Genomic DNA, 72,089 nt, shown 5'->3' on the forward strand with positions numbered 1-72,089 from the left:
TGGAAAATAACTGTATATGGGCATATGAGTTTTTTCTTATTTTTTTCCTTTCCTTTCACCTCTTCAGGCTGCCTCTGATCTCCTAGAGCAATTTACTCAGCTTCTTCTTTACTGAATCATAATTTTTATTTAAATGTGTTTCTTTGGCAGCCTGGGTGGCACAGAGGTTTAGTGCCACCTTTGGCCCAGGGTGTGATCCTGGAGACCCGGGATCAAGTCCTACGTCAGGCTCCCTACATGGAGCCTGCTCCTCCCTCTGCCTGTGTCTTTGCCTCTGTCTCTCTCTCTCTATGTGTGTGTCTCTCATGAATAAATAAATAAATTTTTTTTAAAAAAAGTGTTTCTTCTATTGGACTTAAGCTCCTAAGGGCACAGACTATGCTAGGTACATACATATATATTATATATATTATATATTATATATTATATATTATATATTATATATTTATATGTTATATATATACATGTGTGTGTTTGTGTATGCTTGCATATGTATATAAAAGGATTTCTTTATCCATCAGTGGGCATCTAGGATGTTTCTGCATCCTGGCCATTCTCAATGATTCTATTGTGAACATGGGATGGAAGTGCAGATGTCTTGTTGAATTCATGCTTTCATTTTTATTTTTGAATAAATACTCAGAAGTGGAATTGCTGAATCTCATAGTAGTTCCATTTTTAACTTTTTGAGGAACCTCCATTCTGTTTTCCAAAGTGGCTGCACAAAGTTACATCCCCACCAATAGTGCACAAGGGTTCCCTTTTCTCTGCATCCTCACCAACACTTGTTATTTCTTGTCTTTTCTATAATAGTCATTCAGGTATAAAGTGATCCCTCATTGTGGTCTTGATTTGCATTTTCCTAGTGATTGGTCTTGATTTGTATTTCCTAGTGATTAGATGTTGAATATTTTTTCAGGTACCTATGAGCCATCTGTGTATCTTCTTTGAAAAAAATGTCAATTTAAATCTGCCCTTTAAAAAAAAAAAGATTTATTTATTTTAAAAAGAGAGCACACGTGAGCAGGAGGAGGGGCAGAGAGAGAGGGAGAGAAATCTTCAAGCAGACTCCCTGCTAAGCACAGAGGCTGACACGGGGCTTGATCTCAAGACCCTGAGATCATGACCTGAGCTGAAATCAAGAATTGGATGCTTAACTAACTGAGCCATCCAGGTGCCCCGACATGTTTTAAAATTAGATTGTTTGGTTTTTGCTTTTGAGCTCATATACGGGCTTTTTATATATTTTTTACATTAGACTTTTACTAGATATGTGATTTGCAAATATTTTCTCCCATTCAGTAGGTTGCCATTTCATTTTGTTAATGATTTTTTTGCTGTACAAAAACTTTGTGGTTTTATGTGGTCCCATTTGTTTATTATTACTTTTGGTACTTTTGTTTTTGAAATAGATTTATTTATTTAGGAATTATTTTAGGGAGAAAGAATGAGGTGGGTGAGTAGGGGCAGAGAGAGAGAGAGAATCTCAAGCAGACTCCTCACTGAGCATGGAACCCAACCTGGGTGTTGATCTCATATGACCCTGAGATCATGACCTGAGCCAAAATCAAGAAAGAGTTAGACACTTAACCAACTGAGCCACCAAGTACCCTTGTTACTTTTGCTTTTGGTGTCAGATTCAAAAGAATCATTATCTATGTCAAGGAACTTACTGCCTACGTTTTCTTTGAGGACTTTTATGATTTCAAGTCTTCCATTCTGTTTCTTTTTCATATTTTTAAAAAAATTATATTTCAGTTCATTTTTTAAAACTTTCATTTATTTATTTGAGAGAGGGCATGAACTGGGGAAGAGAAGGGGCAGTAGGAGAGGGAGAAGTTGGTTCCCCTGTGAGCAGGGAACCCAGTGCAGTTTAATCCTGGGACCGTGACCTGACCCAAAGGCAGATGCTTCACTGACTGAGCCACCCAGGCACTTCATTTTTATATTTCTTATATTTCAGTTTACTTTTTAAAAATCTGTTTTAAATTTACTGATTCTTTCCATTCATTATTGGGTCTAGTCTGACCACTTAATGAACTGTTCATTTCTTTTATTTTTCACTGTTAGCATTTTTATCTGATCTTTTAAAAAGTGTTTACCATGTCTCTGCTAAAATCTCCAACTGATACATACATTTTGTCCACCTTTTCTACATCCTTTAGCACTTTAAAAATCACAAGTAAGTTTTCTGTCTGATAACATCAATTTCTGCATCAGCCCTGGGTCTGTTTCAATTGACTATTTCTTCTGTTGTCTATAGGACATATTTTCTTTGGCTTCATACGTATTGTAGTTATTTATTTTATGCTTTTTAAAAGTACACACTGAAGTAAATAATATTCATCCTCAGAAAAGGGACACATTTCATGTTGTGTCAGGCTCCTAGATTAGCTGCTTAATTTTATTTAGTACTCCATCACCTTCAAATGTTTTTGTTGGTAAAATCAGGGCTTTCTTTTCTGAATGACTTAAGATCTGAGCACTGGTGGGTTTCCAGAGTTCTCACTATGATTTAAAGTTGAACCACCATCACAACCATAAAAGATCTCTCTTTTTGCATTATAGCTGGCTATTAGCTTTTAAACAAATGAGGAATTCTTAGTGCTTTCTGATACTGCTATCAGCTTTCTGTATGCTGTAGAGACACCTTGCATTTGATGAAGGCCTTTAATGCCTCAAAGAGACTTCTCTCAATTCTCTTGCCTTTCCCTCCAAGCGTTTGGTAGATAAATTCCTGAAAAGGATCAGCTGGATTTCTCTCAGCTCTCATGCTCTTTTCCCTGTCTATGGAAAGTGGCTGACTTGCATTTGGAGTAAACACCCTTTGCTTCAGGAGGCATCTCCATTGATTCTCCTGTTCTGTCTCCAGGTGTTTAGTTTACTATCCCCGAGCCCTTGGTGAATCCTTAGAGAAAGAGTTGGAAGGTGGTTGAGATTCATTCTATAGCTATAGTACATTGGAATTCTAATCTATCATGACAGGTTTTATTCTGTCAAACTACTTAATATTTTGCCTGGTTTCTCCTTTTTCCTGTATATGGAAGATTAGACCTCCCAACACTCTATCAGATGAGAACAGCCATGGGTCTTCTTTCTTCTTTGTCTTTTTAAAGATTTATTTATGTCAGAGAGGGAGACAGAGAGAGAAAGGGAGAGAGAGACAACATGAGCAAGAAGAGGGACTAAGGGAGAGGGAGAAAAATACTCAAGCCGACTCCTGGCTGAGTGCAGAGCCCAACATGGGGTTGATCCCAGAACTCCAAGATCATGGCCTGAGCTGAAATCAAGAGTCAGATACTCAACCAACTGAGCCACCAGGTGGTTGTTGTTGTTGTTGTTAAGTTTTATTTATTTAATTTAAGGGGAGGGGTCTCTTCTATGAAAGATTTGTCATTTACTGGAAGTTTAGTTAATTTAAATTTCTTTGTATCATATTTTAAGTTCTTTAATGAGTTAAGAAAGAAAATATGATTTTGTAGCTAATACAGATTATTTTGGTTGTGAAAATAAGAGTTGTGGTCTCTCATGTCTTCTACTTGCCATGTCAATCTTAGAAGCAAAGATATGCCTCCCTGAAGATATCCATAACCCACTCATACCAGCATTTCTCTCACCTTGAAACATCAGCTAGCATAGGAAGGAATGGAGATTGCTTTTGACATCACCTACAAACACTATGAAATTCTCATTTCCCTTTAAATATACATTATAGTTCCTGTAGTTACACTCCTTTTTCTTGACATATTTATATCTGTAAACTTTACTTTCTCCGGGGATTAATGTAAACTGTATGTTCACTATGCAATGTGTGAAGCATCACTTCTTTTTGAAAAATAATTCCCAATCCCCATAATTAGTTGTGACCTCATTTGAATTAGTTGTTCACAACTCTAGCCAATGCTTACTGCAGCATGTAATGATGTCTTTATACTTTCCCTAGAGAAATATTTTTAGCTCTGTACTTCTAGAGCCATGAAACTCTAATTAAAATATTATCTAAGTATTTACATATAATATGGGACTAGTCATATTTTCACAGATGGTTCCCTTCCATCATTTAAATGTCTATATTTATTGTTGGGCTGTATAAATCCTGTGGCAGCCTCCTCACAACGCCATGCTGCTATGGAGATAGAAATCCCTGTTTGATTTCCTATTGTCTTAGAGATATCTATAGAATTGTGTATGTGCCTCAATTAGAACATTTAGTGCTTCTCCATCTTGTATTAGTGTCACTTGGATGTTTGGCTATTGTATGCCTCCCCTGACCAGGATTGGAGTGCTTGAGGTCAGGAACTGGTCCTCTTTAGTTTTGTATTCTGGGTTTTCAAAAATCAGGGCCCCCGCATGAGGCTATGCAGCTTGCACACTGACAGATGTGCCTGATCGACATAGCAAGTCAGGGTTGAAAATGATTGCTAGCTCTAATAACTAAGCCTTGTGCTCTGAGCCAGGGCTTGAAGAAAGGTATAAGTTACTATTTTTCTGCTAGATAAAGTCTTTATCCCACAAATTATCTTTCTGTAGGTGGTGCTTTCTTTTTTCTTAATTCCATAAAGGCACAGTAACCTCGAGTGCAGTCCATTATGAATAGTAGGTACTCAACACAAAGTTTTTAGTTAAATTGAACCACACAAAAAGCTTCAAATTATAGTACTACCTCTTGTTAGTGTTCTTGGAGACCAAAAATGCTGTCAGGAATCCTTAAATTTGATTTTCTAAAAAGTCCCTCCATGAACATGAGTGCATCTGTTATATTCCCAGGAGACTAGATCTTCTGCCTTCTAGCCATGCCAACAAGTACTGGAGACATAGAATATACATTCTCATGAAGAATATTCTCATCATTCATTCTCTATATATTTCTGATTTTCTCAAGATCAACTGTAAAACAACAAAGATTCCCTCCTACTGACCTTTTCTTTAAGGATCTGTTATGTAACAAATCTAGTCTAGGTAAAAGAACATAAAAATATTACCTTTATTTTTTGTACTTGTATACAGCTATGTCTCAAGAAAAGCTCTGACTGTGGCTAATTCTAAAGGCTATTAAACCCCAAGTTATTTATAGAATCTTAAATACACATTTACTCTCAGACTGGATCTGTGAGATCCTGACTTCATAATGAGTTTCAAGAAAGCACATTTACTGCTTATCTACTATGATTCACTTACTGTACCAGATATGAGTATATAAAAGAAGAATAAGACATAGGCCTTGCCCACAGATACACTATAGTTTGGTTACAATGTAAGTGGGGCAGACAGTATCCCATTCCTTTGTAGCAAGAACTGCATGGGAATAGCTTCTTACCTCATTATCTACTTTCATAGACAGCTGACAAATTTGACTCAGAATTCCATGGGAAAGAAGACTTTCTTGTGAAGGTCTTGTTCCTGCCTGAGCTATAGAGTCAATTCCTTTTTGACATCTTGGGGCTATATTCCAGTAGCTATCTCCTCTCCTTTTCTACAACCTCTCCTTCTTTTCCTGATTTGGGTTTCAAAAACATCCTTTTTTTTTTTAGCCCATACATCTCTTTCAGGCTCTTATCACTAATCACAATCTTTTCAATCATCTCCCTTAATCAAGGCATGATTTCCTATGCAGACAGTGCCATACGTCTAAAATTCAAATCTGACCGCATTTACTCCCCTACTCAAAACTTTCAAATTCTTTATGGAAGGAAATCTCTTTTGCATGGCTACAGTTCTTTATAATTGAACTGCATTTAATCACTCTTGTCTCATTTGCCCTCATGTCTCTCTTTTATTTATTTATTCACTAGAGACAGAGAAAGAGAGAGGGAAACAAAGATAGAAGGAGAAGCAGGGTCCCCTATGGAGCAGAGAGCCAGATGCGGGACTTGATCCCAGGACCCTGGGATCACAACCTGAGCCAAAGGCAGATGCTTAACAAACTGAGCCACCCAAGTGCCTGCCATCTCTCTTTTTTAACAGCCTTATTGACATATACGTGATATACAAAGAACTGTACATATTTAATGTGTACAGTTTAATGAGTGTAGATGTGTAAACACTTGTGATGCCATCACTACAATCAAGCTAATAGCTATATCATATACCTTCCCTTTGTGTGTGTGTGTTAAGAACACTTGACCTGAGATCTACTTAAAAATTTTTTTTGAAGTGTACAGTACCATGTTGTTGATTGTAAGCAGTATGTTATAAGGAAGATCTCTAGAAATTTTTCAGCTTGTATAACTTAAACTCAGTTCCCACTGAATAACAACTCCCCGTTTCCCCCCTACGACCACTCCTGTAGTCCCTGTTTTATGCCATATTTGTCCTTCTCTGACTGGTGTATTCCACTTAGCATAAGTCCTCCAGGTTCATGTTTGTTGTTGCAAGTGGTAGGATTTTCTTCTCTTTGTAAGGCTGAATAATATTCTATGGTATATGCATACTGTGTTTTCTTTATCCATTCATTTCTTAGTGAGATACATCAGTTATTTTTACCTCTTGGCTATTGTGAATAGTGCTGCAATGAACATTTTCCATTTTTTTAAATCTCCTCTCCCACCTGGCATGCTACACTTAGCTAACTATCCACTACCATTACACATCACAAACTCCTGTCTCCCAGTGTTTGTAGGAAACATCTCCTTTCTCCATGACCACCTAGATAACCTAATCCTTACTTACAATATTCAGCCAAGGCATTATTTTCTCTCAGAAAGCTTCCCTGATAGGCAATATCACCTCATCCCACACACTTTAACCAGTTTCCCTCCTCTGTGGTCTCATAGCATCTTACATATACTTTAATAATAATCCCTACACCACATTGTGTTTTTCAGCATCTGTCTCCCTCAAAGACTGTAAACACCTTGAGGATAGAGACTGCGCCTTTTCATCTTACTATCTCTGAGATTTCTTACAGAGCCTGGCACATAAAAGACTCTCAATTATTTGATGAATAAATAATTTAATTACTCTCTACATTTTGTCTGAATCTTATTCTATTGTTTAAAAAGCTTACTCTTGTATGGAGAACAATAGGGGCAGTAAGAATGGAAGCCTTATTTGGACATCTGAAAAATAAAAATGATTGTCTATTTTATAAATCCAATTGAATGGCTAGCAGTTGCTCTTAAACCCATTGCTTACGCAAGCAACTTAGTATGAAGCATTGGTCGGTTGCTGCCAGTAAGAAATAACTCTAAAACTGAGGCAGTATGGAAATACTATTTAGCAACAGTAGTTTTAGAGACATCAACACACACACACATAAACACATAAATTCATTTGACACTGTATCGAACATCTATTTTATCCCTTGCTCTTCTTTCCTTCAACAAATATTTATTGATTTATTTTTTTTAATTAACTTTTATTGGTGTTTAATTTACCAACATACAGAAAAACACCCAGTGCTCATCCCGTCAAGTGTCCACCTCAGTGCCCGTCACCCATTCCCCTCCAACACCCGCCCTCCTCCCCTTCCACCACCCCTAGTTCATTTCCCCGAGTTAGGAGTCTTTATGTTCTGTCTCCCTTCCTGATATTTCCCAACATTTCTTTTCCCTTCCTTTATATTCCCTTTCACTATTATTCATATTCCCCAAATGAATGAGAACATACACTGTTTGTCCTTCTCCGATTGACTTATTTCACTCAGCATAATACCCTCCAGTTCCATCCACGTTGAAGCAAATGGTGGGTATTTGTCGTTTCTAATTGCTGAGTAATATTCCATTGTATACATAAACCACATCTTCTTTATCCATTCATCTTTCGATGGACACCGAGGCTCCTTCCACAGTTTGGCTATTGTGGCCATTGCTGATAGAAACATCGGGGTGCAGGTGTCCGGACGTTTCATTGCATCTGAATCTTTGGGGTAAATCCCCAACAGTGCAATTGCTGGGTCGTAGGGCAGGTCTATTTTTAACTCTTTGAGGAACCTCCACACAGTTTTCCAGAGTGGCTGCACCAGTTCACATTCCCACCAACAGTGTAAGAGGGTTCCCTTTTCTCCGCATCCTCTCCAACATTTGTTGTTTCCTGCCTTGTTAATTTTCCCCATTCTCACTGGTGTGAGGTGGTATCTCATTGTGGTTTTGATTTATATTTCCCTGATGGCAAGTGATGCAGAGCATTTTCTCATGTGCTTGTTGGCCATGTCCATGTCTTCCTCTGTGAGATTTCTCTTCATGTCTTTTGCCCATTTCATGATTGGATTGTTTGTTTCTTTGGTGTTGAGTTTAATAAGTTCTTTATAGATTTTGGAAACTAGCCCTTTATCTGATATGTCATTTGCAAATATCTTCTCCCATTCTGTAGGTTGTCTTTTAGTTTTGTTGACTGTATCCTTTGCTGTGCAAAAGCTTCTTATCTTGATGAAGTCCCAATAGTTCATTTTTGCTTTTGTTTCTTTTGCCTTCGTGGATGTATCTTGCAAGAAGTTACTGTGGCCGAGTTCAAAAAGGGTGTTGCCTGTGTTCTCCTCTAGGATTTTGATGGAATCTTGTCTCACATTTAGATCTCTCATCCATTTTGAGTTTATCTTTGTGTATGGTGAAAGAGAGTGGTCCAGTTTCATTCTTCTGCATGTGGATGTCCAATTTTCCCAGCACCATTTATTGAAGAGACTGTCTTTCTTCCAATGGATAGTCTTTCCTCCTTTATCAAATATTAGATGACCGTACATTTCAGGGTCCACTTCTGGGTTCTCTATTCTGTTCCATTGATCTATGTGTCTGTTTTTGTGCCAGTACCACACTGTCTTGGTGACCACAGCTTTGTAATACAACCTGAAATCTGGCATTGTGATGCCCCCAGCTGATTTATTGATTACAGTGTACTAATGCTGTGCTAAGTGGTGGGATAGAGAGATAGAAAGATAAAGTCCCTACCATTGTGAAACTTATAGTGTTCCTAGAATGCCTTCTATCAATAATTATGCTTACCTCTTTGAAAACTCAGAACAGTGCTTTCTTCCCTGGTGCCTCTGGGACAGAACACCTCTACCTGGGATTGGAATTGTTAACTCATTCTCTACCTCACTTGACTATCAGTTGAAAAGGATGAGTGAAGTGTCTTTCATTTTCATTTTGTGTTCCTGGTACTCACACAGTGGCCAGTGCAAGGGAGGCTGTAAATAAGTATTTTTTTAAATAAATAAATGAGCAGATGATCACCCGGCATTAAGTGAGGCATTCACTGCACTAAATAGTACATGTTTCACTGACAATAACCACAGTCTATGACATAGTGCCCTGCTACTTTAAAGACAATTTTAAAAGATTAATATTTCATCTCAAAAGGAGAAGGATGCCATTCTAACTCTTTCAAGCTGCAGCTTTAACATGTACATTTTTATTTTTTTCTCAAAATAAAAAGCAGATGTAAGATTTCATGGCTCTCCTGCTGTTAACTTCTATATTAGGTGGTTGTCAAGCTTTAGTATTAGCCCATTAATAACTATGCCATTGATTTATACATCATTTTAATGTGCCCTCTTCATGGCAAGTTAATGTACCTCAGGAAAAAAATAAAAATAATCTTTGTTAAACACATAAGACTCCATTTCCAAAGCAGGCCTACAGTGAGAAGGTAATAGAAGCAAAACATTCATCCCAGAAATTTAAATGCTTTGGAAAAATCCTTAAACTTCGTAAGAGAATTTTGACTTTTCCTCATTCAGATGAGCTAAATAACAATTCTAGGCAGACTGGATACCAACTTTCCACATAGAATTATTGGCAAGATTTAAAAAATATGAAGATCTGGGTGATATCATTGATAAACTGATTTTAAAATGTTAAGTCAGGGATGCCTGGGTGGCTCAGTGGTTGAGAGTCTGCCTTTGGCTCAGGGCTTGATCCTGGGGTCCTGGGATTGAGTCTCACTCACTTCGGGCTCCCCTTGAGGAGCCTGCTTCTCCCTCTCCCTGTGTCTCTGCGTCTCTCTGTGTGTCTCTCATGAATAAGTAAATAAAATCTTTTTAAAAATGTTAAATCATGTTTGAAAAGGTATTGTGTGTATTAAATTAATACCTTCTAATAGAACTTGAGTGCTTGCAGCAAGAATCTCTAGGGACTAGAAAAACCCTTAATGTAGGACCTCATTTTGAAATGAGCCCAGGTAGGAATATCTCAATTTTTCTTAAGCCTATTTAGTCTAACACAATTCTTAAAGAAAAACAAGGCAACTACAATTATATTAGAAAATGCAGCTGCAACTTCATTTAATACTGGTGGGTTAAATGTATATGTTTATCTTTGCTCTTTTCCCAGAGCCTCATTAAAATGACTACAAAGGACATTTTCTTTCTTTTCTTTTTTTTTTTTTTAAGTAAAATCACAAGATGTGAAGCAAACAGGAAAATATGGCAGATGAGAGAGGCTATCATATCAGAAAGATCTTCCTGACCACTCTTTAAAATAGCAACCCAAATCCCCATTCCCTGCCTTGATTACAGTGTTCATGTCTCTTTTTTTTTTTTTCAGTGTTCATGGCTCTATATGGTATTTTGATCATAAATAATCTGAGAAGGTTATGAGGGGATCAGTAAATAGAGTAATAAGGAATCTCTAGCCAGGTCTCCCTTAGAAATCCGGGCATGGCTGGATGTCTCAGCAGGAAGCATGATTCTAGTGTAGAATCCAGACAAAGTCTAGTCTTTGGGAGCAGGGCTGGCAAGGTAGGACCTAAGGCTAAGACTCAAGTGCAGGGAAACAAGGCAGAGGTCTGTCAGGCTCAGAAAGAGGAACCGAGTACAGGGCCAGAGAGGAGCAGGTATGCTGATGCTGAGTCCCTGTGTGCTGATAGGAGGTCCGTCTTGGGGAAGAGTGGGAACCTCTCAGAGCCTTGAGTAGAGGACCTTCAGAAAGACATCAAATGGCCTCAATTTTAGAATCACAGAGATGAGAGTTGGAGCCTGGCTCTTTCCATTCTATAATACTGGTTAACAAAGAAGTTTTTAAGTGCTAAAATAAATGAAAAAAAGGGGTTTAGGTTTAGAATACTAAACAGTGTTCCATGTGAAACTTTTCTTGTAAGTAAACACGTACATCGATTGTATTCATCATTCTTTATTACAACGACCAATTTACTTTTCTGTTTCTTCCGCTACAAATTGAACTCATTTAAACAAGCTGATGTGAGGAGGAAAAGTATGAAGAAAAGTCTTTATTAAGCTTCCTATAGCCCTGCTGCTTCATTCCTGAAAGAAGAGACCTTTCTTAAACTATTTGTGTTCTTTATAGGAATGATTATCAACCATAATGTGAAGTTACCTGGGGATCTTTTTAAAAGACAAATTCTGATTCAGTACCTGTGAAGTGGGGCCTTACATTCTGCATGTCTAACAAGCTCCCGAGGGGTGCTGGTGCTGCTGGTGTGAGGACCGACATTTTGAGTGGGAAGGTTTTAAATGACCTCAGTAATAGAAGTAAACTTATTTAGTTGATCCATTCACTTGCCTTCAAAACCAGATCGTATCCTCCCTGTTGCAATATGCCACGCTTCCAGGGTTTCGAAAGAGCCCTATTTGGCAGAGCATCAGCATAACGATCTGGTGAATCATGACTTGCTAGTCATACTCTCAGCCTCCCTCTGCATGGTCTTCTTCCTTCCTTCCTGTCCCTGTATGTTCCCCCATGCATTATATTCCCAATTCCATTTCCTACATGGCACTTTTTTCGAGATAGGCATTGATTGTCTTTTTAACCTAGGTCAAGGCCCTTTATACATAGAATGTGGTCAACAAATGGTTGAGTTATAAAATAAGTGGAGTAAGTTCAATAATCTAAATCCAAACAAAGTGAACAGAGAACATTCAATAATTTCACAAATAGTCTCAAAGTACCGGATCTTGAGAAAAATCTTTGGCAGTCTCCCCCGACACACACGTGGTACTATTCACTGCCTTCAAAATGCCAGCATCCATTCTTCCTGTCTGTGATTGCAAAATTCCCTGTGTAGGTATCAGGTGTGATATACGTAAGTGTTACATGTATCAGATGTGATGGCACTAAAGCGTTCTCAGCACGGCTGTGAAAGAAAAGTTAACTTGTGTATTAAAATAACAATATTAAGCAACAAATGAATAAATATTTTGATGTTAGGGTAATCATTTTAATGGATTTTGAAATCACCTTCCTTGGTGTAGCAGCATAACTGTTTTTCTGGAAAGCTAATCTTGGATAAAAGTTGGGTAACTACCAACCAGACAAGTCACTTTAGGTGACTGCACTCGGTAAGAAGTCTTCCCACTGAATCTTTCCATTGGCCTTTCTTTACCAAATCTCTTGTAGAGCCTGAGGAATTCTCTTCCTCTGGAACCCCATAGGAATTATTTGGATGTCAGAGATAGCAGAAAATGGATCACCAAATAGCTATGAGACAACACACAGGGGAAAGTGGTACAATTACTGTGGCTTTCACAAGGATTCTCAGAGACGATTATTTGGGGCTATACCACACAGCAACCAAAGTCCTATGGTTAGAGACAGTCAAAGATAAATATACTATTCATTGCAGTGATAGTAATATTAATAACTTGCTTTAGGACATTGTTTTATAAAGCCTTTTAGTGTGTGTTTTTTCACCTGATCACACAATGACTCTCTGTTAAGGATTCAGGGCAGGTCTTTTGAACCAGTTTTTTTTTTTTTTTTTTTTTAAAGGACAAGTATAGGGCACCTGGGTGGCTCAGTTGGTTAAGCATCTGCCTTAGGCTCAGGTCATGAGATCAGGGTCGTGAGATTAAGCCCCACATCAGGCTCCCTGCTCAGTGGAGAGACTGCTTCTCTTTTTTCCTCTGCCCCTCCCCTCCACTTACACTCTCTTTCCCTCTCTCTTTTTCTCTCTCAAGTAAATAAATAAAATCTTAAAAAAATTTAAAAATTAAATTAAGAAAATGCTTTAAATGAAAAAGGAAAAGGATTCCCAACAGAAAAGTGACTTGCTAAGACCCACACAACTGACAGGTGGTAAAATCAGGATTCACACTCAGGCCTCCTAATTCTTAATCTAGCATTCTCCCACTACCTTTGTTTGGCAACTCTGTTAGCCATTAGAAAATGGAATAGTGTGGAAGGAGCCTCAGTGTCCATTGAAAGATGAATGGATAAACAAGATGTGGTTTATGTATACGATGGAATATTACTCAGCCATTAGAAACGATAAATACCCACCATTTGCTTCAACGTGGGTGGAACTGGAGGGTATTATGTTGAGTGAAATGAGTCAATCGGAAAAGGACAAACATTATATGGTCTCATTCATTTGGGGAATATAAATAATAGTGAAAGGGAATAGAGGGGAAGAGAGAAGAAATAGGTAGGAAATATCAGAAAGGGAGACAGAACATGGAAGACTCCTAACTCTGGGAAACGAACTAGGGGTGGTGGAAGGGGAGGAGGGTGGGGGGTGGGGGTGACTGGGTGACGGGCACCAAGGGGGGCACTTGACGGGATAAGCACTGGGTGTTATTCTGTATGTTGGCAAATTGAACACCAATAAAAAATACATTTATTATTTTAAAAAAAAGAAAATGGAGTAGTGGTGTGAAGGGGAAAACAGGCTGGTGGGTATCTCATAAACCCATGGGACTGTGGAATTGCCTTCCCATGCCAAGACTTTTCTAGATGCAGAGATGAGATCTGAAAGCAAATTCAGAACCTCCAAGGTTAGGAGGTAGCAGAGGAAGAGATGCTTCTACAAGTGTCCCTTGGTAATAGCCAATGACTCCTATGTCCAGCAAGAAGTCACACTGCTTCAGGGCTGGGGAGGGAGGAAGCAGATTACTGGTATACTTTGTGTTACCAATTGATCAAGAAGCAGGATAAGCATTGGTGAATTGTTTTTTCTAATTACCACAGCAGAAATTACTGTAGATAATATGATATACACTTTATGGAAATAATCTTAATAGAAGCTGGTGAGGTTCCACTTAGATATTCTTCACAAGTGTATGCATCCTCCAGCTACTGGGAGTGTTGGCTGCTAACAGTTCACAGCTACACCTCACTGCTAAGAAGTGTCCTCTGCAAATGAAAGCCATCTCTCCCAGAAATACCTAGGAAGTTATGACTTCCTTCAGAGGTGTACCACACAGGCACTGACTGACATGGAGTACAGGAGAGCTGCCCCCTTGCCTCAATATGGAATAACTCCATAGAGCCATTCATACTCCAGAGCCCCCTGAGATAGGGGATTAGGCTGACTCTAATTTCAGCTGAATATACATCCTTGCTTAGCTGCTTTCTCTGTCCTATCCTGCCTCCTTCACTCCCTTACAGGTTTTACCTGAGTACTTCCTTACAATACATTCAATACATTACAATACAATACAATACATTCCTTACATTCTATAAGAATGCCCATGTTGGGCTCTGCTTCTAGGCAACAAGTCCTCAAATCAGGAACAATGTGTTAATCCAGGGAGATCATATCCCCTCTCCCAAACCCCAGCCCAAATCTTCATTTATTATGAAGCAGTAAAATGAATTCTACAGATTTCTGTGTCTATCCATATCTATTTTTCTGTTTCTTAATAAAGGGCACAATGCCCAGTGATATACCTTCGGACATATTATGGCATATTAATGATAGCAAGTACCCATTTGGGTATGTAGGACATGTTAGGCTCTATGACAAGGGCTTTAGTATTCTGGCATTTAATTCTCTCGAAAACCTTCTGAGGTGGGTTCTATTATTATTTTCCCCATTTTATAGTTAAAGGAACTGTGACCTAGAGAGACCAACTACTCTGCTCCAAGGTCACATAGATGGCAAGAGTCAGAATTAGGATCTAAACCTAGTTCTACATGACTCCTGAGCCAAGCTTTTAACCACGGTATTGTGTGACTTCTCCATATAAGCCAGATATATACAAAATGATTGCTGAGATGCTCAAGTAATTTGAGAAAGTTCTTCACAAACTGTCTACTTTGTCTACTCACTTGAATAAATCATAAAATTCTCCATCAATTTACTTAACTGCAATGTCTCAAGCCCCTCCTGTATAGAGGAACCTGGGTGAAGGTCATGCTTGCCTGGGGCATTTCTTGGGGGACTATAGTACGATTGAGGGGCTGAGATCTCTTACTCTAGGTCCCCAGAGTCCAGTATTACTTCATGTACTAGAAGAGGCTTGTGTCTAAAACTGGAGTGGTATTGTAATCTGGGTACTCTGAGAAGGAGACTCTGAGACAGGCTATAAATAAGATTAGTTTATTAGGGAGGTGATTCCAGGAAGCACCAGTAGAGAAGGATAAAAATGCATCAAAAAGAATCTCTAGGAGACTATACAGAATACATTTCAGAATTGTTCCATCCCAGGAGCAAGGAAGCTGAGGTATTTATCTACCAGTTCTCGTGTGTCATTGGTGGTTGTCTGCTCCCAGGGGTGTTAACTCCCTGGGACTTCTGGCTACCATGTGAGGAGTCTTGGCATTCTCCCACAGCCTGAAAAAGCACTCAGAGAGTTGTGGTGTTTACTGTGAGAAGCCATTCACATGTAAGGGATCTACATGACATTCACAGGTGTCAAGGAAAATGAGAGAGGCACTGACAGCATCTGTTACAGATGACAAGACTAAAACTAGGTCATGGATGCAAGGATTAGAAGGAAGAACAGGAGCCATCCATGTAGCCAATATGGAGCATGCTGTAAAAACAACAAAGAGCAAAGAGAAGTAGCGGAGCAAGTAAATCCGAGTGGCCTGAAGCAATTTTGAAGAAGATTGCTGGTGGCCACTGAGAAATACCCAACTTGTATTGGTAAATTGAACCCATTTAATGGGTACAGCTATCTATGGTAGACTGTTAAGATAGTGAGTGGTAACTCATTTTTACCAGTTTATGTGCCATATCTAAGACCATCTCTGTAAAATGGCAATAATACCTATCTACCTCCAGAGAAGATAAATATCCCCAATCCTTTTAGAAGAAAATAGTCTCATTCTGCAAAAACGTACTCCTAACCTCAAAATTTCTCACACAATATGAGATGCATCAGATTTATGCAAGTGTGTGTCTTGTGCATACCAGTTTTATTTTGGTTTCCAGACTAAGGAGAATGTCCCAGACCTGAAGCCCACTAGGGGCCACTGCCTGTGCTATGGGCTTTTTGTTTGTTTGTTTTTGGCTATTTTATTTGCTTATCCCTCTCCTAAGTCCTTTAGTTAGGGGGAGTCTCTGCTTAAATGAGTCAATGTTTCAATGAATGTCCAGATGCATTAATTTCCAAATTTGGAGGCCCATTAGCCTTTCTGGGATTTACTAATGTAAGAAGGAGGAATAGAAGTCAAGGAGGTGATAATATGCCCAGCAAACTACTGGAAGGTGTTTGGGAACCTCATTCAAGGATAAAAATGAGTGGAAACATCATTGACGACCATGTGCTAGAGTTTTAATCAGAGGCCTTTAATTAAGCCAGTGTGATACCTCCAAACCTCTGTTGTGTAACAGCAAAACTCAGTTTGTCTCTTCCAGAGCAGGTTATTTCCGAACTACAAGATTAGAAGAGCTGAAAGTCAGTCCCTCAAGTACATCTTCCTTCTGAAGATAAACTGCATCCAACAGGATCAGTCAGGTATGCTGTGTGGCTCTGCTCTGTTCATGCCCAGCTCCTCTGGCCTTTACTGAAGTCCTGAGGATAAACAAAGACCCTTGGGATCGTTATCACTGTAGTTCATATATTTGCTCTCAGAGTGGGTGGTCTTCAGTGCCATATGTTTACCTTTGAACAGACTGGAATGAAGTAGATGGGACAGCAAGGGAAGGATGATATAAGGGAGGTGGGAAAGTGCACATGCTTAGACTCAAACAAAACCAGGATGGAACCATGAGTCCCACAAATCCTAGCCGTGTGACTTTGGGCAGGTTATTTTACCTTGCCAACCCTAACTTTCTTCATTTATAGAGAAAAGAGCTAATTGAACTTATCTGATAGACCCTTACAGAGATAAAGTGACACACTGGATCCTAAGTGCCTAACACAGAACCTGGGTACTGTCCACGTACACAATAAATGACAGTTGCTAACCAATGGGGAACCATGATTCATGTTCTGGTTACTGTGTTAGATGCACAATATGGATTTAAAAAAAAATCAAACTTACTGTGTCAGTAGGCATTATTGTCCCCATTATCAGGTTGAAGAAATAAGGCTCAGAGGACCTGAGCAAATTGTTACAGGTCCGATGACTGGATAAATGATGGAGTAGGAATTCAATGTAGGGTGAGCAATCCCAAAGTCTATGCTCTTTGCACCATAAGATGCTTCTTCCTGCGTCCTGTAGAGGTGCTCACCCCAATGCTCAGATCTACTGGTTTAGCATTGCCAAAGGATGTTCTCTTTGGGGTTGCCACGGGCAGGTGCTAGTGGTGCCCATAAGTGGGTGGCTCTATCTGCTGCTGCCCTCCTACCCTTCCCATGGTGTGAAGGGGGACTTTCATATCATCAGAAAAAGACCACACAGCGTGAGGCTTGAATTTCTCAGAGCATGATCTGTGGCCTATGGTGCCTGCAAAAGCTTGTTTGATGATCAGAGAACTGCTCCCAAACTGTAAGCCTTTGTTTTCCGTTCTCACTCTTTTTATTTTTGTATGTGATCACATAAGCCACCAAGGCCTTCAGTCTAAGAGTGACTGAGACTCGGTGTTCATAAACTGAGGTTAACACATTCCCAGAATTTGCTAACAAGTCTGACTTCAACAACTGGCAGAGTGGCAGCAGCTGCACTCATAGAATAGATGGTTAGAAAACCCACAATTTCAAGGAAGGACCTCAAGGGTGTCATCTTTTTTTTTTAAGATTTTATTTATTTATATGAGAGAGATATATATGAGAGAGAGAGAGAGAGAGAGAGAGAGAGAGAGGCAGAGACATAGGCAGAGGGAGAAGCAGGCTCCATGCAGGGAGCCTGAGGTGGGACTCCAACCCCGGGTCTCCAGGATCGCGCCCTGGACTGAAGGCAGGGCTAAACTGCTGAGCCACCTGGGCTGCCCAAGGGTGTCCTCTTAAATTGATCGTTTGGGGATGCCTGGGTGGCTCAGTGGTTGAGTGCCTGCCTCTCATGAATAAATAAATAAAATCTTTTAAAAAAAGTTGATCTTTTGTTGTTCATTAACCAACACATACGCAGTTCTTGCTATGTCTCAGGCATTTTCTAAACACGTTAGAAATGTTAACTTGCTGTTAATCTTTATGATATTCCTTGGAAGGAAATATTCTTATACTGCTATTTCTCAATAGGAGAACTGAGGCAAGAAAGTGTTGAGCCAGCCATGCCAAATGACACAGCTCATGAGTGTCAGACCAAGATATGAAGACAAGTGGTCTGGTGCAGCATCCACACTCTTAGCCTCCCTCGGTTTCCTCTGAAAGTTACTGTTGCTCATCTGTTGTGAATTTTGGGGGTAATGTTGCATATTACCATATTGATGGTCCCAAAGTTTCTCATTACTAAACTTTCATGACAACAACAAGCACAGCAACAGTATCTACTGAGCATTCACTGTGTGCTAGTCACCTTTCTAAACACATGAATTCATCTAATATATTAACTCAGTTCTTCCTACAACTCTCCCATGCTATTATCCTCACATTAGTTTTGCAAATCACAGGAATGAGGAGGAGATAGCTTGATAACCTGGACAACATCACCTGTACACAGCTAGTAAGTCATGGGGCAGGGCTCAAAACCCAGGCAGTCTGCCTGTACACTCCATGCTGCTTGCCATAGCCGATCACACTCTAAAAATGGGTCATTGGCACCTGCCCAGCTCCTCAGAAAGCAGGGACAGGTACAGTGCATAAGCTGGGAGGGAGTTTAAACCCCTTGCTATGGGCCATTTTCAAAAACAGTGGCAAGAACTTGCTAAATTCATGGAGCAGCCACACACACAAGATGAATCCTCATTTTGGATGAGGCATCGCCTGCTGTTAGCAAAGAACTGGGATGGGGAGGCAGAGACTATGCAGGAATTGGGTGAATCAGCCAGAACCAGAGCTGTGGGGCCAGATGGTCTCCACGACTCACCATGTAGTCACAGGCAAGCCATTCACCTTCCCCAAGCCCTGCTTTCTCCCCCAGCAGTTTTTGGGTGAGGACAATGCCCACTTCGCAGGGTTTTTTGAAGAATGATTGAGATGACAAAAGTAAAATTCTTAGCATCAGTCAGGCAGCTTGTTATTACTGAATAGATCATAATGAAACATTTCCAAAAAACCCATTTACATTATTTTAAAAAAACAAAAGTAAGCTCAAATCTCTACCAAATACTTGATGCCAGTCTCTTCAAACACTGGATAGCTAAGAGCCCCACTGTTTGTTTTTTTTTTTTAATTGAAGCATCTTTCCTCAGTCTTCCCTCCACCTAAGCCTAATTTGAAAGTTTCCCTCTCTATCTGGCTTCTAGAAAGATAATGATTTTATTAATATTTCTGATATAGCATATGACCTTCTTCAGTCCTAAAGGAGTAACTGATGATTTCCACCAGTGATGCTAATATACCAACAGCCATATTGGCAGCATTTTATTTTACTGCATTCAGAGCTGCCGTGTACTTCCTCTTGGCCACAGCTCTGTTTTATGCAATTTGGTGGGTGTCTGTGGCTTTTGGGCTTGTTTCAGAGGCAATGACTTTGCCAACTCAATCTGCATAATTCTATTTACTTGTCTTTGTGAAGGAGAGACCTTGCCAGATCTATTGACTCTTAATATCAGGGTCTGAGGGCCATGAGGTTCTTTTGTCTTTTTCATGCCAACAAAAAGGAATCAGGCTCAAAAAGCTGGGTAATTCCATTCAGTTCCAGTGCTGTGTGTTAGTACACAGAGAAATAGCACCTCTGTTCCACCAGTAAAATAAAAAATGAGCATATGATCTCCATAGAAACCTGAAAAATAAGTTGTTTCCCTTTCTGATCTAGATAAAATGTACAGATTTCCCTCAAAGTCCTCATTCTTCTTCATTAGGCACCCCTTTAGGATGGTGATTTTAGTTTGTATTAACCATCACATGAGGACTTTGCTAAACGTGCATTTTCCTAAGAAATATTTCCAGAGATTCAGATTCAGTGAGTATTGGGCAAAGCCCAGATCACCTGTAAATTCAATAGGTTGGTAATCTTCTCCCTCTCCACACACTCCGATTATGATGTACATGGGTTCTTGTACCATATCTTGAGGAGTGCTCTTGGACATATATTTTTGTTTTGTCATGTCCCTTTATTATTGAGGTGTCACAGAAATAATTTAATTATTTGAAATTGATAAGAAAAGCCACAGGAATGGTATTTTCTTTTAGCAGCATAGAAAAGAAAGATGAGGGGCTTTGGAATTAGGCAAACCTTAATATAAATCCAGACTCGATCACTTACAAGTGGGGTGATCTTGTGGGAATTACTTAATATCTCTAAGCCTCAGTGTTTCATCTATAAAACGGGAGTAAAACCCCCCAAAAAAGTTTATCCTGAAGGTTAACTGAGATATCTTGGTTAAACACAAAACAGGCACGAACAAAACACCCATCCTATATCTGATAGGATAGTTTCTAAGTGATGCTAAAGTGTCCCTTCCTTTAAATGAAGTTGATACATTTTTACAAGGAATGAGAATAAAGGTAAATGATGCTCTGGTAGGTTAAGACAGGGTCTTCCTGGATATTTTGTCCCTGACTTGCTTTCTTCTGCATTCAAGGAAAGGGAACAAAACCTGGGAAGATTCTACTGTAGGCCCACAGACGGAGTGACCCAAGGGAACCTAAGTCAGTGATGACTGATGGCCCTGGCATCTACAAAGGTGAAGATCAGAGTTTGCAGGAGTGAGCACACTCTTGCTTCCACCTAGCTAAGGTGACCCTCAAACCTGACAGAGAGTATAGAAATCAGTGTCAACCAGGCCTGACAAGACCCCATGGCCCCCGTATTCCCTCCCTGCATAGGGGGAACCACACTTATGTGAATCCAAAGATGTCCCTTCCTTGAAGAGCAAGCCCAGAAGCTTTAGATGGTTTGTTGATACATTTTCCACAGATAGCCCCTCAGTCATGATAAAAAATGTAAGCCTTTGGAGAGGTGGCACTAAATTGCCAACTTCCTCCATTAGGTCTGCTTGGTGCTGGCTAGAGTTTCCATCAGGCAGTATGAGCATGAAAAAATAAAAATTAATACCTTAACAAAGTATTATCATTGCCATAAGAAAAAAACCAGAACTTTACTAATGGCTTCCTTATTTATTTTACAGTTTTGCATTATTTTTGCATTAAATTACATGAGGAAGATAGACTGGGAAGCCACTTTTTTTTTTTTTTTTAAAGGCCAGAGGCTTCTGTAGGTCTTAATTTGGGTGTTACCTGCTGAGTGCTGAATTGATTAAGTGGTTACCTCCCTGATCAGATCTCAAGGGTCTTAAGACCAACACTCCGGCACCCAAAGTCCAGCCTTAAAATATGCCCTTCTATCTAAGGCACTGTAGGCTTCTGTGAAAATGACAATATTATTTTAAATTATTCATTGTCATTATTGATACCAAATACACATGCTCAATATAGCAGAGTACAGTTCTGAGAAGGAAGAGTAGGATAATGTTACAAGAGGAACACGCATTCATATTGAATTTTCAGAGAGAGACAATGGTCCTAAACAGATAGTAATACACGATACTAAACCGAAAGTATTATACTTTGAGAAGTACAATATTGTGATTTATAAGAAAAATATATAATTGGTCATTCAGATGACCATATATATATTTCTCATATATATTTGGTCTTAATTATTGGCCTTGGATCACAACTCTGAAAAACCCTTAAAATTTTCAAAGTGTTGAGAGTAATTAAGTTGTCTTTTTTGCTATATTAATGAAGTGACCTGGGTGGAACAAAGCACAGAAGGGTGGGGACTAGTTTTCAGTAGAGCCAACCATGTGGTTTAGAGGATTGGAACTGTCAGTCCAATGTGGGAGGCTAGAGCAGGGGACAGGAAAAAAGGGCTGGAGGTAGAATCAATAATCAGTAGCCAATGATTTAATCAATAAATCATAATAAAGCCTTCATAAAAACCCAAAAGGATAAAGTTCAGAGAACTTGTAGGTTGGTGAACATGTGAAGATTTGGGGAGAGTGGTGCAATCATAGAGCATGGAAATCCACATCCTTTCTCCATACATTGCCCTGTGCATTTCTTCAATCTTGCTCTTCCTAAGTTACATCCTTTCATAATAAGCTATGACCTCATAAGTAAAATGTCTCTCTGAGGTCTGTGAGCTGCTGTAGCAAATTAATTAAACCTGAGAAGAGGTCTTGCAAGCTGCTGATTTGTAACTGGTTAAGTCAGAAGCACAGGTAACAACCTGGTCTTGCCACTGGCATCTGAAGTGGGGCTGGCGACAGTCTTGTGGGATGGAGCCCTTTACCCATGAGATTTGATGCTATCTCCAGGTAGACCTTGTTAGAATTTAGTTGAATTGTAGGACACCCAGCTGGTGCCAAAGAATTGCTTGTCACTGGTAGGGGGGACATCCCCCTCCATAGGTTGGCATTGGGTCCAGCAACCCAAAAAGAGGAGGATAGATCTTTAAGTGGAAGTAGGGCACAGATTGGGACACTAGGTAGTTCAGGGAGCCTAAAAGCATGTTGGGGCAGGCGAAAGGATTAAAAAGAGGAATGATAAATTGCAGCAAATCTGCCAAAGGCCTGTAGTTTGCATTACCACTGAGGGATAGTGACACGTTTTCTAGTCCAAAGGAACAGAGCCTAAGCCTCTCTTTGCCTCAACTCCAAATCTTGCTGTCAGATCCAGATTTCTCTGTCTACATGTAAGTGGAATCCTATGGCTCCTGTTTTGAACAAGAGAGTGAAAGAAGATTATATAATAAATGGTCAGCCTGTGTTCATTCAACTTGGCTTATTATTTATATAATTGCAACATGAATTTGGTTTTGCTTGTGTTATTTCATTCTAGAAGTCTTGCCCCCCAAATTGTGTCATTAATCTCTTTGAGAGGATTGGGTCCTACCTTCTTCTTTAGCATCTCCTTCAGTGCAGAGGAACTGATGGACACCGAGAAATCCCAGGCAACTGCTTTCCTGAATCTTTTCCTTCAACAAATGTTCATTTGGCTCCAGTTCCTATGGTTGACTCACTGTTCTTCTACCAGCCATGAGAAGTATTAAGGCTCAGGTCATAAAAACAAGTTTGCTGGGCTAGTCACACAAGCATGAGTAGGGATAGTGTGTGATGGAGAAGCATTATATCTGCCAAACATTTCTTTCAAGATACATATCTTTGAAAATGCCAAAGATCTCAATGATGCCATGTTGATTGCCATCCATGAGTCAGGTGAAATTAGTGACTGTCACAAATATTCTGTTAATTTTTGCTTTTCTGTTGCTGGTATGATTCAGACTAGATTCCTACAGTAGTATCACAGTACTTCACCAGGCATGAATCCATAGAATTTCAATTGATTCATTCGCTTGTTTATTCAACAACATTTATACTGAATAACTACTATATGCCAGGCACTTTGCTAGAGACTAGAATGTCTTGTTAGAGCAGAGAACATGAGTTTGCTAATAATGATCTACCAGAAAACTATGCTCTTCCTTTGCCGCCTAATCTCATAAAAGAAGCAAAAATAGGAACTACCAGCACTCACTTCCCACTCTTGGTAGACCTTTGCATTTATTTTCTCATTTAACCCACAGAACAAGCCTTCACAAACTAAAGCATGGAAAGGTAAGGCACTTGTCCAAGGTCTCATGACTACCAACTGAGAGAACCATGCCTTTCTCCATAATACTGGTTGTATTGGTATTTCAACAAATTCACCAACACCCTAGGATTCCTTTTCAGCAGCATATAGATTCTTATTACTGCCAATGGTGTCATATCTGATTATTTCTCTCTTCTAAGAGAGCCAAGCAGAGTTTATCATAGATGCTGTATAACTTCACAATTCTCTGCAGGCATGTCTCAGAATTGCAACAAATGCCCTAGAAGCTAATGTCAGAACACAAACACTTCCAGACATACGGAGAGGAGAACTCCTCCAACCTGACAGACGATGAGTAGTCATCCAGGAATTACATGATAATGACAGTGCTATTTCTTGAAGCTCATATGCCAAATTGCAGGCTGCTCCATAGAACTAGGCTTCACCACATTCTGAGCATGGCCCGGGAACAAACCCACCCAGGCTGTGCCAGCAAAGCCCAGTGCTCCATTTGAACCTTCATTACTAATGATTAACTTTGTCCCAACTCATAACACAAGAAGCACACAGGCCCAGGTTGCCCTAATCAACAAAACAGAAAGTATCCATCTATTCCCTCCTTTTTCCTTCTCTCTTTGCTTCATCTCCCTCACATCAAGCATCTATTAATCACCAACTCCATCAATTCCATAACCTAATATATTCCCAAATATACCAGGATTCTTCATCCCCACCCCTATTAATTCAAACCTTCTTTTGTTGCAGGATTTTTGAAGTTACATTCCATCTGGTGTCTCTATATCCCATTCTGTGACCACCATCATATCTGTTTTGTATGTTGATGCTTCCAGGGTAGCATTTAAAAAATCCAGATGTACAACTCTGCTCTAATTTCAAAACTTCCCACTGACTCCTCACTGACAACAGAAGACGATCTTCTCAAAAGCTACTCTTGAAGGGCCCTTAATAATCTGCCTTACTTCTACTTTTTGTACTCTTTTATGCCATTCCCTGTGTGAACAATTATGTCCTCAAAATGCACACCACATTATTACTTCTGTGCATTCAGACATGCTTTTCATTCTGCTTAAAATGCTTTTCCTTTTTTTTGATGAACTCCTACTCATCCTTTAAAACTGACCTAAAGTATTACCTCCTCTGGGAAACCTTTCCTAACCCTATCATACAGACCATTGCTACTTACTTTGTGATCCCAAAGTAATTTTTACATGTATTTACTACCACAGTTGAATTGAATTGAAATTTATTGTTTCATCACTATAAACTCCTTGACGTTAGTGTCGGATTTTACCCCTGCTCCCTACTTGAGGAGTGTCAGTTAACATATTGCTCAGTAAGCATCAGTTTCCTGCTTTCTGTCTACCAAGATCCCTGTTTGCTTACTTAGAAAATTAGTGGCTTGGGTGAAATGGGTTTTACAAATCCTTACAGCCAAATAGTCTTTAATCAGTTAACTCATACATTAGCATGGCTTCTTTAAGTCTTTGCTCAAGTAACACTTTTTTAGTGAGGCTTTCTCAGACCACCCTATTTAAAATCCAACACTCTCTCCTGGCACATTCCTTATCCCTCTTTACTGCATTATTACCTCTATAGCTCTCTTCTCCCTATAACATACTCCATAGTTTAATTTACTCATGTGTTTTATTTATTTCTCTCCAAAAAATGAAGTCCCTGTGAGGGCAAGACATTTACCTATATCATGAATTCCTGTATTTTTGGCACCAAAAGTGACACTTGGCATAGAGTTGGCTGTCAATGAATATTTGTTGACTGAACAAGCTCTCAAATATTAGAGGGAAAAGGTTCAAAGAGATCATCTCATTAACCAGATTAAAAAAAAAAAGTCAATGACAGTAGTCCATGGCCAAGCCAGGACTAGTTACAGGCATGTGGTTACATAGTGAGGATTAGGGCTGATAGACAACTGTCAGAAACAGGGCAGTGTAACTGGAGCAAAAAAAAAAAAAAAATGAAGCTACCTGTGTATGAATCTAAGAACAGGACTAACCTGGGTAGAACCCGCAATAAACCTATCACATCACAGCCACATTCTTACATGTTGGGCATGCTCATGATCCTTTGTACATTTCCCCATAGGACACACTGTGGCAGAAGGAAGGGGGTTGTGGCCCACAAGGGCAAAGATTAGAAGTGTGTCTCCTAGCCTCTCCTTTCTTTGTTCTTCCCTGATAATGCAAGCACCTTTGACGCTTAGGAACCTACCCTTCTTCCTCTCCTTTCTATGTATGGCAGGATCTCTAGAAAGCCCATTGGTCCACATTAAGGCACTGGTGACACCTATTATCTCTCTCACAGAGACTGGACTGGGGTCTACAACATAAACCCCTGGGACCAAGCTCTTAATTTAGGGACTTCACACACTGCTAAGTAGAAGGAGGAGATGGTATCTTTCTGACATCACCAATGCTTGCCATTCAACTAATAATTGTCTATGTGTAAACAAGCATAACTAATAAAGTATGTCTTAAGCACCTCTTAATGTAGGCCCATTTATTAGTAGGTCAATCCTTCTTCTATACTCTAACTTCCATTTAAAACTTACCTGTGAGGATTGACTCAGGGCACAGGATATTACAGTAGAAAGCAAAATACCTAAATTTTGTTTGCCTCTACCAGAAGACCATATAAGGGGCCATATAGAAAAAGTCTATCCCTTATAGTTCTGGGTAATTTGAGGGGAAGAAGGGAGTAAAACGTTGATTGAGGAGGGCAGATTCCAAAGCTTTTGGTCCCCAAAGTCCTTGACTGTCCTTGATTCAGGGACAAACAGCTATAGAGAGAGATCCAATGGTAAGTATTCTGATAGGATCAGAGAGTCTGAGGACTTTGAGACCAAGAGGGGCTTTGGAAAATCTCCCTGGCCATACTAGGGGAAACCATTACTAGAGAGAGCTACAGTACTTTCTTCTCCCCTACAGAAAGGCAGTGCCACTGTGACAGTGGTGGTGACCCTAGGCAAGTAGAAGTCTTATTTTCCATGGTCCAAATGGGATGCACTAAAGGACTCAGAGATGCTCATTTGTCCCAGTTGAAGGGGCCCAGAGATGCCTAAACACAGAAAAAAATAGCAAAATCTTGCATTTGACATAAAAGAACCACGGTAGACTCAGATTTGAGGAGACTATATAAAAAAGTTCGGAATCTTAGGTTCCAGTGGTGGGTACAACCCAGGAAGCAGACAAGACTGGCCACTCCGCAGCACAGACCAGAAAAGATTTGTTTAAGATTGCATGGGTCTGAGGAAACTTCCCCTTCAGCTACCATCATATAACACAAATCATTCCCAGACATTACCGTGGAAAAGAGCAGAGAAGAGAAAATTTGAGAGTCTGAAAATTTAATTAAAAGGGCTACCCGGCAAGTTGGTCCCTGTGAGAAAGAAGATGAATCATAGGAAGACAGAGTAGTCACGTTTGTGTTGCTTATACCTATATATGAAAGGTGAATATTTTTGACATCTCAGTGCTTTCAGGGTATTTCTCAGGTTGTTTAAGAATCTATATAGAGCAATTTTTTTTTTTTTTACCGAAGAGTCACTATAAATGTTTAGGCTAAAATTAAAAATCCTAAGTCAGAGCCATGACCTAGGGAGAGAGAAAATTTGTAGATGCAGGTAGAGAATGGCCAGCATAAAGTAGAAAAGAGGGGATAAGAAAACCTATCACTAGAGCCCCTTCTTGGTCTGTAAAGTTTTTTGAGAAGTAGAACCAACTTTTCAGAGAGTAATGCCCAATACTAATAGCATCAATTCAGACTGAGTCATATTTAGAGAGGCAATATTGTCTAAAAAGAAAGACAATACCCACCTAGTATTTAATTAATGAAGTCAACCCAGAAAGGCCCATGAGTAGGTCCATTGTCAGACCTCCTCTTGTGAGACCTAGCTGAATAAATACCCATCCCCTCTCTTGAACCAAAAAACTGAGGTGGAAAAATATTTACCTCCTGGGACTGAAGTAGACCATAGTTAGAGATTACATTGTGGCACCAATCCATACTTCCTGCCACTTTTTGGTAAAGAAAGCTATTCATCTGTACTCCAGAATTCAACATCCACTAGAAGTTTTTCCTGGCTCAAGGAAAACATTTCTAACATGCAATTTGCAGCTACTAAGGTTGGAGATAGAGTGACATAATGGACCAGTATTGGGAAGAGGCTGTGCCCTCTTGGAGAACGAATGAATAGTGATACAAAGTAAAAGATTCAATCCATATGGAGATTTTTCTAGCCAAACGTGGAGGGATTGGGTAGAAGGTCACAAAGAAATAAGCGTAGGTTAATAATCAAGCTCTCACCTTCTAGGAAAGGGGAGAGTAGGGCCTTAATCATGAGTTAATGTCCTTTCAGGAATACAAAGGTTTACTATGGTAGCATTGTATGTTTCAAATATCTCCCAATTTAGGATCCCTTATCAATAAGCTTCTCTCTGTCTCCTGCACCCTAATTGCCATTAAAGGCTAGTCATTAGGCTGAAGTCAGGAAAGAGACAAAGCCCATTGCAGAAGTGGGTGTCACCTACAGTAGAAGGTGTCTCAGGTAGATAAAAGGGGGTATTAAGAGGAAAATCTGCTTCTTGTAGTCTGGGGTAATTCTGAGAAAAGAATGAGACAGAAGAGTGAGACAGGCAGCTGTGAACGCTTTTATGCTTCTCTCTTCCATAGACAAAAAGAGGAGATGGTGCTTCATAAACGTGTAAAAATTTTTGGAGAAGCACAAGGATTTGGGCTTAATGGCAACCCCACCCCTCTGGAAAGTACCAGAGTGGAACTGTAAGGCCTAATTCATAATACCATCTGACATGGAGCAGGACCAGCTGAACTGAGTTGGCAGTGGCAGGTGTTGCCATGCTTCTCAGTAGTAGGTTAATGGCATGAAGGATATCCAGAAGTTCCTATATCTGCAGAAAAACAGTGTGAGAGTCCTGCTGAACCTAAGGATGGCAGGATACACATACTCCTGTGGGAGATGATTTGAGACTGGGGGGAAGGGACTGAGGGGGGAGGGCATTAAGACTGCAGTGGTGAATGTCAGCACAAAAGCCAGAAACAATAGCATCTCAGACTGGAGAGCACTTCTAATCAACTACTTTGCAGCAGTTCAGCAGGACCCAAAGAATTTACATGAATGTGAGGCTTCCCATTTCCCTAACCACCACAAAATCATGTCAATCATATCCTTTCCCCATATACCTGATTATATTAGCAAAGGCAGAAAAAGAGGAAATCTGAATGACTAAGTATATGACCACAGAGCCTGAGCATCTGCCTAAAAATTGGACAGGACTGTTTATTGGGTGATACTAAAATTTATAAACTTCCATTTTTGGATGTAGTTGGTTTTGAAGAAGTTCAGATGAGAAATAATTAAAAATAAACTAATTTCTTTGAACCTCTGAGGGCAGTAGTTTTATAATCTTATTATATTATATAAACTAATAAGGAAATAGTGTCCAAAAAGCCAATTAAACAAGAAAACTCTTTTATTGATAGAAAAGCAAAACAAATTTTCCATGAATTCTAATATCTGTTTTATTCTGTCTGTTGGATATATTTGAGTTCAAAAATCAGTTTTTCTGTTGCTTTTGTCATTATTGTTGTTGTTAATCTCCCTATGAAAACAACCCAATGAGATCACAAGTATCCCTGCTTCAAACAGGTAGAACTACTTTGATAAGACATTGTCCTCAATTAAAGTTAATTAAATTCTTATTCTTAGCTAAGCATTCCTACATGGCACCAATTGTATTACTAGGTTGGTGACATTAATAAGTATTGATGTCAAGTCATCAAAGCTGTTTCTTAAATGTTATCAAGTAAATCAGAAATCAAATCAGGATCAGATTGATGTTCAATTCATGATTAAATACCCCTCTATAGATAGGTCAGTTTATTCTAATATGAACTAAAACATCTGTGAGCCACAATCATTAATTCCAAAAGAAGTATGGCCCAGAGGAGTGGTTTTTCAAATTCAGATTTAAAGTCCAGATTCACAGGGGAATGGACCTGAGGAGCCTGACCAGACTAGATTAAAGTTTCTGGTTCTAATTTAACCTTTAACTCCCACAACTGTCACCCACAGAAAAGCATTTAATGGAAAAAAAATGGAATTTTAACCATTATCTAATTAATTCAATTGATATAGATAGAAATGGTGGAAAAGTCAGATGCCAAAGTGTTTTTTAAAAAGCTAATTTAAAAAAAAAAAAAAAAAAAAAAAAAAAAATAAAAAAAAAAAAAAAATAAAAATAAAAAGCTAATTTATCCATATTTTCCAAAAACTACATACCAAACTAAACAGATAATGGTCATATTTTCACTTTACCTTTAGCTATGCAGATATAAATTGTATCTCCACACAACATATAGGCTGAAAATAAAAAAAAAAAAAAATCAAGCCACAATCCAGGCTTGTGGTCTAGATAGCTCTAAAGCTCCTCTAGATATTTTTTGCTTTCCATCTAGATATTTAGACCACATAGGCATGGTCACAAGTTCATTATCATTGCTACATTTGAGTTACTAACTAGGAAAGGAAGCTTATCTAATTACCAACTCCCCGAGCCAAACAAGACTCTCCCCTTTCATTAAATAAAGAGAAAGTCATTCAGATTTAACCCCAGAGAAATACATACATGCATATACCTGACTTCTCAGTATCCTCTCTGGATAAGAGGATGGAACAACAATTTGGTTTCCATCTCATTCTTGTAACGACAGAAAAGAGAATACAAAAAGTCCATTGTAAATTTGTACAAAATGTATGCATATATAAATACATATCTATGGGTGTATATAAATTCTAAAGAAGGTTATATTCATCTACATCTTTAAGATTCAGAGTCCCATACAGTTGACATAATGGTATTCTTTCTCCAATTTTCTCATTTTTAAAAACAATAAGAATCAAGCATGCCACCTTATTAATACTGAGTAGCAAATGCAGAAGTTGAGCTGTAGCTATAGGGATTTGAAGCAATTCATTTGACGGGACATCAGTGAATAAAATCCTCAAAATAAATTTAGCTATTTCCAGATTGCCTTTTGTTTCATATAAATGAAATCCAAAATGCCCTGTTGGTAGCATCCCAAACTCCTGAGACTGTCAATTGAGCTCAATAAGATGCAATGCTCTAAACAGGGTCTGTGCAAATTGCTTGGGTATGTGCTTATTGCAATGATTTGGTGTGGGGACTGGTATTACTAGAATTTCATGTAATTCGCTAACTCATAAAAAATCTCAAGTGACACCACCAGAAGCTTAGAATTCTGAGTATATGAAACTCAGCATGAAATTTGACTCACAACCCACATCATCTTTACAAAGAGCACTGTTAAAAATATTAAACCACAGTCAGTTAATGGAGAAAGGCATACATATTTAAAGGTGCACAATAAGAGCATATTATGGATGTGTGCCCATGTTTAGAGGTATCAAGATGTTTTTTAAACAATATACATAATGCTTTCATTTCTCCTGTTTCCTCTATTCCTTTGGGGAAAAATTATATAGGACAATTTCATAATTACCCCCTAGAGTGTACAGGCTGCTCCTTGGAAGGGGATTATTATTGCATGCCTTGAATGCACTGTGATTCATAAGGCAAGAACGTAAGAGTAGCTTCAGCACCAAGGAAATGGAATCATCATCCAGCACTGCTCACAACAGAACATCTTATTGCTTCAATAAAATGGGAAATTATTCACTGTAAGAGGTGCACCAAACAAGAGGGAGAAAGTAATATCCATGCACTTAGTGGAGCTTATTGGAAATGAGGAAGCTCCCTTCTGAGTCCCTGATTCTGTTCAAATTTCAAGTCCAAAAGTCATTCTGTAATAAGGTATTAAAGAGCTACAGCTGGATGAGGGTGAGCCACAAAAATTAATGGACTTTCTTTCTCACAGTGCCTTAGTCATTCTGATGTACAGTGTGGAGCTCTGATGCACTAAAGGATTCCCTAGTGGCCTGAGGGAGTTAATGCACTCTTTTACCTATTACTAGGAAGTGACTAAGGCACTGGAGAGAATCTGGTTCATTGTTTAATATATTGAACCCAAAGATTATACCTGGTCTTCCTAATATTACAACATGGCATGCTTAAATGATGATCCTCTGTGCTTCAGGAAAGGACGTGAGTGAATATCTAATGGACGGTTAAAGTTAAGCTTATTAAATTATTTGTATAAAAGATGCAGGTTGAGCTTGGGCAATTTAACAGATGACCTAAAACCTCAGAGGTAATATTTTCTCTAGATAAGAGCACAGAAGCCTGGAACCAAGACAGAGAACCTAGAATTAATAGTTATTTGGAAGAGGGATGCACATAGGGGCATTGTTGCCTTACACCGTGCAGGTTGATAAGAATTTTTTGATTGATTCATTTTCATTCATATATTATCCAAATATTTAAATAGCTGTCAAAAAATTGGTTCCCAAGAAAGGATGCCACTGCATATATTTAAGATTGCAATATGCTTCTGGCTCCTTCTATCATCAGTCCAAGGGAAACAAAGCGGTAAATAACCATAGGTGGACCCCATTTCAAACATAGATGGCCTTCTCTGGCATCAGGAGAGAGAATAAAAATATTGATCTTTTCTCTCACTTTGTTTTTCTCTCAACCATTTTTTTTTTTGTGTATCCAGTGAAGGTAGGTAAGCCAGACTGAGAAAGAGAAAAGAGCCTTTCCTTCACTGCATCTCAGATGCAGGCACAAATTTTTTACTAACAAGCTTCATTTTTTTTTTTATCCTACATGTAGTTACTGGGTTTAACTCCTCATGAAATTTGTATGTCCTGTCATCCAAATTGCCCAATATCCCCACCAGTCTCACCCCCAAACACATACAGTACAAGCAAGCACACACACCACTGCCTCCAGGTGGTAATTGCATGCAGGGAGGACTACAGGCACTGTTTAAATATTAACCATGTTTTAATAGATGGCATTCCTGCACATCCATTATTTGTTTGTTTTCTGTTGTGGTTGTCTCTGTTACTCACAAAAGAAAAAAAGAAAACATATGTGTTATCTTTTTATAACAGTCTACTACAGAATAAGGTACAAAAGAACACTTCTGGAAACAGCAGAAGCCAGGCCTGCCCACTGAATTGCTCATCCAGTGGTAACCATTATATCAACAGCTGGAAATTAAGAACAAGACTATACAGTTTGGAGGATGTAGTACAGAACTATAGTTTGTTTCTGTATTTGGTACCAATATAATAAATATATAACAAAGGTGCACTTGCTCTAAAAATTAAACAGAAACATTCTGGTTGGTTAGATACTGCACTTTCAGTACTGCACATCACCTAGTACTTTTTTTTTTTGTACAAAAAAAGGTTAACTTATGCAATGTTTAATAATAAAACCAATAGTACACGCAAACCCGATCGTAGAAAAAGAAGAAAGAAACCAACAAAAAGCTAAAATTGTCACTTCCCAAAACAGCCCCTCCTCTGCCTACACAACCAAAGTAACCAGTCCTGTGAAGCAATTTCAGCACCACACCTGTCTGGACAGCTTCTGGATCCTTTATGAATCCCGAAAATGCCACAAGTCAAAGGTGAACAGCTGGGGGCGGGGCAGAGAGCTAAAGCAGCAGATGTTGTTTTTCTTTCTTTCTTCTTTCTTTCTTTCTTTCTTTCTTTCTTTCTTTCTTTCTTTCTTTCTTTCTTTCTTTCTTTCTTTCTTTCTCTTTCTTTTTCTTTCTTTTTTTCTCTCTCTCTTTCTTTCTTTTGCTTTCTGTTGCTTTCTTTCTTTTCTTTCAACCCATTTAAAGATTTTCGGCCAGCGAGGGACATTTCTAAAAGTAAATTTTTAAAAGCCTGGTCCTGGAAAAAGGAATGGTTAACTAAGGGGTGAGAAAGAGGGCTGACCAGAGACCAGTACATGTCATACACGTTTGTCTGGGACTGTCTCTGTGGTCTCTTGTAGTTCTGGTGCTTAATGTAGACATTTTCTTTAAAATGTACTATTGCCTGAGCCCGGCGGAAGGTGGGAATGGGGAAGGAGGGAAGCTGAAGGAAAAGTGAAAGCTTGGGTGGGGGTGGGGGGAGATGGAAGGAAGGGAAGGTAACTGAACCTTAACTTGACAGCTATGTACAACACACCGGGCCCCCTCCACTCCCTTTGCTCCAGGAATCAATGCCTCTTTTATATTTGGTAGCTTGTGCGGTTTCTCCTCCTTATTGTGTGTGTGTGTGGGGGGGTGCAGGGTGGAGAGGGAAGACGCATCCTTCATTGACAATGAGAAATTATGTGATTTGTCATGCGCTTGGATTGTGTTATTAGTATTATAATAATTACTATAAATATTAATAATAAAGTATTATCAGCGTTATTTCTTCTTCCGAGACTTTCCTCGCCCAATATTTACAAATACCGCACAGTGCCTCGGCGGAGGAGAAACAGAGTAAGGGGAGGGCAGAGACGGAAAGAAGGAAAAAGAGAGGGAGGCCAGAGAAAAGTGGAAGAGGAAAGATGGAGGGGGAGAAAGCAAGGACGGCAAAGATGCTGGAGATGAGGAAGGGGAGAGAAGAGGGGGCTAAATGATCAGGACAGTACCACCGTTTGCAAAAGGCCCTCGCCAGCTGTGTCCAAACAGGAGGAGGCTGCTTGTGCTCCTTGCGGACTGGGGGCGGGTGGTGGAGCCGGAGGAGCACAGGGACCCTGGCACGGGAGGCCAGGGGCCAGAGACGAAGAGGAGGCGTCGGAGGGGGTGCAGAAGGCAAAGTCCCGGGGCTGCCTCTCCAGCCGGGTTTCTTTGGCTTGGGCTGGGGCCTGGCCGCCCGCCGGGGGCAGCCCCCTGCCGCCGCGATTGCTGCTGCAATGATCCCGCTCGTACTCCTCCTGAGCCCTCTGCATCTTCCGCTTCTTCATCCTGCGCTTGTGGATGTGGAAGGTGGAGAGGGACAGCACGATGAGGCAGAAGATGAGGGTGACCAGGACGATCAGCACCAGCGTGGAGGAGAAGGACTGGAAGAGCTGCTGTCCCACCTGCGTGATGCAGGTGCCGCCTCCGCTGGCGCCTGTACCCGGGCCTCGGGCACTGGCGTTGCCGCTGCCGCTGGCGTTGGGGGAAGCAAAGGTCCGGTTGAGGAGACACGGCGGCAGCGCCAGCCTCAGCTCCTTGGGCGCCCGGGCACTCATCGGCGCTGGGCTGGGAGGGGCCGGGCCCACCAGACTTCCTCTCTCAGGCACACGGTTCCCACCAGCCAAGAAGAGGACGGAGCCCACGCCACCCAGAACTACTCCCTGGTGCGGGAGGGGATGCGCGCGCGGGCGAAGGGCCGAGGGAGCAACCGCGGGCAAGCAAGCCGGCGGGGAAGCGAGCGGCGCCCGGGAGATCCTCGCCGACCCCGCCTGGAACGCGTGTCCGCGCGCCCTCTTCCTTTCCCAAGGCACCAGGCTGCAGAGAGAACAGGCTTAGTTAGGATCCCGGCCGCTGCCCTGGGGGGCGCGGAGGGCCGAAGGCGCGGCCCCCGCCGCAAAGCGGCCCCCCGGGCACCCCGCGTCCGCCGGGCGCTGCCCGCCTGCTCCGCAGCCGCCGACCCCCGCCCGCCCCCGGCCGCGCGCCCTCGCCCCTCGCCGGCAAGGGGTCTGCGCCCGCCCCGCCGACAGCCAGATTACTCAGCAGATGAGGCAGCCTCCCGGCGCCCCCACAACTTTCTAATTGCAACAGACACACCGCCGCCCGGGAACGCGGCCCCTGCCGCCCGAGCCCCGCTCTCCTGCTTCCTTCGCCCTCCCGTGGATGTCTCGTCCTGGATCCTACCTCCCCAGCACCCACCCCGACCGCCGGGCGAGCGGGCTCCGGGTACGCAGCCCTGCCTGCTCCTCCCTCCCCCTCCAGACTCCTCTTCCCTGGCCGGCTTCAGAGCCCTTAAGTCCCATTCCCATGGGGGCACCACAGCAACCACATCCTACTCCGCCTCTGCCGCGCTGGATCGCGCTCCATCCTTTCTTCTGCCTCCTTCCCTGGTACCTCCCCCCACACACACCAGGAAGGAAAAAAAAAAAAAAGCAGCTGAAACACCTTTTTTTCAGCTAAAGCACGTCCCCGCAAACGCCCCCTTCTCTCCGTCTCCCCGTGCCCCGCACTCGGCAGTATCCTGCTTCTTTCCAGGGGGACGGGAAACGGAAGGGCGAGGGTTCTCGTTCGCAAAGTTTGGGGAACGGACCTTCCCTCCAGCCTTCCCAGCCCCAGCCCGAGGCTCTTTCCGGGGGCCCGAGCCGGGTAGACCCGCAGCGCGCAGCACAGCCCCTCGCCCGCCCTTCTCGAGAGGCAGCTGCAAACTGTTGCACTGCGGAGCAGAGGGGAGGCGCGCAAGCCGGGGCCGGGCCGGCCGGGTGGGGGCCGAGGCTGCCGCGGGGGTGCCTGCGCAGGCCGCCCCACTCGCGCCCCGCCACCCGGCAGCTGGGACCTTTAGCGGCACCGCGTCCCTTACCTGGGGCCACTAGCTGGCTGCAGGGAGGGAGCCCCCGCCGCGCGGCTGCAGTGGCGGCTGCAGAAGGCGCGGAGTGAAGGGGCCAGCGACCGAGCCCGGCTGCCGCTGCCGCCGCCGCTTCGGGGAGCTCAGCTCGCAGCCTATTGCCAGAGAGGCCGGTGACGTCAGGCAGCCACCGCTAGGGCTCCAAGCCACCCCTCGGGCCCCCACCCCACCCTCATACCCCAACATCTCGTCCTGGCAGAGTGAGCCTCTGCCACACGCATTCCTGGTTCCCTGTCCTTCCCCTGCCAGGGGCTACATGCGAGGAGCAACCCCCACCGTGGCACCGGGAGCAGCCCACCTCTGCACTCCTATGCCTCGGAAAGGAGGAAGCCCTGCCCTCAACCCTTTTCCACATGGTCCCAGGAACACGTTTTTACACCCCAGAGCCACCCCCCCCCCCTCAGGGTACACATTTGATTCCTCTCTCTCTCTCTCTCTCTCTCTCTCTCTCTCTCCCTCGGCTGATGAGGATTGTTCTCCTCTGCAAGCCTGTCTATGCTGGCCTGGTTCTGTACGGAAACTGCCTGAATATGAGAAATGAGAAGGGCATTTCTGAACGCGTGTGGCAGAGCATAAAATACAAACCTGAACACGTATTTAGTCACGAACAATGCAAATTAACTGTTTTCCTCTCCACCAGAATCTTCAACTTACCTCTCACTCCACCTGACTCATGTTTCTCCTCTACTCACTCACACGCTCATCTTCAGGCCCAAGACCCACTCCACATATTCAACATTCATTCTCTTTTAAGGTGTGCTTTGTGTGCACACAAGGCTTATGAGACAGGAAGGCAAAAATAACTCAGAGGAGTACAGAAATAAACTGTCCTATGAAAATTTTGAGTGTACCCCTTACTTTGCGGTAGTGTTAACAATAGCCTTTCAGCATAACAGATAGAACTTCCTGCAAGATTCTCATCAGCCTGCCTAAATCTAGGCAGAGATTAATCAACTCTTGCTTTAGGGTCTTTGGAAATACATGAACAGTACATCAGGTTACAGTAGGCAACTTTAAAATGAAGTATTCTCATTTTTATATTGGAGGAACCAGCTTGGAATAGCCCGTAAAGACACTGTATGATCTTAGGAAACATTCACTTGTCTTATTAAATGTGCACTTCCTTCTCCTCTCACTGTCTCATTTTCTTCCCATCTTTGAGTCTAACATATTTACTTGCAAAATTGAGTGGTGCAGTAAATATTGCTTTTTGCTGCTCTGCATCCAAACTGGGAGACAGCAGGGATGACCAACACCTCCCTATCTGCCTGCAAGTAGATGGTTTTATAAAAAAGAGGATTTGATACAGGGAGCAAAAGTTTGTTTGTCTGTAATCTGGGGGTCCCTTTTGACTCTGTGTTCCTATCTGGTCCTACTCCAATCTCTCCTTTTCCTCTCCTTGCTCGTGACTTACATATGAAGGAAGAAATGCATCATCTCTCCTCAAAATTTTGTTTTCATTCATTTGAATAAAAGCCATCAGATTTTTCTTCATAATTGTCCCAATAAAAAAGTTATCCCTATTTAAGCTAATATCAGTACATGCTGAATAATGCAAGAACGTCTCAGAGCACAGATTAATGCCCTTGGCTGCCAGATTCACATTGTTAATGATGGCCAGTGACCCCAGCGCTGGCTTAGCTTTCCTGCCTTGAATGAGGGCACCCAATGCCCTGTAAAAGCCACCTGCCATATTTGGACATTCTGACTTTGATGGGCTCAGCGGATGGAATGGTGAGCCTTGTGATCACTAAGTGAGACTTCACCATTAACGCTTGACATGCAATGCCCCATTTTTGTACACTCTCTTTGCTCCTGAAAAGTTGAGTTTAATCAACATTTTGTAAGGCAAATCCAATTTTGAATACTCCAAAAAAGAGATGTGGCTATTTAAAGAGACTCTTTAGAAAAACTGTCTTGTAAAGCAAAGAATCTTTACATAATTAGAATTAACTCTCACTGGTCTGTTTTCTAGACTTAGGAGAATGAGTTATCTGGTTTTCCCAGTGAGAAACATGCATAGCTTTACAATATATTGTAATGTATATAAATAATATAAGTATTATATATATATATATATATATATATATATATATATATATATATATTCCTTTGCCCACCAAGCTTCTAGGACACGTGAGTAGGCTGCCATTGTTCTTATTCTTTTGTTATAAATGATAACCATCTGTTATGACATGAGTGCTAAAAGTGTCTGTACCATTTTACACAACCTATGAAAAGACAAGGTCTTGCTTTGTAGAACTTATAATCTACAGCAGATGAATGTGATCCACAAGACAATAGTATTTAACTGGAAATGATTTAGGTAAAGACATCAATTTTCAGGTCAAAAGCTCAGCACACTCCCCCCCCCCTACTATAGTTTAATAATTTGTTCATACCCAGAGAATGAATGTGCACATAGACTTGGATGTCATTGGGTAGTAGAATCCAAGCCCCGGGAACACTAGTAACAGTAAATATGCACACCTCTTGGTCCAGAGGAAGTGAGCCCACTGAATTGCTGTATGATTTTGGAACATCTGGCACAATGGCAAGACTTCTTCTAGACAACACGCTGCCACTGTTCTCAGCACCAAAGTTCTCAAACCACACTTTCAAGATCAGAGGGCCAAAAAGCTTCTGAGATTCCCAGCATCTTCCCTTTGTAATAGGAAAGGCCCTCTTGACTTAGGCACATTCCAAATATTCAGAGCATATAATACTTGCTCTCAACTTCAATGAGAGATCTCCATCTAGCATAGAGAGACATGCCACATGGGTTCTTGGTACTGAATCAATAATGACAACTAGTGCTGCTATTATTATCTCAAAATACCTACTATGTGCCAGGCTGTAGTAGCATTGATCCTTAATCTAACCTTGCAAAGTTATTTTTGATAAAACAAAAATGATATTCATTCATTCATTCATTCATTCATTCACTTATTTGCTCAACAAAAACCTTTGACTACCTGCTGTAAGTCAGCTGAGGAAGCTAAAGCTCATGGAAGCTAAAGACCATGCCGAGGTCACTTAATCACTTAATTAGTAAGTATATTATAGATATCAAACCTAAGCAAACTGATGCCAAGATTAGTATTCTTTTTCATATTCTCTCTCTCTCTCTCTCTCTCACACACACACACACACACACACACACACACACATGCACACACTCTAATTCTACCCGTATTTCAATTTTATCTATCTACAAGTATAAACAAGGAAAGTCAGAGAAAAGCACAGCTGTTTGATTGAAGCAGAGGAGGGGAGATACAAAGCCCCATTTGGGAGGTCTCCTCCACTCCCTCAGCAGCAGTCCACCAGACACTCCACACATTCCCTTGGACTGAGCAGAGTCCAGTTGGAAAGCCCTGCATGCACCAGGTTACCTAGGCAGATCATTTGAGACCATGGCAGCATGATCCACGTGAGGTCCCTTGCAGATTTACAGGGGCTTTGCAGAGGATGTTTGGGTCCTGACATTCTACATAATCATTCACCTGGACTTTCCTGCATTCCTACAGAGTGTACTCCATAGGCTGTCATGCTGCTGTTAAATCAACTGCTGTCCCATCCTAGCCAGCAATTAATTAATAAACAAAGTAATGACTGAAGCTCTAGACCTTGTTCAAAGCTAACTAGTTTTCCTCTGATTCAGTTTTCTCATCTGTAAAATGAGAATAGTATCTTCTCTGCAGTGTTATTTTATGTACTAAGCATATACTAAGCATTCAGTAAATGGGAGTATTTTACACTATATAGAAAACTACTAGGATTAATATTTTATCCCTAAGAGTGGGAGCATTATATTGATTTGGACATCAAAATTCAGGAGAATTTTGATCAGTTTGAGCATCCTTTATGGGAGGATAACTGTAAGTAAAGGGATCAAAAACAGTAACAGATAATGAGCAGTTCAAGGAGCTAAAAATACTAATCTTAGAGATAGAAAGACATCAGAGATGCAGCAGAGGATCTTCAAACATTTGGAGCATCATCAATAGAAGATGAATTTATCCTACTCTATGTACTTACAAGAGAACTTAAATATAGTAGAACAGATAAAGGGTACAAAGTATTTTTTCAATTCATGATTTTGGTATTGGAAAATCCTTTCTAATCATGCAGAAGACTGTTATCAAGATCACCAGTCTTCAAAATGGGAGACTCAGATCCCTGAGAGTACATTAAGATATTTCTAGGGGTACATGGGTATGTATCGTTTTCAAGGAATCATTTCCCAAATCCTCAAGCTCTATGTGTCCTTTTCTCTAAATGTATCTAAGGTTAGCATTTATTCTTTGTCACCACTCCTTGCATTTTTCCTACTTTATAAAAGAAGACCCTACATTTGCCAATCCTCACCCAACACGCATTCCCCGGGGTATGAGAACAAAGGAATACCATGAGGTTGTATAATTCTTGAGACTGTGACAGCAAAGCATAAAGATCATCTGTAAGAAATAGTGATAGGACAGTGCCTTATTTCATCCAGATGACAGACTCATTTTAAGGCTCTATGTCTACCCATATTTTGATTTATCTTAGGATTTAGAAGTGAGAAGTTGTCACAGGGATACAAGTATTCTAGTTTATTTAAATTGAAAAAGGAGTCCAGACTTTTCACCTAAAAAGTAAACCTCATTTGTCTATTTTGATTAACAATTTGAACTGCATTTACCTGATAGTATGGAAGATATATTATACAAATTGAATGAACTAAATCTATCAATCTGATGTTCTGACAAGTATATTTAAAGTACACACATGATATGGAATATGCTAGACATTAATTCTTTACAAACATTACGATTAAAAAGTTTGGGCAGCTCCGGGTGGCTCAGCGGTTTAGCTTCGCCTTCAGCCCAGAGTGTGATCCTGAAGACCCAGGATTGAGTCCCACGTCGGGCTCCCTGTATGGAGCCTGCTTCTCCCTCTGCTGTGTCTCTGCCTCTCTCTCTCTCTCTCTCTCTCTCTCTCATGAATAAATAAAATCTTTAAAGAAATTTAGATGTCAAATTCAAACGTCCAAAGGAATCCGTGATTTTCCAAAATTCTTTTAGGGAATATTCAGGAGAAAAAAACTTTGAAGATTTCTATTCCAAAGTGTCCAATTCCTGTGACACTATCTGGAAAGTTTCAAATGCAAACTAAACTGACCCATCAGGAGGGTTTATAAAGATTTCATACTAGGGTAAGAGTTTAAACCAGGTGGCCGCTCTAAGTTTAGGAAAGACTGAGACCCTACACATCTTTATATACCTATCAAGGTACTTCTAATCCCTGGTTGCCTAAATTTGTCCCTTTATGTCTCATAATAAAGCACTGTCTAAAAGCCTAAGACACACTGAAATTTGGATATTTGTACCAAAAGTCAAGATTTGTCATGCTACATTATCCTTCACTACAAAAGTCATTCATTAAACAAATAGTGTGTCCCTATTATGTGCCACAAATTACACTAGGTGCTCAGGGTATCACTGACCAAGGGAAAGCCTCTGTAATCTGGCTTACAGACATGATTATATTCTGATTATCTGGCCAATGGCAAAAAAAAAAAAAAAGAAAAGAAAAGAAAGAAAAAAGAAAAAATGCTAACATTCTTCTTTTTTTCTAATATTTTTAAATAAAATATCACTTGCATCAAAGAACGGAAGAATGTAAACTATGTAGACTGATGGATATGAAGCCAGAGAGGTCGATGGGTAAAGATAGATGGACCAGCAGATGTCAAATAATTCATAAGATCTTCATGACTAACAACTCCTAGAAAATGAGAGTTTTGGGTCATTATCAGAAAGTCAGTTGCACATACTTCTTTCAAGTGCTACACAGTCCGTGAATTTGCCTTTCATGAGAAAGGTAAGCTGGAAATATTTCTACCATGCACAACAAGGTATACTTTAGACCAAGGTTTCTCAATCTCAGCAGTACTGGCATTTTGGGTCAGATAATCCTTTATTGTCAAGAGATTGTCTTGTGCATTATAGACTCCTGTGGTAAGCAGAATTCTCAAGATGGTCCCCCCTCTTCCAGTTATTCTATCAAAAGCTAATGAGGACTGCTGTGATGTAATTAAAGTTCCAAATAGATGACTTTCAGTTATTATTCAGATAGCCCTGATCCAATCAGGTGAACCCTTTAAAAGAAGAGTTTTCTCTGGCTGCTGGGCAGAAGAGAAGTCAGAGATTCAAAGCACAGGGTTGGGGCCAGGATGGGGGTGTGTTGGGGGCAGTTCAGCATGCTGTTGTTGACTTAGAATATGGAGGGGGAATTTGAGCAATTTCAGATGGGCGCCCATTAGGAGCTAAGAATTAAGAATGTCTGACAATCAGCAAGGAAATGGGGACTTAGTCTTAAAACCACAAGGAACTGGGATGCCTGGGTGGCTCAGCGGTTGAACGTCTGTCTTTGGCTCAGGGTGTGATCCTGGAGACCCAGGATCGAGTCCCTCATCGGGCTCCCTGCATGGAGCCTGCTTCTCCCTCTGCCTATGTCTCTGCCTTTCTCTGTGTCTCTCATGAATAAATAAATAAAATCTTAAAAAAAAAAACCCACAAGGAACTGAATTCTGCCAACAACATCAATGACATTAAAAGAGAATTCTCCCCCAGAGTTTCCATATAAGAGCTCAAATTAACCAACACCTTGATTTCAGCCCTGTGATACTCGAAGTAGATACCTGGTCAAGCACCCTTCCTAACCTCCCCCGACTTCTGACCCACAAGATAGTGGGTTAATAAAGCAGTGTTGTTGTAAGTTGCTATGTTACATAGCAAAAAGAAACTAATCCATTTGTTTGGTGGCATCCCCAGCCTCTACCCACTAGATGCCAGTAGTACCCCTCCCCGGGGTACCATCAAAAATAGCTCTAGACAAATGTCATAGAAATGGTGGTACAAAATCACCCCTGGTTGAAAACCACAGCCCTAGACATACTACTTGTCTCTGTACAGTTAGGAAACACTGGTCCTAACCAGTGTATAGACGGGCACCTTGAGCCTTACCCATATTTTATGACCATTTCAGTTACTGTTTTCTCTGAGTTGTTGAATTTGATCAAGATGAAACGAGACCATCAGGAATTCTCTAATAAGTCAATCTATAACAAATTTTAAAAACATCAGTTCCCAGAGGTCAAAGAGAAGAAAAGCATTTGGAGGAGGAGAATAAATGATTTCAACAAAAATTGTTGCCTTCCATGTTAAACGAAGATTCACACAAAGAAAGAGGAGGTGATCTCACTAGATTTGATTATGGATTTGGATTTTGTTTTCTACCACACAAAAATACACAGCAAGAGAGAAACACTTGGTTTAGGTCACAGATGTGTTGCTGAGCCCACTCAGGGCTCTTGAAGATTCTGATGGAACACAGTGATGGTAAGTGACTTATTGCACATGGTAGGTGGCCATCTCCATTCCTCCTGTTTCTCTCTTCCTTATTAAGCAAGCGTTACTGTATTTATTTTGAGAATAAAGAAAGAAAGCCTCATGCATTTCAACCTTTTGTCTCTTGCAATCTTTTCTTCTCCTCCATTGTCTATATATCATTTTATGCTTGCAAAAGAAAACAAATGAAACAATGTTACAATATGGCTTTAAAATAGCCTGGGAGTTAGCAACCACCAAATAAGGTGGGTTAGAAAATACACACATGAGACAACAAAGATTTCTTCCTGCACTCTATGCTACCTTTTCTCTAGGTGAGTTGTTATCCATTTTGCTTTTCATTTTTATAACAGAACATATAGAGAGAAAACCTAGAGTGTTTCTGAGGAAGACAAAGGCAACAATGTATTAGAAGGGTCATGCTGAACAGACACATCTGATGCAATCAAATGAAACTTTGTTTTTTGGTTTGTTTCACTGTACCTTTAGAGACTGCCCAGAAATAGTTCCTCTGCCATTAAATAGAAATTTAATAGGTACATAATTTTTTGGATCACTTTTAGTTAAAAGACATTCTTATATCCTTTTAAATCAGAATACAAGGTCAATTCAATAAGTAGAACATCTTCACACAGACACTTAATAAAAATTCAAAACCCAATTAATCACATATTTTCTCTTTCCTCACAAATTTAGCTTATTTTAGACTAAAAGCCTAGAGGCATGATAAAGGAATAACATTTGGCTTCTTCTGTATTTCTCTGACTTGTATGTCTCTTCCATTTTCTTCACCAACCATTCCTAGATTGCTAGTTTCTTATCTCTCCAGTGTCAAAGCAGAGGGAAAAAATGGTAAAGGGATAGGAAATTTTTACTTGGTCTTCTGTCCCAAGATGACGCTACACTCCTGGGGCTAATAGATGTTCAGGTTGACTCAGGATGGAGAATTTCCTCCTTGACCTGTTTTACATTCATCCCTTCACTTAGCTGTCACTGGTGACTACTTCCTCATCCCTAGAATCTGATATTTCTTTCCGTTTCTAGCTGTTTAATCTTAAGGGAAAATTGGGAAAGAGTGTTCAACACCCACCTAAGAAAATCCCCATATGAGGAGCAAGAGAGCTGGGTATTTTTACACTAATGGTAGATCATTCATTGCAAGCTATTATTTCTCAAACTTGGAGGAACTATCCCAGCAGTATAGTAGAGTCCATGAGAGGAGTCCTGCCCAAGACCTTAAAGCTGCTGTCATGGGAGAATGTTCCAATTTAAAAAATTCTGTTTATCCAGCCTTATACCCCTCACTGTTGGGGCAGCACCCTCAAAGCCCACTTTCAGGTATAATGTTCCTGATTCTATAAGGACATATTAGGCAAGTCTTGAAGCTCTTCTGTTAATGACCCCCTTTTTTTCCTGGGGCAGCGAAAATATTTTCTCAGGAGCTCAACCTGAGCTTTGATCGTAGTAGTTGTTCTAGAACCTATGAAGCAAGTAAAGGTAAACCTTAAGGAAGGTAAGTATCATCTTATGACGTGTCTGCCTCTTCATGATTTCTAGGCAATGAGAATCTGCAATCCTGTAACAAGGGGAAGGAAACTTATTTTCATAGACCCAGGAATTCAGGAGAATCTGTTAATTCAATGCTCTCAAGTACATCAGGCCCCAGTATACTCATCTCAGGCCTCAAGGCCACAATCCTCCCACACCGAGGCCCTTGATTTTAGCATAGGAGACTTGCTAGGGCTAAGAATCAAGTCTCTGCAATTCTATTTTTTTCATACTCAGGTGGGTCTGCCTTTTGACTACAGGAAATATGGTCCTTTAAATGCTGAATTAGAGGTCTTCTGGGCTTCACATGGAGACCAATTTGTTGATTAGCTGAAATGAGGTGGTCATTTTCCTTCAGTGCCACTGTGACCATTAATACCAATTCCATAGTCATCATTACCACGGCCACCACCGTATCTAAAACATGCTTTATATTATGTAAGCCTGTTTCCCATTCCAATACACCACAGATGAAAATATTCATAATTGTGATGCTCAGCATGCCAGGGCTTACCATCAATTATAGAGCCCTTTTTGTGATCTGGTTGGCAAGTTCCAGAATCCTATAATAAGAGTATTCTTTCTTGGACCTCTTCTATTGCCAAGTGTCTTAGTCTGAGTTCCACCAGAAGTAGTAGACATCAAGGGGGGATGTGAATGCAAGTAATTTATTTGGGAGTTGCTGAGGATACCAGTAGGGAAATGAGGGAAGAAGAGACAGCAGTAAAGGGGTACAACACAAAGCCCATTACCACCAGAGTTTTATCCCATCAGGAAATTTGGGAAACAGCATCAGATGCATGCCTCAGAATCTTCCCTGCCTAGAAACAAGGGAATTGTGGTATTTGTAAGTATACAAATACATTTCAATTTCAAGTCAATCTTAAGACTGCTCCAGAGGAATTAATTCCTTGACACATCTAGCCTACTTCACCCTCAGGCAGAGTGGCATGTTCTAGAAAAATCCTTAGGAACAGAGTCATTAGTAATTAGAAGTCAGCAGGAGCATACTGAAAGTGAAGGGTCTAAGGAATATGTGTGAAGTGCTGAGGACATCTGGTATTAGTTCCCTCATCTGGAGCACATTTACTCAGCGGGAGACACTCAGGTACCTTTGCCCAGAATGAGATCAAGGAATGCAGATTAATGCAACTTGAGCAAGCCTCCCCTGGTTCTGCTACCAAAGCATCTGTCAGACTTTTGTCCTTTACCTTTCTTTTTTCATTAAAAGATTTTATTTATTTATTCATGAGAGACAGAGAGAGAGAGGCAGAGACACAGGCAGAGGGAGAAGCAGGCTCAATGCAGGGAGCCCGATGCGGGACTCAATCCTGGGACTCCAGGATCACGCCCTGGGCCAAAGGCAGGTGCCAAACCACTGAGCCACCCAGGAATCCCCTCCTTTAGCTTTCTTGCCTAAGGTAAGAAAGGTACACACAGTTCCCCTGCCCACCAACAACTGCAGCAACACATACATCTAACTCTCCACAGAGCTTCTACATATGAAGTTAATCCTCATTTGGCCAAGGCAGAGGAAGGAAGGGGTAGACTTTCAGAAGAGTAGCACCCAACTGCCAGGAAATATCTTCCCACCTCTCCCTCATTATGACTCTTTTTTATATCTTTGATATGGTTAAGAGACCAAGGATCATGAAGAGGGTTATTACATATTTCTGTTATAAATTATCACATGAGGGATCCCTGGGTGGTGCAGCAGTTTAGCGCCTGCCTTTGGCCCAGGGCGCGATCCTGGAGACCCGGGATCGAATCCCACATCGGGCTCCTGGTGCATGGAGCCTGCTTCTCCCTCTGCCTGTGTCTCTGCCCCTCTCTCTCTCTCTCTCTCTCTCTCATTCTCTGTGACTATCATACAGAAATAAATAAAAATTAAAAAAAATAAATTATCACACATGAAAATGAAGACTCGTCTCACACTGTAGGGATTCTACACCTCAGTAGAAATGGAGGCCGGAAGAATGGTGGTCTGATACCCTCTTATAATAAGTAGCAATTGGGACCAGCCTCAAACAAACATCCCTATACATAGTCTTTGAAGGGAACAGAGCATGTAGAAATTTTTCAAAGTGACTTTACCATGGACGGTGATGAGGGTGGGAGGGGATTGTAGAGGGCATGAATATTTACCAAATTCCAAGCATTTTGCATTGGCTCCCTTTTAATTTCTACAACAGCCATTTGACCGAGGTTTGGCTATTACCGTTCCTATGGAGGAACTGGGTTTTATCTTGTCCAGAGCACACACTCGGTTATAACTAGATAGATCTGAACTGAAATGCTTAACTACCTGGCTCCAGAGCCCACAATCATCCATTACGCCAGGGACAGAAGTCACCACCTCTAAATGCTACCAGGGACCACGAAGAGAAAATACATGTATGATATATAAGAGAACAAAAATGGCTGACCAAGCAAAACAAAATCTCATGATCTTGAACTGGGTTTGGGCCATGAGCCCCTGGTTTGCTGATTTAGACCAATGTCAGTGCAGCAGATTTGAAGGCCAACAACCAGGTACAGATCTAGTTCAGCCACCTCTAATTCTGAAAATTGTGATGAATCATTTAATTTCTGTGTGTCTCAGTTTCTACTTCTATAACATGGGGATAACAAACTTCTATTTTATGATTTCAAAACATATATAGAAATTTCCTGGCACAGAGAAGTCATTAGCCCATGCACATATTCTCCCATGTACAGTGGGCTTTTAGTCTTGTCCCTTTTCTGTTTTTTAAAACTCCCTCTCTATTCCTAATGATTTTATAGCATAGAAAGTAGAAGAATATGATGGGAAGATCCAGAGTACATAGGGTTCTACATAGATCTGGCAGGTTATTTGAAATTATGGAGGTATGGAGGGTGGGTGACATAAAGCAATCTTTGCCTGACTCCAATAAGGAATGAAGAGAAATACCATGTGGAAAAGGAGATATGGCCTCTGCACACTCAGGTCTGATGGGCTAGTGAGAAAGGTTAGCATAGATCACTCTTTGTCTCTAATGCTATTTTATTATTGGAAATACAGGTATATTTTCTTTCAAGTAAGTTTATGATCATTAATAACATCAAGAAACTACTAATCAAAAAGGACAGATAGTCCAACAGACAGTCTTCTATTATTTTTGTATCACCGAACACATTTTTGCATGATTGTGTTGATTTACAAAAATCTTCCAAGTGTTTCTTAAATCCCACATAGGAATGATATCATATGGTATTTGTCTTTATCTGACTTATTTCACTTCATAACACTCTCTAGCTCCACCCATGTCATAGTAAATGGGAAGATTTCTTTCTTTTTTTTTTAGTGGGAAGATTTCATTCTTTTTATGGCTGAGTAATATTCCATTGTGTGTATGTGTATACATAAATATATATCTTTTTAAAAGTTTTTATTTTACTTATAGTTAGTTGACATGCAGTAATAGTAGTTTCAGGTGTACATATAGTGATTCAATACTTCCATACAATACCCAGTATTCATCACAAGTGCCCTCTTTCATCCTCATCACCTATTTTACCCATCCCCCCCTTCCTCCCTCCTCTCTGGTCACCACCAGTTTGTTCCCTATAGTTAAGAGTCTGTTTTTTAGCTGTCTCTCTTTTTCCCTCCCTTTGCTAAATTTGTTTTGTTTCTTAAATTCCACATATGAGTGAAATCATATGGTATTTGTCTTTCTTAGACTGACTTATTTCATTTAGCATAATACTCTCTAGCTCCATCCACATCACTGCAAATGGCAAGACTTCAATCTTTGTTATGATATATTGGATTGTGTTAAATAATATTCCATTGTGTATATATGCATATACCATACCTTCTTTATCCTTCCATCAGTCAATGGGCACTTGGACTGTTTCCACAATTTGGCTATTGCAGATAATGCTGCTATAAACACCAGGGTGCATGTATCTCTTTGATTTAGTATTTTTGTATTCTTTGGGTAAATACCCAGTGGTATAATTACTGGATCATAGGATAATTCTGTTTTTCCACAGTGGCTGCACCAATAGTCCATGAGGGTTCCTTTTTCCCCATGTCCTCACCAACACTTGTTTCTTGTTTTTTTTTTTTTTTTATTTTAGCCATTCTGACAAATGTAAGGTGATATCTCATTGTAGTTTTTATTTGCATTTCCCTGATGATGAGAGATGTTAAGCATCTTTTCATGTATTGTTGGCCATCTGGATGACTTCTTTAGAAAAATGTCTATTCATATCTTCTGTCCACTTTTAAGTGGATTATTTGGGTTTGGGTGTTGAGTTTTAGAGGTTCTTTATATATTTTGGATACTAACCCTTTGTTGGATATGTCATTGCTAATATCTTCTCCATTCCATAAGCTGCCTTTTAGCTTTGTTGACTGTTTTCTTCACTGTGTAGAAGAAGCCTTTTATTTTGGTGAAGTCTCAATAGTTTATTTCTACTTTTGTTTCCCTTGCCTCAGGAGACATATCTAGAAAGAAGTTGCTATGGCTAATGTCAACAACATTATTGCCTGTTTTCTCTAAGAAATTTATGGCTTCAGGTTTCACATTTAGGTCTTTAATCCACTAGGTCTTTAATCTATTTTTGTGTATGGTGTCAAGAAAGTAGTCCCATTTCATTCTTCTGCATATTGCTGTCCAGTTTTCTCAACATCATTTGTTGAAAAGATTGCCTTTTTCTCATTGGATATTCTTTTCTGCTTTGTCAAAGATTAATTGGCCATATATTTGTGGTTCATTTCTGGGTTTTCTCTTCTGTTCCATTGATCTATGTGTCCATTTTTGTGCCAGTACCATACTGTTTCGATTACTATAGCTTTGTAATATAACAAAGTCTGGAATTGTGATACCTCTGGCTTTGTTTTTCTTTTCCAAAATTGCTTTGGCTATTTGGGGTATTGTGTGATTCCATACAAATTTCAGGATTGTTTGTCTAGCTCTGTACCTATCAAAATACCAACAGCATTTTGATAGGAATTGCATTATGTATAGATTGGGGTGGTATAGACACTTAAACAGTATTTGTTCTTTCAATCCATGAGCACTGGATATCTTTCCATTTCTTTGTGTCATCTTAAATTTGTTTCATCTGTGTTTTATAGTTTTCAGAGTACAGGGCTCACCTTTTTGGTTGGATTTATTTCTAGGTATCTTGTTGTTTTTTGGTGAAATTGTAAATGGGATTGATTCTTTAATTTCTCTTTATGCTTATTCATTATTGGTGTATAGAAATGCAACAGATTTCTGTACACTGCTTTTATATCCTGCAACTTTCCTGGATTTATTTAACAAAAAAATGAGCAAAGTAAAAAGAGAGGGAGAGAGAGAGAGAGAGGGAGAGAGAAGACAAACAAGAAATAGACTCTTAAGTATAGAGAACAAACTGATGGTTCCTAGAGGGGATGTAGGCAGGGAGATGGGTGAAATAGGTGATGGGGATAAAGGAGGGCACTTGTGATGAGCACCAGGTATTGTATGGAAGTGTTGAATCATTGTACTATATATCTGAAATTAATATAGCACCATATGTTAAATAATTCAAATTTAAGTAAAAACTTAAAAACTTTTCAAGTGTAATACTTTTAAAAAACAAAACTCACAGTTTACTTAGGTTAAAAATACTATACAAAATTTATTGTCTTCACCAAAAATAATAGCACTATTTTCTGTATCATTCCTAGACAAAGCACAAAACACTTCTTTTTGCAGGCTTTTCGGGTTTTACTTATAAACCAAGATGAGGCAGTAGATACAGACACGGAAAAAGACAGAAGAAAACAGGCAAATAAGTTGTCAGTATCTATGGCCTCTGATCTGGTCTTAATCATGAAACAGAAGTGTTCAATACCTGCCAAAAAGCATATGAAGATATAACCTCAACAAAAGAATGTAAACAGCAGCAACTAGATACAGAACAACAGCAAAAGCAGGCTGTTCCATTCAAACTTTAACTGTAACTTGTTTAAGTTCACTTGATAAAAACAAAAACCTACTCTGAAATTCTTGTTTGACAAGCTCATGTGTTTCTCTCACTGTCTGGTTAGTTCCCTTAAACTGTCCATTACAGACTTTTAACAACATAGTTAAAACTCCTACTATTCGGTAGTCAGTAGTGAACCTTGTTATAATATTTTATAAAAAGTATTCCTTCCCCCATGCCTCCTCAAAATTCATTTTTTCAAAGAACTAATAACCCAACATCCAGCAACTGGGTCTACAATGATAATTAATATTGTGTCTAAAATGACAAGAGAGGTGCCTGGGTGGCTCAGTGGGTTAAGCATCTGCCTTTGGCTCAGGTCACGATCTCGGGGTCCTGAGATAAAGCCCCAGTCAGGCTCCCTGCTCAGTGGGAAGTCTGCTTCTTCCTCTCCCTGTGTTCCTCCCCACTATATTCATGCTCTGTCTCTGGCTTTCTCTCTCTCAAATAAATAAATAAAATCTTTAAAACAATTTAAAAAAATAAAAAATAAAATGACAAACTAAAACAATCCCAAAGTGCCATTAGCAGAGATCTCACAGAAGTGTAATGTGGCACCGTTAATGCTATCTTCTGGAAAAACAGTTAGGTTTTCAAAGTCGGAGAGTTTAAACAAGGGCCATTAAAGGGAGATTATCAATAGCCAATGTCCCCAGTGAGAGGCCTAAGGTCAAGAAATTCAGTTATTAAAGGGCCTTCATATACTTACAGCTTTTCTGGAAGCTGTTTTGAAATTTCTTTCATATTTTTTCAAGTATCAGATATAAGAGAAAGCCTATGTTTAAAGTCTCTTACGTAGTTTCAATGGCTCCTGAGTTATAGAAGCTCTGACTTAGTTGTACTGAGTTTGATATATGTGCCCACCATTATTAAATTCAGATCATGTTTTACATTAAAACTATGTTAAGCAAAGCCAAGTTACCTCACCTTTGTCCTGTCAAATTGTTCTTCAGGAAAGCTTTGAGACACTTCACCTTATTTTTTAACGCTCGTCATAGAAATACATACGACCTTACACAATGCCCAGATGTTGGGAAAAAGAGTTGATGTCTGGCAGATGGAGAACTTCATAAATGGTGGATAGAGGCTCTGTATCTTCCCCTCCATGTCCCTACTTGATTTTTCAACAATGCAGCTGAGCTAAGAGAGCATGCCCGGATTGGGTAAGGCACTTCTGTATGCATCAGCATTTTGCTCCTCCTTTGTATTAAATATGATCTGTCCCATGACTGAGAGTGCCTGGGATAAGGATTTAAAAGCTCTCAGGTGCTGTTCTGAGACTATATCTCTCAGTTCCTAAATAGTTTGTTCCACTGTTGGAACTCTTAAGAGCTTCCTTAGGAACTCAGACATTAGCTGAGATTCCAGGTTGCTTTGCTGGCCTCTACGGACATTCTCACTGAATACCAAGGTTGAGTGCCAAATTTGTGGCTTCTGCAAACTGAAATTTATGGTAAACTTCAATATGTTTCATCAATTCATTTAGTGAACAAAGCACTGCAGTCAAAGGACTGGCTGTAAAGAAGACATCAGAGGTCTGCCCTTGGAGATTTTTCCCAAAGGCTCTTGTAAAAGGTAGAACATGTTCAAGAACAACAATGGTAACAATGAAATCAAAATCTGATACTTCACTACACAGAGCACAAATGCCTGGACAGCTATAGTTATTCTATCTAATATTTGTGTCACTATGCTATCTAAACATAAAACAAGTGCTTGTAGGAGGTCTGCTAAAATTTCAAAAGCATCATTCCTGCTGTCCACTGAGGAGGACCAATTTCCTTTTGTTCTTTACCCCTTTCTTCACAGTTCTGAAAGAGGACAGAAATTACAGTGCCATGCTCTGAAAGTGGTGACTGATGGGTGAACAAAATGAACTTTGTCAATTGTTCCTAATGCAATGCAACAGATATTCCCATAACAGATGCTGCTTTTGCCAAACAAGTATTTAAGGCACAGGGAAAACAGAGTATGTAAATAGCTTGGGAGTATTTCTCTAGAAGTCTATAGGCCATAACTTCAATTTTGGAAGAAAATCCACTGGACACCGTGTAAGCCTGGTAATGACAATACTTCATGTTTAATCCCCACTTCTCAGTTATGACAGCGTGAAATGGCAAAGCTGAAATTTCTGCATCAGCATCATAAGGTAGGAAGCCCACAGATTCAGGTTATGGATTTGTCCACAAACCTCACCAACACAGGCTCTTCCTCTGCTGTGTGTCTACTATGTGGTCAGTGATAATGGAAATAAATGGAGGGTCTCTCATTTCCCTGAGGGTTTCTTCCTGAATGCAGCTCTCACAGGTGTCTGGCACCTGTGTCTGCTCTTTACTGCCATGGTCTCAAAGAGCTGCTTTAGCACCTCTTCACCTGAATCCATCCAGCACTCCAGCAGTGCTTGAAAGTTATCAGGAGTAGACAACTTCTGGGATTTCTTCAGCCTCATGTCCATCCAGAGGTAGGTAAGCTTTGGTTTCCCATAAGAAGCAATATTTCAAATAAAGATTTTGAGTATTCTTTGTTTTTCTTCTCTTCAAGCATTAAAGGTAATGTCTTCATCCTGTACTGGGCCCCTTTCTTCTGCACTAGGGTTTTGAGCATTGCTGTTCTTTCTTTGTTTTTGTTCCTATTTAGTTTCACCATTTTTTTTTTTTTCTGTTTCAGTATCCTGATTTCATCTTCACCCAATTCTTTTGTTTTCTGTGTTTACTCTGTGGATTGTTCAGATGTCTGTCTGGTAAGATCCAATACCTCTGGTATTGCATTATCTTAAAGAACCATCCTATGGGATGCCTGGGTGGCTCAGTCAGTTAAATGACCTGACTCTTGACCTGACTCACGATCTCAGGGTCGTGACACTGAGCCCAAAGTCTGGCTTTCCCCTCAGTGGGGAGTCTTCTTGAGATTCTCTCTCTCTCCCTCTTCCTTTCCCCCTCCCCAAAACTAATAAATAAAGCTTGAAGAACTGTCCTGTAAGGACTAGATTTACAGATAATAGAGGTCTCAAAGTATTTGGCATATCATCTATAATGTTTATTTACTTGATCAGTCATTTTACCTTCTAAGTTTGCTCTCATTACAATCATCCACCCACTTCTGACATCTGGCAGGGTTCTGCAGGAACGTGAGGAAGGGCAGGTCTAACTGCCACCCCCAAGTGTGTGTGGAAGACTTGAGCCAGCCCTCTCTTCCCCACATCCTCTGAGCAGCCCACCTGCCTGTCTTCAGCTCAGCAGGTGCCTTGAGTATAATGTTTTTATTCTTAGGAATTTGATTACACAATCCAAAGAAACTGACTTTTCTCCTTCTTTAATGAGAGGAAAAAAGTGAACTCTTGGGATTATGACAGTATCAGATCTCATAAGAACACCTCTTGCTCTTAGATTGAACTTTCCAGCAAGGACATCGAAAAATAATACACTATAATCCATTATTTAAATCAAGTATTATGTCAACAGGAGCTCATTTGTTTCTCAGAACATTAACACAATTCAAAATTATCTCCACATCTGTCATTCTTTGCTAACAATAGCAAGTTGCCTATTAGTTCTCCACCACCATCTAGGAATTAATTCACTAGAAGCAGAACCCAAGGAGAATTTAAGAAGGCTAATGTCCTTCCCAGACCCATAGTAAGTTGCAACTTCAATAGTGACAGGCTAAGAGCCCTCTTTAGCTGCACTGTACATATGAGAGAGACAGGGACAGAAGCAGTGTGTGAAGCCTACTGACCTAATGACCTGGGCATACCTCCATTATAACTTTTATCACAGTCCTCAACTTATTTTCCTATGAGTACAACTTTGTCATTGGATGGAAGGCCCTGGAAGGCAGGCATCATGTTCAAATTCTCTCTCTACTGTCTAGAACAGATGCATCATAATTAAAAGCCTCATACATACTCACTTCCATTAATAGCTTTTAGCCTCCTTCCAAAAGTTGTACACACAGAGAACTGCGAAGATGGATTTGAGTTTTGCTTTTTCCATGTCCTCTGGTTCATCTTTCTGTGGAGGTGATGATGAGGATCAAAAGCAGTAGCAGTAATCAGAGGCAGAGCTCCCAAAGGTAAGGTGTGTGTACTTTCTCACACATCCCTACTCCAAAGTGCAGACTAGGGAGAGAGGGAGAGACAAGAAAGATATCAATAGAAAGGAGATAGAGGACAAATACTCAGGGGACAACTACTATAAAATGCAGCATTTGCAAACATGATCCTACTTAATCCTTGGCACATCACTACGGGATAGAGAATTAGCTCCATTTTATAGAGGAAGAAAATGAAAGGTTAAATAATTTGTCCAAGGCCATGTAACTACTAAGTGATGAAGCCAGAACCCAAGTCTGCCTGTCTGAAAAGCCTGCTCCTTCCATTAATCCAACGTGTCTCTTTGGAAGATACTACATACAAAGCCACCACTCTTGTGGGTATATCCCTCCATTGGCTACGCCTCTTGGCCTCAGCAGTGACTACACAGGTCTGGGTCCCCTGAGCCCTAAAGCCAGAAGGTTCAGGTTTTAGAAAGGGCAGAGCTGCTATGGCTTAGGCATTCCTGAGTACCCACAGAGTTAACTTGCTCTTTGCTGAGATTATGACTGCTTTGTTTTCAATGAGCAGTGGGTGGGTGAGCTATAGTGAGCTTTATATGATGCACCAAGTTCCTATTGTTTGTTTCTATACCAATAAAATGTGTTACATGCTCTACCAAGCCTTTTGTAATTAACATGTGTTTATTTGCAAGCCAATTGTCAAAAACTCACAAAGAATTTACTTCCACCTCTTTCTTCCAGCCAGGGCTTTGGCTCTATTTGGGATGTCAAGTGGGACCATACTAGAGCCTGAGATTTTCTTCTGACATAGCCCATCCTCTCTAAAGAGTTGGCAACAGAAGCTGTCCTCAGAAGATTTACAGCCTAGAACTGGAGGCCTGCCTACTCCTGGCTTGTTTCATGTGAAGAAAACCCCAAACACCACCTAACAGAGGGAATGGGATCCCTAAGAATTCAGAGGTAACTCCTGGAAGTGGTCTCCCTAGAGCTTACTTTCCTAATACACCTCCTCTTACAAGAAGCCTCAATAATCTCATTAAGGTAATCAGTTCTCTTAACCATTTTTTAACATTGCTGTTCTATGGGCTGCACAGTAATCACAGAGAGTAGAATTGGCACCGGTGAGCAGAATAATTCTGCTTTAAGAATAATTCTGATTGAACGTAAGACCAAACTTTCAAATAACTATTGATGAATGGGGAAGTAGCAAACTGGACGAGATCTGAGATTAAACTCCAATAACTTCTAAAGTCAAAGTTACAATTCCATGATTTCAGATTTTCAAATGTAATCAGTTAGCTTGCAGCACCTATGGAGAGGCGATATGGGAGAGCTAAGTTTTATTGAAATCTTCCAGGCTGGAGGACTGTGACCTAGTGGCTCCCTTGGTACAGAATCCTGTTAAGTCCAGCATGGTCCTGAGTGCCTGAAAAAAGGTCTGCAGGATGTCAGAATCCAAATAGGCTTCAAGAGGGAACAGCTTTTGAGAGAAGGAGGTCAGTGAAGAATCGGTTACCTTGAGCTCAGTCCTGATTCTCTAAATCAGAAAGACAAGCCCATCCCACCACCACTCCCCACAAATAACAAATCTTTAATGGTAGAATCACCATTTATAAGCCCTTAAAGCCAGAGCTGAAGCTGACTTAAAATCAGAAGCTTGTAGAACAAAGACGAAGGTTGGGGGGAAGTTAGGAATGAGCAGACTGTGCGGTGAAGGTATGGAGACGCCAGCTCTCGCTGAATCTCCTGGGCGCTGGATTCCCACTGCAGGCCTACATGCTGTGCCCACTCAATGGCGGAGATAATGACCACCTCCTCCTTGACTCTGCTGGGCGTCAGTCCTACTGAATGTCTGTCTGCAGAGGTGCTAATACCTGATCATACTCTCTTCTCTTCCTCCCCAGCTCCCCAGCTCCCAAGCTCCACTGATCTCAGTGTGGGAAAGTATGGATACTTCATAGAAGACTTTCAATGTCTAAATGCCAAGTCTACTTTCCCTGTCACTTGATTTCTCAGCCTCCTTTTTGATTTACCATGACACTGTGGCATTCGTTCTGTCTGACCTGCAGAAACAACAGGATGCTTTATAAAAGGCACTGGCAAATCTGGGTCTGAACTTTGTCCCTGCCACTTAACCAACTATTCAGTCATGGATTTATTCTTTAAGCTCTCTGAAACTCAACCTCAATTTGTTCATCTGTGAAATGGGAATCATAATAGTTCCCTGAAAGGACTCAGAATCAGGATCACTGAGGATTTCAGGGTGAGAGTTATATGATACCCAGACATGCTCAACAAATGTTTCTCTCTGCCTCCTTCTTCCTTCTGCGCCCCCTTAGACTACACCGTGTCCTTTAAGAAGCCAGATTCGCTCTCTGACAGTATGTGACACTTTAAAAATAGAATACATTTTCAATGATGGTTATGTGATCTATATAGAATAAAGCACCTCCTGCCAACTAAATAAATAGAGGAGAGCATGTACTCATTCCTGTTCTAATTTAATCTGTCTGAGTGCCTGGAGATCTTTGTGAGGTAAATATTGTTTTCACTCTGACCTTGGTGCAGCATTCCCATTGAATTTGTCTCAGTTTGTCCTTTTGATGTCAGGCTGATGCCTTTCTAATAGATTGAAAGCACTTTGTTGAGAACAGAGATTACTGAGATCTAATAATCAGTAAATACCTGTCCACCCTGGATGATCAAAAAGTGGGATGTTCTGGGGAACTTGCTGTTCTGCCTAATAAAGAGATAGCACGTGTGCCTGAATTACCAATTTTCAAAGAAGAGAACCCATCGAGACACAAGACCAGCATGGAACACGAGATTTTTCGTGATTTGGGAGCCCCCTTGGAGGCTGGAAGGGACATGGAGCACACGGAGAGGAGGTTACAACTCAGGCCAGCAAAAGAGAGTGAGCACAGCTATGCTCTCATGTGCTCTGGATATTTTCTAGAGCATCTTTGATTCTAATGTATTTACCTGTTTCTTCTATATGAAGATTTAGAGTAAACATTTGTTCTAGGCTTTCCTCCATGAAATAGAAAAACAAGTATTTACAATTAATGCTTAATTGAACAATTCAGTGAAAAACAACTACTCATATCCAGTGGGTCACTGATTAATGGGTCAGTACAGGTCAGACCTTCCCACTCTCTGGCTCCATATGGATACATCTAGATATTCAGGAACTAATGTGCTGCCTTGATTTCCAGATAACTTATTTTCCTTATAAGTCATTTTTTTCTTTTTCATTTCAAAGCAAATGTGTATTCATTGTAAAACATTAAAAAAATACAGCCAAGAAAAACAAGAAAAAGAACAGTATCTGTCGTTTACCATTTGGAGATGACTATTAATACTTTGAGAGGTTTTTTTTCTAGGCATAAATAAAGATATATGTTTAAAAAATAGGTTCATGAAATATAAACTGCAATGGTGTCTACTTTTTTGCCTCTCAAAAAATAAATATGTCACAATCATCTTTCTATGTTAATATTCTTCTTCAGCATACATTTTTTTAATTTTTAAAAATATTTTATTTATTCCTTTGAGAGAGAGAGCATGAGCAGAGGGAGAAGGAGAAGCAGACTCCTTGCTGAGCAGAAAGTCAGACAAGGGGCTGTATCCCAGGACCCTGACATCATGACCTGAGCGGAAGGCAGATGGTTCACTGACTGAGTCACCCAAGCGCCCCCTCAGTATACATTTTAATGAATGCAAACAATTCCATGTATCATAAACCATAGTTTATTCTGAAATCTAGCCTCATAAGCAAGGCCATTACTTAAAATGGGGGGAAATCACTCTATAAATCTTTGCTTACATCCAACTTTATTCCCACTGCATCATTTCTTTGGAGTGAAATTGAAGGACCAAGGTCATTTTTAAAAAACTTATATTGTCAAACTATTTTTCAAAGATTTAAACCAAAGGATACACTCCACTGCTGTTTATATGTCTATTCCCAATAACTCATGACATTCTTGATGTCAGGGATTGTGTCATTCATTTTTGTATCCAACATCTTTATGTTTTTGGACATTAAGTCACTGAAGTATTTGTTGAATGAATGATTCGATGACTCATCGTTTAAACAAATGTATAGCACAGGTTTGCATAACATCTCTGGAGTTCAGCTGTCTCTTTTGCACAATGAGAATTTTAGGTTATATGCTAACATTCTGTGATTTCATATCTCTTGTATGAAAAGCAATGACCTAGATACCTTAGGAGAGATTAGCCATATACACAATCCATAACCATACTTATGGAACCTGTATATACATATATGTGTGTGTGTGTGTGTGTGTGTGTGTGTGTGTATAATATGTAAGCCAATTATAATTGTATAGAAACATACACAGATGTGCTAAATATTCAGAGAGAATAAGGCTAGATGACATGACAGGATATTCCAGGAAGATAATGCTCAGGTAAGCACAGACCACCAGCTTTCTATCTGAAGAAAAAAAGGTTTCCTACTCTGGATTTTGTGTCTTATTGATATCTAAAAAACAAGAGGTAGAACTATCTTGAGATTCAGTTTCCTTAGGCAATTTCACTTAGGACAAGCAAGCTTATCCTACTAGATTTTAGGAACATTTCAATCACTTTTAAATTACCCAAGGTAAGATTATATCTGTTGACTTTCACACTCCTAGACATCCTGGTTCATTGGCAGTAAATGTCTATAGACCTCTAAACCATCCGTGTAGCAATCATGCCTATCTTCTATAACATGTTCTTCTTCAGGTCTCCCTGATTCACAGAAATATATGGCTCCCACTTCATCCAATTTATTACTTATTTAATTTGTGGTTATTTATTGAAAATCTATAATGTGCCTTTTAATGTACTAGGGGGAAATGAGGCAATATGGTATATACTACAGTGACAAGCATAAGCATGATCTGCCAGTCACAAGGAGGAAGTTAGCACTTCCTTCTGGAGCCAGAGAAAGTCTCACAGAAGAGGATTCTTGAAGATGATACTCAAGATGATTCTGGAAGAATGAGCTCAAGCTTGCCAGATAGATGGAACTGTGTGGGTGACAGTAGAGAACAAGATTCAAGCAGAGATAAAGCACAAATGTCACAGAAAAGTGACAGAGAATGGCTGCCTTTCAATCTCCCCCAACTTATGGCTCTTTCCACACCACTCCCACAGTTCACCTCATGCAGGATCATCTGGGGGCCATCTGGTCATCCTGATTCAGCCACCTCTGACCACCTGCTTCATCCTAAACGCCTCCAGTCTCCTTCTCTGGGTGGAGCCTACAAGATCCAGCCTCTACAATACTCACTGGGTCTCAAAGTTGAAGCCACCTTACTCTTTGGGTTTAAGAACTTCTCTCTTCCTGGAAGAGAGCCACTGCTACAGCAGTGTGAATCACCATTATCCTCAGAGAATTCTTTCTAGGCTCTGAAGCCACGTTTCCAAATGAGTGTCTTTGCCTGGGCTTGGTAATGAGGACAATGCTGGCTTCACAAATTAAGTTTGGAAGTGTTTGCTCTTCTATAACTTTTTGGAAAAGTTTGAGAAGGACTGGAATTAATTATTTTTTTAAATGTTTGGTAGAATTCATCAGTGAAGCCGTCTGGTCCTGGACTTTCCTTTGTTGTGTGGTTTTTGATTATTGATTCAATCCCCTTACTTATTATGATCTGCTTAAGTTTTCTTTTTTCTTTTTTTCATTTCTCTTTGTAAGTTGCATGTTTCTATGAAGGCATTCATTTCTTTGAGACTATTCAATGTGTTGGTACATAATTGTTCATTAAGTAGTCTCCTCATTTTTATTTCTGTGGCATCAGTTTTAATGTCACTTCTTTCATTCCTGAATTTATTTGCATCTTGTTTTTTCCTTGTTATTCTAGACATTTGTTGATTTTGTTCATCTTTTCAAAAACCAACTCTTACTTTTGTTGATTTTTCCACCGTTTTTTTTTTTACAATTCTCTGTTTCATTTATTTCTGCTCTAATCTTTAATTTTCCTTTCTTCTGCCAAACTTAGGGTTAGTTTGTTCTTTATTTCTTTACTCTGTAAAGTTGGTTGCATACTTGAGATCTTTCTTCCTTCTTTAATATTCATATTTGTCACTCTAAATGTTCCACTTAATTCTGCCTTAGCTCCCTCCTATAAATTTCAGTATGTTATGTTTCCATTTTCATTGTCTCAAGATAGTTTCTGTTTTCCTTTTTGATTTCTTCTTTGACCTAATGATTGTTCAAGAATGTGTTGCTTAATTTCCACCTATTTGTGGATTTTCTCATTTTTCTTCCGTTACTGATACTTAGTGTCATTCTACTTTGCTCAGAAGCGATACCTGGTATGATTTCAACCATCCTAAATGTGTTAAGATCTTTTTGCAGCCAGCATGACCTATACTAGAGACCATCACATGTGCACCTTTCCTGCTGCTCTTAGGTGGAATGTTCTGTATGTGCCTACTAGGCCCATTTGATCTATTATTTCCTTATTGGTAGTCTATCTGATATTCTAGCCATTGTTGAAAGTGGGATATGGAATTCTACTATTATTATACTGACGTCTATTCCTGTCTTCAGTTCTGTCAGTGTTTGCTCTGTATATCTAAATGCTCTGGTGTTGGGTATACATCACCCTCATCTGTGCTGCTGCTCCATGCTAAGGCCCCAAAGAATGAGTAATCTTGTACTTTTCTTTCTGTGGTTTGAATAAAATATGTTTAAATGTACTACTGTCCTTTACTTATCAGCAAGTTGGAGCAAATGAGCATAGAATCAAAGTCTGGGGTAAGGGAGGAAGTTGAAAGGAAGAACAAAGGAATTATCTACGCCAAGAAAACTTGTACAGAAAGCTGAGAAGTGCACTTATGCCCTTGGGTATGTAAAGAGGGTGGCGGGAGGGATCTAAGTGGCAGCCAGCCTTGCTAAACCTTGCCAGAGTTTGGAAGTGACAGAAAGACATAAAACTCTAAACCTCCGCATTTAAAGGAATCTTAATTGTCACAAAATACAACATTTCTCATTGCAAGAGAAACACTATCTGGCCATTTGTATAAGTGTTCCCTGACGAGAATCTCTCCCAGAACACTAGGAGAAAAAAAAGAGTGAAACCAATCTGAAGAAGTTTTGTTCTTCCTCGAAGATGTATTGAAAAGCTCCTACCTGAGAGGGAAGATGAGAAGAGGAGGAACGAAAGATAAAAATGGATGCTCCAAAGCAGTGACATTTAGCAAAGTGATTAGGCAGTGACATTAAACAAGCTCCCAGGCCATTTCCAAATGATTTCTATGAGCACCTGTGCTGCTCGGGAAAGCCAGGTTTGAGGTGGGGGAAAAAACAGAGAGCCTTAATTAAAACCTGAGGGTACTTGCAATAGGAAGTTCAGGAGAGAATTGCTTGTTTTTTTCATCAGTATGGCTTTTTCTTCTTTAAGAAGGATGCCTTTTTACCCTAAGGAGCACAATGAAGAAAAAATATTCGGCCATAATAAAAGGTATGGATAGGAGAAGGACGTTAATGGTGCTTCCTATAGGAAATCATCTTCCTTTGACTCTTGCCTCTTTCCCTCCCTACCAGGCAGACCCATCAGAGTGAGGACTGTTTTTTTTTTTTTTATCACAGTGACATAATTAGTCTCATTGAATTTATCAAATCCCTCTTTGTCCAAAATCAGTGTTCAGAAAACAAATGGTTTCTGCAAGATCTAGCCAAAGTGAAAGCTCCCTAGCAAATAATATGTGGTTAGCAAAAATCCCATATACCCTTTCTTTTATCATCACCACTGTCTTCTTGCATCTGCTTCTTGCTGCTGGTTGCTTTCTGATTTCTCTGGTACCCAGTCGGCTCTATCCAGGATTCTGGATGTGTTCCTGCTTCTCATCCCCTGGCTATTATATTACTTTGGGAGGAAGTCTCTGCCATCTTCAACATATGGCTTTCAAGATAGCTCTAAACATCCAAATCCAGTTGGCAAATATGTGGTAAGTTTTCATGGGTCTAGTACAAAGTGACGAACATCATTTACTACTGTGTTCCAATGGCCAGTTACATGGCCAAAGTTTACTACTGCAAGGGAGGTGAGAAAAGTCTAGCTGTAAGCCAAGGAGAAAAAGGAAATGGATTTGGTGAACAGCTATCCAGACTCTACCACATTATTTCTTCCAGTTTTCAGCATAGCTCTCCCCTTGATTTTTACTTTCTGATCCCTTTATGGGATAATTTGGCCAAGTTCTGTTATTTGAAACAACTTCTGATAGATTAAGCCTGATCTGGATGATAAGCTCCAATTCCTGGACTCATCTTTGTCAAGTGCCACATGCAACATAAGAGGTAGGATCTCCTAGAATCTACAGAACAAGTGGTAAGGGAAAGGAGGAATCAGAGTGAGTGGTGGGTAGAGTAGGCCTGGGATCCTCACAGGACAATCTGCGCAAGAGAGTACTCCAACCCTTCAGAGTTCCAGAGGAATGGATGATCATTCTCTGAGCATCCAAGCATCAAACATAAGGAAAGCTTTAGTAAGTAGAGGCAAGACAGCTCAGGGCCTGTGTTTTGGTTGAAAACTCATGTTTGGTTGCAACCCACGTGTACTTTCTAATCCCAGGTTCTAGAGCAGTTGAAAAAAAGACTGTCGTCAGTAATTTCTGCTAAGAATTTTGAGTCATTTACCTTAATCTGTCAGCAAGGAGATGAGAAAAACTTTGCTCCTTACATTTATTTAATCAACCAAAACCACATGTATTTTTTATAGAGATAGTTTTAATGCGAATTACCCAAATTGTTCAGCACCATTAGACCTCTCCTGGCCCAAGTCCATATTCAGCATGATTCTTAAAGTAAGAGTGGAATTTTGCAAAGTGTTCTCTTCACTTAGAGCATTCTCTTCTCTCCAACTGGACTGTGGGATTTTTTTTTTTAGTGCTAGAACCACTGACATTCTGGGCCAGATAATGTCTTACTGTGGGGAGGGAGATGTCTTGTATGGTGTGGGGTTTGCATCCTAAACCTCTACCTGTTAGACACCAGTAGTAATCTCTCCCTCTCCAAGTTATGGCAATAAAAAATATCTGCAGACATTCTTGAGTGTCTGCTGGGGGAAGGGGGAAAATTTCAAAAACATGTATTTTCCTGGCCTAATACAAAAGTAAGTACTTATTTACAGACCCCAGTATAGTATGCACTCATTAACATATTTATTTATGATTTGTTAACTGGTTGATTAATCATTTGTTTAAAGTTCAATAAAATTAAGGAATATAAATGTATGGATGAACTGGTCATGAGAGGAATGGCAGCACAGTGTAAAAAACAGAAGATCCTAAGAATTCAAGAATCAGAGAACTGATGTACAACATAAACACCCATGTTTGCCGAGCATGATGTTTATGCTAAACCTAAAAATATGCATTGTTTCACTTATTTCTTGTAGCTACCCTTCCAAGTACACTATAAGTAATTAATCAATATCATCAATTACAGTAATATCATTTATGGAAGATAATATCCCAACTTTCAAATAAGGGAGTTTAAGCTCATAATGGGTATATAACTTGGGTTTGCAGAGGCAGAAGATAGCAGAGCAGTGATTCAAACTCAGGTCAGCCTTACCTGCAAATCCAGTCTTTCTACAATATATCTCACTCATGAAGCCCCGTGTAGTCTCTCTATGTTCTCAGTGGGAACAATAGTCATCTGGGGAAAGATTTTACATGTGGATCAGCAAGGCAGCTACCAAAGTGCTGAGTGTGGTAGGGCCCAGCAGAGACACTGCAAATCAAGAATTGTCTCAAGGAGACACTTGGAGTCTATACCATACAGGCAACAGAAAGAAAGGAAAAGAAGGAGAGAGCTACTGTTGCCAAGAGTAAATGAAGGCTTTGACCAAATATGTTGCTATTATTTCTACAAAGATGGAAATAAAGAACCAATGTCTTACCCTTGAATAGATGTAAATGACTCTCAGGGAAAGTTTTGATCAGGGTCCAGTCTTTCAGTACTTCTGCTTTCCAAGCAAACCCAGTACATATACCACCCAGATAAAGATACCAGCACCTGCCCATCTCAATTAATCACAGTGTAACCACACGGTTCTGACTTAAAATGCCTAAGAATTTGGAAATACTCATTGACTGCCTACTCCAACTGACAGCACCCCTTGGAACTACTCTCACAGTTCTCAGACTTATTTCTGGACTATATCTTGGTATGCGGTAAAGGTGCATATGCAGTGGGTGACAAGCCTATCAATACTCTACATCATATGTCATCAGGGAAATGCAAATTAAAATAACAATCAGATGCCACTCTACACTTATTAGGATGACCAAAATCCAGAACATTGACGACACTAAAGGTTGGTAAGGATGTGGAGCAATAGGAACTCTCATCCATTACTAGTGGGAATGCAAAATGGTACAGCCACACCGCAAGACAGATTGGCAGCTTCTTACAAAATTCTTACAATATGATCCAATAATTGCACTCATTGGTATTTACCCAAAGGAGCTGAAAACTTATGTCCACACAAAAACCAGCAAATGGGTGTTTTTAGCAGCTTTATTCATAATTGCCAAAATTCAAAACAGCCGAGATGTGCTTTAGTAGGTGTTTGAATAAATTGTGGTACATCCAGACAATGGAACAGTATTCAGTACTTTTTTTTTTTTTTTTTAGTATTCAGTACTTTTTTTTAAAAAAAGAAGAGCTACCAAGCCATGGAGGAAATTTAAATGCATACTACTAAGTAGAGGAAACCAAGCTAAAATGACTGCATAGTGTATGATTCCCAACTATATGATATTCTGGAAAAGACAAAACTATGGAGAGAGGAAGATGAGAGGGAGGGATGAATAAGCAGAGCACAGATTTTTAGTGCAGTGAAAACTGAAATTGCAGACCCTTGGGCATAACAGTAAATGCTTTCTGTTTTAAGCTGCTAGTTTATGCAGTGGTTTCTCACACAGCAATTACACAGATAGAAGCACCAAATAAGTAGCGCACGCACACACACACACACACACACACTTATATCATAAAAATTGGCCTTAAAAGGAGATTTAAAAAATTGAAGTGGAGAGAAAAAATTTTAATAGCACAGAGGTAGACAGAGGCCATTGCAGGTAAAAGGGACAGCATGAGCAAACATGTAGCCAGAAATGGTGAGGTGCTCTGGGAGTCCAGTAAGGAACCATTCTGGCTCAAGCAAAAGATTTTTGCTGTCTTCTTGTTTTGGTATAAACTGCAAAGGGAGGTGGGGATGAGTGTGTGAAAGACTCTGAATGTCAACCTGAGGAAATCTAAACTGTATCCTAGGAGGAATAGTTAAGAAAGACTGAACTGCTTTTGTGACATGGGACTGAAGAGGCAACTTCAAGCAAAAGTCTTAGGAGTTGGAGGCAATTCCTGGGGAGAGTGATTTCAAAAAGGAGAGGAAACATATTATTTTACATATACTGAGATGGCTTTAATGAGCCTACCAGCTCTGCTGGGTCACATGTTTATGTGAAGGAAGGCCCTGGTGTTAGTGCTAATGAAGACATCTTCAAGGTGCCGAAGATGGACATCTGAGTTAAGACATAGATCAATAGAGGAGGCTGAATTAAACGTCCATCTGTAAATTGCCAAAACATGGAAAGTTCTGAATCACCTCCTCATTACTGATGAAAAGAAGAGCAGGGAGCAAGAGAAAAAGATACCCTTCAAGCTAGATTTTTATTTGAGGTGTTTAGAGCCACAGGAGCTGCTATGTACAAAATGATGTGCTCCCTGAGAGAAACCATCTAGAACAGGTCCTGAAGCTAAAATCTTAATCCCTTTTGGCAATAAACTCCCTAATCCTATAGCTAAGAAAACCAGTAAAGTTCAAAGGAGGACTTGGCCAGTCTGAGGCAGGATTTCATTAGAGACACAAAGGACTGAAGTTCGAAATTACAAATCACAATCTCAATCTGTCAGTCAGAGGCAGATAAGAAGGGGCATTTTATGTAGAGTCCTTTCTTGGGGAAAACTGCTATAAAAAAGAAAGAAAGAAAAAAAAAAAAAAGAACATGCCCAGATGGCCAGTGCCTAAGGGAATATGAGATGGGCCTACAGGAAGTCAGGCAAAAGGAGATAAAAAAAATTTCACATGCACTGTTTCTTATTGCCATTTCTTCCTTGTATAGTTGCTATGGGAACTGTGTTTTGGAAGCTCTCTAAGGCTACGTCTCTCCAATGCAAAACGATCAAGCATTTGGGCCAAAATGACCAGTCAATTTAATCCGACTTGTTTAATTGATTTATTTCCAATGCATGCTCTCCCTCACCCGTGCCCAAATTGAGTAGTTGCTTAACTGAATTTGGTGGCATCCTGCAGAAATAAACCTGGTTCACTTGTATGTATCTGTGTTCCATTCTAGTGATAAGACTCGCCATCGGAATATGCCTTCTCCTGCTGGGGCCTTGTGGATTTGAGGATTGCAAGCAGCTCGAGGAGGGTATGAAGGGTGACTATAAAGGCAGGAAAGGACTAGTGGAATAATTCATGCACTAGTGTGAAGGATCTAGGCACTCTCACGAATGGAGGAGAGGAGAAACGCAGGGCTCGAGAGGCCAGGTAACCAAGCAGAAAAGACCCAGGACAAAACAGCTGCCCAAGGCAAGGCAGAGCTGGGAGAGAGGCAGAGGAGACCTGGTCACTGAGGCCATATTATCCAAGTTACTGTCCAGACTGTTACCAAACTGCAGACCTGTGCTACCATCCTCTGCTGCTACCTTCTTTCTGGGATCCAGTCAATCTATCTGAGTCTAGCAGCACATCACTCACCTGCATCCTTCATGATAGGACATCAGGTTATGCTTCTGAACAGGTGATGCAAGTTGTGCTGATTGCCATCAGATTCCCAACTCATGCTCTGGGCACCTTTGCTGACTCAGCATCAAAGAATTAACCCTCTTGGGTCCCATCATCAACGTGAAGTTCCTCACTCTTAGCCCATGCCTGCTCTCTGCCTAGGACTTCAGCCTGCCTCCTCAATGATCAGAAGCCCAAATTCACAGGAATCAATACACTGTCTCTGGGCTGGTCAGTGTTGCTGTTCTCTCTCTCTCTCTCTCTGTCGTCAAAGAAAACAGCAAAATGGAATAATCCACATAAGGCACTAGAGAAAGCCAGATTTATAAAACTCATATTCATGTAGGGTTTTCTTTGTGGGAAACACTGAAGACATGTAAGTATACATCTTTCATAAGCAGAACTGGCCTGTGACATCAGGAAGCCAGCTTCGAGCACTTTCCTGCTTATATATCATTGGGCATCTTAGTTGCCAGGGCCATCTCCCTCTCCCTGACTCTGCCATTCTTGAAACCCCCAACTACATGCCCTGTGACCCAGGTGGCTTCATGCTGCTATGGCCTCATTTTTCTTAACAGACCACTCCTGTGCCTCATCCCCTGAGAGACAGGGCCCTTCTTCAGTGAAATATGTGATGAATTAGAAAATTCTTTTTTTTTTTTTAAATTAAGTCTGATACTGAGTATTGTAATTTTTTTTTAATTTTTATTTATTTATTTATGATAGTCACAGAGAGAGAGAGAGAGAGAGAGAGAGAGAGGCAGAGACACAGGCAGAGGGAGAAGCAGGCTCCATGCACCGGAAGCCCGACGTGGGATTCGATCCCGGGTCTCCAGGATCGCGCCCTGGGCCAAAGGCAGGCGCTAAACCGCTGCGCCACCCAGGGATCCCGAATTAGAAAATTCTTAAAACACTCTGCCCCAGACAAATCGTTCCAGGAGACTCCCTTATATTTCAATTGTGATAAACAGCTCAGGAAAGGAAATCAGGGGTTGTATGTTGAAAGATAGATTAGGAAATTACCCCATCTTTCAAAAAACTGTGCTTGCTATTTTCTAGAGACCAAAACTCAGTACCCTGCTCAAGAAAAAATAATCTAATTGTAAGTACTGAAAAATGTAATGATGATGATGATGATGATAAGTGATAACTGATACGCCACTGGAGTTTATAAAACGCCTTCACGCACATCTTCTTGGTTTCCATCTTCACCTAGAAGGCATATTTGATTTTACAGCTGAGCCTCAAAAACAGTAAATTGCTAATCTCGCCTTTCTGATTCCAAACTTCATCTTCTCCTGCAACACTTTCATGGACTTTCTGATTTCCTAAGTCCGTGTTTTCTTGCCTTTCCACTTGGTGGTTTTGCAGCCAACATTTTTCTTTTTTCATTTTGCACATAACTTCCTGATACACTCTGAACTCGGAGTTGGCTCTGCCTCTAAATAATAAATTTACTATATTATTCATATATTAATAAATTTATGATTTAAAGCCTTTCTTAGAGAGAGATGAATACTGTACGATCTCACTCACATGGGGAATCTTAAAAAAAAAAAAGAACTCATGAGTTGTTAGGGATGGGGGCAGGCAGGGAAGGAAGGTGGCCAAAGGGTGCAAACTTTTTAAGATGAATAAGTTCTGGGGATGTAATGTACAGGACAGTGGCTGCAGTTAGCAATACCACATCCTATCTGTGAAAACTGCTAAGAGGAGATCTTAAATATTCTCATCAAATGCACACAAAAAATTGTTACTATGTGAGGCGATAGATGTGTTCACCAACCTTATGGTGGTGATTATTTCACAAAATATTCACAAACCAAATCATTATGTTTACACCTTAAACCTACGCAATGTTCTATCAATTATATCATAGTAAATCTGGAAAAAATAAAGTTTTCAGAGGTTGTACCCATGCAAATTTGCTTAAATTTTATATTAAACAGGGGTACCCGGGTGGCTCAGTGGGTTATGCTTCTGTCCCTTAATTTTAGCCCAAGTCATGATCTCATGATCTTGAGATCAAGCCCTGTGTTTGGCTCCACACTGGGCCTAGGGCTTGCTTAAGATTCTCCCTCTCCCTCTGCCCCTCCCCCTCCCTGTGCTCACTTGCGCACGCTTGATGTCTTTCATACGTACACAAATTATATTAAACAGGTTAATTTTTCTGAGCAATAAATAAATTCCACTTATATCTACTGAAGTTTCTTTTGTTGTTGATGAAATACTACCCCTACCCACCTTGCCTTAAATTACTTTATAATTCTGTATATATCCCCAAGAACAAGACCAGATCTTGGATTTGGGATGAGACTTCCAGAGCGATATGTACCAGTTGGAATCACTGATCACTAATGATGAAGCTTGCAAGTCATTATTCCAAATATGACTAGATTTATGGATTTAGGGCTTTAATCATTTTGATCTATTGCTAGATTGTTGTTAGGGGGTGTGCTTGTGTATGTGAGTGTGTGCATGCATGAACATTCATTAGAGGGATGGTAAGGAGGTGGGCGGCTTGGGATATGAGGCATTTGGGAAAACATCAGCCCGTCTCTCTACTTGTTAGATATGTAAGAATATTCTAATGTTTCCTGAGTTTCACATTTGCATAACCCAGTAATGATGGTGATTTTAAGAATTTAATTTGGCAGATGACTGATTTATAATTTGATCCAATCACTTATGGTATTTTCATACAAAAATAATTAATAACAGAGGGAGATGTTCTAATTTAAAAACTAATGTCTGCCCAAGAAAAATGAAATTTCTCCCTGGATTTTCATAATGATTTTATTACAACCAGAGTAAGATACATCCTAAACACCTAACTGAATGATAGATCATAACTGTGCCAGTTGGGCTGAATGTGTTATGTAAATGGCATACTCTTCCACAGGACAGGGGAATATATGCTTTATTAAAATGGGCAAAACATTGTCTCCAATGGCTACTTCAGGGCTGAAGGCCAAAAGCAGGTCTTCAAGTATTAGAGAGGGGGGAGCATTAGAATCCCACTTAGGATAGATTCCATGAGACTCAAGAGCTAGGATTCTAAGTCGAATTGTTTCACCACTAATAGGAAATACCTATAATTTTCTCCTAGAAAAAAAAATCTCTCCATGAACAGTAATACATATCCTATACTGAAGCAGTTTTAATCTTGGGGAATTTTAATACGCTGAACTGACGGTACTGGGTGGTCTAACAAACTTTCAGATTAAAATGACAAGCTGTTTGACTGATACAGTCTATTGACCCAGGCTCTTGTCAATGGGGACAAGAATGCAGCCTCTCTCTAAGGCAATCTTTGAAAATTGATTAGTTATTCTGCTTTTCAATATTTGCAAATGATATAACCAATAAAGGGTAAGTATCCAAAATATATAAGGGGGGATCCCTTGGTGGCTCAGCAGTTTGGCGCCTCCTTCAGCCCAGGGCCTGATCCTGGAGTCCCGGGATCGAGTCCCATGTCGGGCTCTCTGCATGGAGCCTGCTTGTCCCTCTGCCTGTTTCTCTGCCTCTCTCTCTCTCTGTGTGTCTCTCATGATTAAATAAATAAAATCTCTTTAGAATTAAAAAAGAAAAACAAAATATATAAAGAACCTAAAAAACTCAGCACCCAAAAACCAAATAATCAAAAAAAATTGGGCAGAAGAAATGAACAGACCTTTCCCCAAAGTGGCCAACATACACATGAAAAGATGTTCATCGTCACTTAACATTAGGGAAATGCAAATCAAAAGTACAATGAGGTATCATCTCACACCTGTCAGAATGGCTAAAATCAAAAACACAAGAAACAAATGTTGGTGAGGATGTGAAAATAAAGGAACCCTCATGTATTGGTGGGAATGCAAACTGGTGCAGCCACTGTAGAAAACAGTGTGGAGGTTCCTCAAAACATTAAAAAATAGAATTACCCTATGATACAATAATTATACTACTGGGTATTTACCCAAAGAACACAAAAATACCAAATCATATGCATATGTTTATAGCAATAATGTTTATAGCAATATGTTTATATGTTTATAGCA

General features: G+C 40.2%; 1 protein-coding gene across 5 annotated transcripts; it reads right to left on the reverse strand.

The window, feature by feature from the left end:
- Positions 1-32,771: 32,771 nt before the first annotated feature.
- Positions 32,772-36,371, reverse strand: C10H11orf87 (chromosome 10 C11orf87 homolog). Of its 5 annotated transcripts, none has more exons than XM_041769874.1 (2): positions 36,201-36,371; positions 32,772-35,161 (listed from the first exon to the last, which is right to left on the reverse strand). In XM_041769874.1, the coding sequence occupies exon 2, from the start codon at positions 34,900-34,902 to the stop codon at positions 34,306-34,308; it is 597 nt and encodes a 198-aa protein (XP_041625808.1). In that variant the 5' UTR covers positions 34,903-35,161; positions 36,201-36,371; the 3' UTR covers positions 32,772-34,305. The 5 variants fall into 5 exon arrangements, with proteins under 5 accessions (XP_041625808.1, XP_041625811.1, XP_041625813.1 ...); XM_041769877.1 differs by lacking the exon at positions 36,201-36,371 and adding an exon at positions 35,789-35,813; XM_041769879.1 differs by lacking the exon at positions 36,201-36,371 and adding an exon at positions 35,680-35,700.
- Positions 36,372-72,089: the final 35,718 nt, after the last annotated feature.

The sequence above is a fragment of the Vulpes lagopus genome, chromosome 10 (genome assembly GCF_018345385.1).
Source record: "Vulpes lagopus strain Blue_001 chromosome 10, ASM1834538v1, whole genome shotgun sequence".
NCBI lineage: Eukaryota > Metazoa > Chordata > Mammalia > Carnivora > Canidae > Vulpes > Vulpes lagopus.

Bases quoted from the DNA above. Each gene is read 5' to 3' on its own strand.
- C10H11orf87 (XM_041769874.1), bottom strand. From the start codon at position 34,902: ATGAGTGCCCGGGCGCCCAAGGAGCTGAGGCTGGCGCTGCCGCCGTGT.